The sequence below is a fragment of the Benincasa hispida genome, chromosome 9 (assembly GCF_027475165.1).
Source record: "Benincasa hispida cultivar pf3 chromosome 9, pf3_genome.v1.1, whole genome shotgun sequence".
NCBI classification, from domain to species: Eukaryota; Viridiplantae; Streptophyta; class Magnoliopsida; order Cucurbitales; family Cucurbitaceae; genus Benincasa; species Benincasa hispida.
Window position 1 is genome coordinate 32,165,273 of NC_143486.1, and position 72,089 is coordinate 32,237,361.

The window sequence follows — 72,089 nt, forward strand, 5'->3', positions numbered from 1 at the left end:
TCTAAGCATCATCGCATACATCATTTAGAACGTAGTATCGCATATATCGTTATCGCAAAGCGCATAATTCAGCAATCTCATAAGTTGTTGACAATACACGATCATGACAAACGAACAATCAAAATTAAGCTTACAGTATCCCACCTTAATCCTTATTCTACAGACCTATTTAGGTTATCACTTAAGGCATGATCCACTTGTATATCACATATACATGCTTAAGTTGACATAAGATAACCAAGGAGCTTGGTTTATTGGATATGAGTAAATGCCAAAATTAAATAACACTTATTTTATTCATTAAACAATGTGTATCCTTACAAAACAACGAGACTCTAAGAGAATTAGGACACCAATCCTAACATTTGTCACTTTCATTAACCTTGAAACCTTTAGATTGGATTAGGTTATCAAACTTTTCATGCCATTGTTTAGGAGCTTGTTTCAGACCATGGAGAGATTTGTCTAGTTTACAAACATTATTTTCTTGATCATGGACTATAAAACCCTCAGGTTGTTCCATGTAAATCTCTTGTTCAAGTTCCTCGTTTAGGAAGGCGGTCTTTACATGCATTTGATGTACTACGAGGTTATATAGGGCAGTGAAAGAGAACAAAACATAGATTGAGATAATTCTAGTGACAGGGGAGAAGATGTTAAAGAAGTCTATGGTTTCTCTTTGTCTAGAGCCCTTTGCCACAAACCTGACTTTAAACTAGTCAACTGTTCCATTAGGTCTATGTTTTTTCCTTAAGATCCATTTGCACCCTATTGCGTTGCAACTTGGGGGTAGATCTACTAAGTGCCAAGTCCTATTTGACTCAGGAGAGTCCTCTCATAATTTATGGCTTCTTGCCATAAGTTGGCATCTACAGAGGACAAGGCAGCTTTTAGATCTTTGGGATCTTCTCTTATATTATAGGTCTGGAAGTTAACCCAGAGGGTCTTCAACGTGAGGGTCTTCCCGGAGGTAAACTTTAGCTCCACCTTGTCAGTTCCAGCAACTTTCGTATAGTAGTGATCTCCCAATAGAATATTCTTATCCTTAGTTTCAGTATAAGTTTTAAAGAGACTAAGGTCGTGACAGACATGGCGCGTAGCGCTAGTGTCTATCCACCACCCTTTAGAATAATCGATCACATTTACTTCTGTGATTTTGGCAACTAACGATTCTTCTGTTAGGTTCGCTTGACTAGCAGGATGTTGCCTATTCCTACAATTCCTAGCCATGTGTCCAGGTTTATTATAATTAAAGCAAAGGAACTGTACCGTTTCTCTTAAAGGGGGGGGGGTTCTATTTTTTCTATTTGTTTAGGTTGCTGGAACCATGATTCTGACATTTCCTCTTTGTCCTCTTTGACTTTTGGTCAGGTTTTACCATGGTAGAGGCAGATCTCCTAGGTATAACGTTCACCTTCTCCATCTTGTCCTACTTTCAGGCTTCCTCCCTAATCCTTAATTGGGTGATGTAACTCTCCGAGGAAAATTCCTTGGTCTTATGCCTCAATGTGTTCTTAAAATCATTCCACAAAGGGGGCATTTTATCAATAATAACAGCAACTTGGAATTGTTCGTCTAGAGGCATACCTTCAATTATTATTCCATAGGCTATCTTTTGCATGTTCATTGAAGGAAATCGAACATGAGGATTTCCATGAGCAGCGGAAGGATCTTTCTAAATTTCAATCATATATGAACATTAATAATTACAATACACAAACGGAAACAACAGGCTATGCGCAAAACAGAAATTACAGCATGCTTTTCTAAAGATCAAAGGAAAGAATTGACATACCTTTGAAGAAAAATGTTCAACAGAAAAATGTTCAACACCTTTGATTACGAATGCTCATACACCACGAACTCTACACTACATGATCCCGCGAACTCGAACACCGTGATTTTCAAGTCACGAAAACCCTGAACACCATGAACAACCTCCGCAGAACCTCGGCTGTGTCGAGTCAAGTATGACACCACCAAAAAGGTTACCTTAGTATTCTCGGTATGACAATTCAGAAGTGTGGGCTTTGTGTGGACTTGGCTTGAGGTAGAGACCGGAGGAGAACAATCGTGTAAAAAATTCAGCAAGTGGGAGATGTCAAAGCCTATTGTATAGGATGATGCCCAATCGTTTAACAAAAGCTATGCAATCGTTTAGCAAAAATTATGCGATCGTTTAGCTCATCGGCCAGTTGAGAGTCTATCGTATAGAAACTCTCAACGATCGTTTAGTCTCTCTAAGTTGTCGTTTAGTAAATATTATTTACTTGACAATCTTTCCGTGAGAACTTTCCGAGATTGGAATTCTCAAATCAACATTTTGCAAATCTTACTAAAATTAGGAAAACATTTTTCCATTTATCACACGGTTACCATGAAACCACCAATAACCTCCCACTCAATTGGTTATTAGAGAAAAAGAGATAATTATCCAATAATTAACATTGTTATAAATATAAAGGATAACCAACTTACCATACTATATTTATAACCTATAGTTTTAATATTTCATCTTATGAAACATATAAACAATAGCTCTTTTTCTATTCCATGGTCCTTAATGTAAATCTCATTTACATTAACACTTCATTAGATGTATCTCATACATTATACCGATCATATCATATATAATCAAATTACCTCTTGTCAATTTAAACTTGTAAAACTAACACCAAGAACTGATCCTCAACTCGAATCCATTGAGTTACCAAGGGGACCTTATGGACCTGTAGCTCGAAGCTCCAATGTTACGTGAATAACTAACTAAACTCTTTAGTCACGAGATTCACCATCCATTAACTGTCAGGCATTCCACTAAAGACCGACAACTGAACTCTCCTTATGACAGATATATTATGTATCCATCTTAACCAAACAACAGTGTGATAACTCTTCACAGATCGCTCATAAGTACAGTTCAGCCAATAACCGTTATGCCCCTGTAGTTACATCTAACTCCTTAAGTACCACTGATCCCTCTAATGAACATAAGTCATAGTCCTACTATGACTGAGTCTTATCTTCCAAAGAGAAGTTGTGGTCACTATGTTCAATCCCCGGAATCAGCCCTTAAGGAAGCAATCTATCTACTTACCCCTGCTTCAGGGAAGGAGTGAATTCCATTTTATGTAACTGAGTTCCTACCTCCCAAATCAGACAAGTTCCCAAAAAGGTAGGCATGTTGAGTTGGCAATCTGGCCACTCTCACCCATACTAATCAAAGAACCACCCTCAAAGGCATGAGTTCCCAAAACACTCAGGATTGAAGTCATGTTACCTATGGTCGTTTAGGTGAGATGTAAGTCTCCAGTATCAACGGTGTTATATACAGAGATGAAACATCTCGTGGTCTGGTCTTATACAAACTCTTTGTATAGGACACCCCTACTCGCATGTCTCCACATGAGTGGTCAGGATCTAACATCTGTAGTGGTTTACAACACTTGCAAACCTCTACAAAGCGGGCGTATCTGTAGTGTCCAAGGATCAGGTATCCCACCTTAATTCTTATACTACAGATCTATGTAGGTTATCACTTAAGGCATGATCCACTTGTATACCTCATATACACACTTAATTTTACATACGATAACCATGGAGTTTTGTTTATTGGATATGAGTAAATGCCAAAATGAAATAAGTTTTATTTTATTCATAACAATGTGTATATTACAAACTACGAGACTTTGGAAAATTAGGACACCAATCCCAACATTCTTGGGACTAGGCCTCACAGATTTGTCATCCGTCATTTGGAACTTGAGATAACAACTGACAGCATGTTTCTTCAACTCGGCTTCCTTGGTGTCGTACTTCTTTTTGCAGAGTGTCCTAGACCACCTTTGCTATCTTCATTGTGTTATAGTAGTCATATAGATTATAAGTTGAATCATTTAATATAAAGTTCTTACATAGAAAATCTTTCTCCTCCCAGTTAGCAGCTTCTTTTATCTATTGTTTAGTTGGTTCTTCTAATAGGACGATTGGCTTATCCCTGGTACATGTGTCGGTAACTTTCTTGATGGTAAGAAAGAATAACATCTTTTGCATCCACCGTTTGAAGTTCGCTCCTTCAAATTAGAATGGATGATTGAGGTCAGATGTCATAATGTCGTTGTTGCTAGTCAGGGCCATTAGCGAATTGGCTGATAAAAGTCTTAAATTTGTTGGAACGAAAACACCCTTAGAATATGAATAGGACAGTAGTGAACGGTCAGGATCCGACAGTTTGGCAAAGAACGAAACCTGCAAAACAAAAGCTCATTATAGGCTGATTCGCGGATCTCGCTCTCTTTAAGACATTTCGCCACTCTACCCAAGTGTGCAAGCAGGTCAGGAATACTGTCATGTCGTCCCTAGGATAAAATTGGGACTGGTGTCCTAATTCTCCCAGAGTCTCCTTGTTTGTAAAGATACACATTATTTGATGAATAAAATAATTATTATTTAATTCTGGCATTTAATCATATCTAATAAACAAAGCTACTTGGTTATCTTATGTGAACTTAAGCATGTATATGTGATATACAAATGAATCATGCCTTAAGTGATAACCTAAATAGGTCTGTAGTATAAGGATTAAGGTGGGATACCTGATCCTGGTGACACTACGGATACGACCCGCTTGTTAGAAGTTTGCAAGTGTTGTAAACTACTACAGATGGTAGTTCCTGACCATTCATGTGGAGACATGCGAGCAGGGATGTCCTATACAAAGAGTTTGTATAAGATTGGACCACGAGATGACTAGACTCTGTATATAACGCCGTTGATACTAGAGACTTATATCTCAGTTAAATGACCATAAGTGACACGACCTCAATCCTCAGTGTTTTGGGAACTCTTGTCTTTGAGGGCGGTCCTTTGATTAGTATGGGTGAGAGTGGCAAGACTGCCAACTCAACATGCCTACCTTTTTGTGAACTTGTTTAATCTGGGAGCTTGGAACTCAATCCATAAGATGGAATTCACTCATTTTCCGAAGCAGGGACAAGTAGAGAGATTGTTCCCTTAAGGGTTGATTTCGAGACTTGAACATAGTGGCCATAGTTTCTTTTTGGAAGAGAGGACTCAGTCATAGTAGGACTATGACTTATGTTCATTAGAGGGATCGGGGGTACTTAAGGTGTTAGATGTAACTACAGGGGCATAACGGTTATTGGCCCAACTATACCTACGAGCGATCTGTGAAGGATTGTCGCACTGCTGATTGGTTAAGATGGACACATAATATATCTATCGTAAGAAGAGTTCAGCTGTCGGTCTTTAATGGAGTGCCTGGCAGTTAATGGATGGTGGATTCTATGACTAAAAACTTTAGGAAGTTATTCACGTACTGTTGGAGCTTCAAGCTACAGGTCCATAAGGTCTCCTTGGTAGCTCAATGGGTTTAGTAAGATCAATTCTTCATGTTGGTTTGAATTGTTCAAATTGACAAAAGGTAATTTGATTATATAGGATATGATCAGTATGATATATGAGATACATCTAATGGAGGATTAATGTAAATGAGATTTACATTAAGTACCATGGAATAGAAAAAGAACTATGGTTTATATGTTTCATGAGATGAAATATTAAAACTATAGGAAAAAGAACTATGGTTTATATGTTTCATGAGATGAAATATTAAAACTATAGGTTATAAATATAGTATAATAAGTTGGTTATCGTTTATATTTATAGTAATATTAATTATTGGATAATTAAATCTTTTTCTCTAATAACCAATTGAGTGGGAGATTATTGGTGGTTCATGGTAACCGTGAGATAGAAAGGAAAATTGTTTTCCTAATTTTAGTAAGTTTTGTAAAAAAAATTGATTTTGAGATTTCTCTCTCGGAAAAAGAATCTCACGGAAGTTATCAAGTAAACACGGATTTACTAAGCGACAACTTGACTAAGGTAAACTATCGTGTAGTGTTTTGTAAGCAACAGACACAAAACTAAGCGATGAGCTAAACGATTGGCCATCAACCTATATGATAGGTTTCAGCCATCTACCACTTGCTCAATCGTTTACACGATTGTTGTATCCTCCGTCTTTTGCCTCAAACCAAGTCCAAGTAGAGCCCACCCTATGGATTCTCACATCGAGAATACCAAGGTAGCCTTCTTGATGGTGTCATACTCAACTCGATACCGTCGAGGTTATATGGAGACTGTTCGTGCTGTTAGGGTGTTTATGACCAATGCGATCGTTGAGTTCGAGTGCACGGTGTTCATGTGGTGTAGCGATCATGTTGTTCGAGCATTCGAGGTTGTTGTGTTCAAGCATTCGTGATCAAGGAACATGGAGACGAATCTACAAATGTGTGTAGAAATTTCTTCTTGATCATTTATAGTTTCATGCTGTAATTTCTGTATTGATTGCATAACCGTATGTTTCGTTTGATGACTGTAATTTGTAATATTCATACATGATTGTAATTTGGAACGATCTTTCCACTGTTCATGGAAATCCTCGTGTTCGATTTCCTTCAATTAGTATCAGAGACAGGTTATTCTGATATTCCAAATTACAAGTCTGTATTGCCTTCATTTTATAGTCGAGGTGGGTTTCTGCATTTGTGGTTAATCATTAAGTGCATTTGTGGATGGAGTTTATGAATGTTTCGTGTTTAATTGCCTTTAGTTAAAGCTTTCTTCAATTACAAAGTGTTAATTTGTATGGGCCCCTGTGTTTTTGGGTATTATTAACTTGCAATCGAGTCTGTAATTCAAAGAGTTTGAGTTAGTCAAGTTGTTCGCGAAAAAGTTTTGAAGCATGGAGATACGGTTCTCAATGAAGAAGAAGACCAAGCATTGGTCGTATCATGTAGCCTAAGGTAAACGATTGTTGGGATTTAACTAAGTGATCGTTTAAATTTTTCTAAACGATTTTGTAGTATTTACTAAACGACCGTTTAGCTAATGCTAAGCGATAGGGTAAATCGTTTACTCTATCGCTAGCATTGGTTGCCCAATCGTGTAGGCGCTGGAGGTAGACGATCATAGTGGAAGCATGTGATGCTCATCGTTTAGTAAAAGGCGCACGCTAGACGATTGTGTAGTTAGCAAGCCTCATTGCTTAGTTACTACCAACACGATCGCGTGTATACGATACAGAGGAACTAGCTAAGCGATCGCTTAGGCGATGGTGCTTTGCGGCATCGTAGTCATTTAGACGATCGCAGAAGGCAGGCGTTGTGTGGAGCACGCTAAGCAATCCTGTACCTCAGGCTTCATCGCTTAGTACAAGGTACACGATCATGTAGTAATTTCTAAATGATCGTTTAGCTCTGGGAGCGTTGGTAAGCGATAGAGCAAAGCGTTTGTTTTATCGTGTAGATGATCGCGGGGAGTTTAGTACACGATGGTTGGAGATGTGTTGCTTTGCCCGAGCAGTTCAAGACACGGTTCGCCTGTTTGAACCGGAGACTCATTGTTTTTGTAATATTTAGCTTTAATTTTGTGATTTTAAGGCAATTTTACCCGGTTCATCAACATTTATTTTTATACATGTGATGTATGGTGCTTATATGCCAAAGTGTTTGACATATAGTTTAAAACCCACCTTAGGTTGTGGGATTACTCATGCCTCATGTATTATAAATGATATAATCGAGCATGAAGAAATTACTTGAAAGCATGTGCATGCATCATGAAATATAAGAGTTATATTTTGCATGCAGTGAGCATTATCATGCATCATCATTTTATTATAAATATTATTGTCTAAGGGTGAATGGAAGTATGTTTTGCTTGTTTTATTGCTATTTTGTATAAGTGTTATTTAAAAGAAGTAGCAATGAATGAACAATGCATTGAGCATGATCCTTAGGTTGTTCATAAGCATTATGAATGTCTTGCATGTGTTAGCTTACCATTGTGGTTATGAGTGTTATAAAGGAAATTAGACCTAAAATCAATAAGAAAAAGTTGCATGTGGACTTAGAGTGAACTCAATTTTTTTAAAAGGGTTTTAAAATTGGATTGAGATAGATCTAAGTACAAGTGGTTCTAAAGAGTTTAGTAACCTAGATTAATCTTTTAAGATCGGTATAATAGGATTAAATTGGTTGGCATAAAAGATTAAATTTGTTTTAAATCTATCTATAAGGGACCTTTTGTCTAAAGTGGGTTTTGGCTAGGCTAGAGTTCTTAAGTTGATGGAAACGTAACACCTCTACCTGGGAACCTACCTTGAAAGGTGAATTAGATAGATTTTCAACAAGCATGCGACAATTTGGTCAAAGATTCCATTAAAGAGTTTAATGGATGATGATCAAAAGTTGTTTAACTATCCAAGCTAAAAGTTACTCTTAGGCAAACCTAAAAGTCACTTAGTTAAAATCCTTAGCCATGTTTTTTCTAAGTAAGCTAAACCTTAGGTTATAAAATACTCAGTGGGAGGAAGAGATGTATATGATATGTCTATGATTCCACTCACGTTTCTCCCTGTATGTTCACATCGTGAGATTCATGCTTGCCCTCATGGTGCCCTGGGAGCATCCCCTTTCGGATGTTGTTTGCATGAGTCAATATCAAGGTGAATGGAGAGAGTGTTTATAGTAAATGGATGAAGGGTATGTGTCAACACGTCCTATTCTCTGTCATTGGTTCACACCGTAAGATCATTCTGTACTCCCTCGTGGCGTCTTGAGAGCGTCCCCCTTCGAATGGGTTTTGTGTAGTTGGTCAAGATCAAGGTGAACTCCAAAAATGGATAGGGTCATTTTAGGTTTTTCCCCAATCGGATTTTTTCCTTTCGGATTGGCTTTTTGGGGCGGACCTCTAGGGCCTAAAATGGCGGGTCACACTTAAGGGAGATTGTTAAGTAAGTTAATGATCTCTTGGCCAAATTAATGATGGCTAGTCATTATAGGAGCAAGAGTTGTTCTGGTATTAATGACTGGTTGAGAACTTCTCAATTCAGAGGAGAGATAACTGACCTCCCTTCGACGGCTTTTTTCCTAAACCTTTGAAGCATCGTTGCGGAATTAGATGTCACACGGGGTTCATATTAGTTTTGCTAAAACCTTATTGGATGTTATTTTGTTTTACAACGGGTATTTGCTTAAAACCTATCGTAGGTCAATATGTTTTTCTTTTTAGCAACACGTTAGTATTTCCGTTTAAAGCTTTTGATATGCCTTACTACTTACAGTGGAAAAAATTGTGTGAAACGTATTTCGTGGCAAATGACCTCGATCCTACTACTCTCCAAAAGAGGAGACAAAACAGTAAATCTGATTTATTGGTCTTGGAGATGTGTCTGGTAGAGAATGATGATTCTTCCTAGATCCTTGATTCAAGTGCTACCAATCATGTCAGTTCCTCTTACCAAGGATTCAGTTCCTGGGAAACGTTGCCACAGGGAGAGATGACACTTCGATTCAGCACTAGTCAGGTTATTTCAACTGTTGTTGTAGGTAGGCTGAAGTTATTTGTTGACAAGAAACGTTATCTGTTACTGGATAATGTTTTTGTAGTCCCTCATATTAAGAGGAACTTAATCTCGGTTTCTTGTTTCATTGAACAAGGCTATACAGTCTCTTTTTCTGAGAATAAAATGTTTATTTTCAAGAATGGAATGGAGATTGGTTATGGTTCAATGGAACTTATATATACTAAGGCCATTAGTCATAAAAGCCTTGTTTAACACTAAAATGTTCAGTACGGCAACAACAGCTAAAAGACCAAAGGGTTATACTAAAGAAAACGCCCATCTTTGGTATCTAAGGTTAGGTCACATCAACCTCAATAGGATTGAGAAGTTGGTGAAAAGTAGACTTCTAAAGCGTTTAGAAGAAAACTCTTTGCCGGTATGTGAATCATGCATCGAAGGCAAGATGACCAAACGACCTTTTACTGGAAAAGGTTACAAAGCCAAGGAAGCCTTGGAGCTTGTCCATTCAGACCTCTGTGGTCCAATGAATGTTAGAGCTTAGGGTGGGTATGAATATTTCATCTCTTTAATAGATGATTATTCAAGGTTTGGGTATCTCTACCTAATGCAACGTAAGTCTGAAGCCATTGACAAGTTCAAGAAGTATAAGGTCGAAGTTGAAAACTTGTTAGGTAAGAAGATAAAAACACTACGATCTGATCGTGGTGGAGAGTATATGGACCTCCAATTTCAGAACTATATGATAGAACATGAGATTGCGTTCCAACTCTCGACCCCTGGTACACCTCAGCAAAATGGTGTATCAGAAAGGAGAAACAGAACCTTATTGGACATGGTTCGGTTTATGATGAGTTATGCTCATCTTCCAGACTCGTTTTGGGGTTTTGCAATGGAAATTGCATGTTATATCCTGAACAACGTTCCTTCGAAAAGTGTTTCTGAAACACTTTTTGAGTTATGGAGAGGCCATAAAGGTAGTTTATGCCACTTCAGGATTTAGGGCTGTCCAGCACATGTGCTAGTGACTAACCTAAAGAAGTTGGAACCGCATTCGAAGGTTTGCCTCTTTGTAGGCCACCCCAAGGAAAGGAGAGGCGGATACTTCTATGATTCGAGTGAGAATAAAGTGTTTGTTTCTATAAATGCTATATTCTTGGAAGAAGACCACATGAGGGATCATAAGACACAGAGTAAGCTCGTTTTGCATGAGATCTCTAGTTAGACTAAGACTGCTGAGTGTTCAACAAGAGTTGTTGAACAGGCCGACAAATCAACAAGAATTGTTGAGGTCGGAACGTCTAGTCAACCAGCTCAAGAGTTGAGACTACCTCGGCGTAGTGGGAAGGTTATGAACCCACTGGATCGCTACATGGGTTTGACTGAAGCCCAAAACGTCATTACGAATGACGGGGTCGAAGATCCATTGTCTTTTAAGAAAGCAATAGAGGATGTTGACAAAGATGAATGGGTTAAAGCCATGAACTAGGAAATGGAGTCTATGTACTTCAATAACGTCCGGGGGCTTGTTGATCCACCTGATGGGGTAAGACCTATTGGGTGTAAGTGGATCTATAAGCGAAAGAGAGGTATAGATGGAAAGGTACAAACTTTTAAGGCTAGACTCGTGGCAAAGGGTTATACCCAGGTTGAGAGGGTTGACTATGAGGAAACTTTCTCACCTGTTGTCATGCTGAAGTCTATCAGAATTCTCCTATCCATAGCCACATTTTTTTATTATGAAATATGGCAAATGGACGTCAAGACTGCCTTTCTTAATGGTAATCTTGAGGAGACAATCTATATGACTCAATCAGAGGGGTTCACAGTTCCAGATCAAGAGCAAAGAGTTTGCAAGTTTAATAGGTCCATTTATGGGCTAAAAGAAGCATCTAGATCTTGGAACATCAGGTTTGACAATGTTGTCAATTCGTTTGGCTTTGATCAGAACGTTGATGAGCCTTGTGTTTACAAGAAGATCATCAACGACTCAGTAGCTTTCCTGGTACTTTATGTGGATGATATCCTACTCATTGGGAATGATGTAGGGTATCTGACTAACATTAAGAATTAGCTAGCTGCCCAGTTCCAAATGAAGGATTTGGGTGAGGTACAGTATGTTCTAGGGATCCAGATCATTCGGGATCGTAAGAACAAATGATTAGCCCTGTCTCAGGCATCATACATTGATCAAATGTTGATTAGGTACAGGATGCATGATTCCAATAGGGGTTTATTACCCTTCAAGCATGGAATCGTTTTGTCTAAGGATCAATGTCCTAAGACACCTCAAGAGGTTGAGAAGATGAGACAGATTCCCTATGCTTCTGCTGTAGGAAGCTTGATGTATGCAATGTTGTGTACGAGACCCAACATTTACTATGCAATAGGAATTGTCAATCGGTATCGGTCCAATCCAGGATTTGATCACTGGACAATGGTCAAAACGATCCTCAAGTATCTTCGGAGAACGAGGGACTACATGCTCGTATATGGAGATAAGGATCTGATTCTTATAGGATACACGGACTCTGACTTTCAGACCGATAGAGATTCTCACAAATCGACATCGGGGTCAGTTTTCACTCTGAATGGAGGGGTTGTTGTCTGGCGAAGCATCAAGCAAGGATGCATCATGGACTCCACTATGGAAGCCGAATACGTTGCAACTTGTGAAGCATCTAAGAAGGCTGTTTGGCTGAGGAAATTCCTTTTAGATTTGGAAATTTTTCCAAATATGGATTTGCCTATCACTCTTTATTGTGATAACAGCGGGGCTGTGGCAAATTCAAAGGAGCCTTAGAGTCATCGTTGGGGAAAGCACATCGAATAGGGAGATTGTGTATCACGGTGATGTGATAGTCACAAAGATCGCATCGGAGCACAACGTTGTTGATCCCTTTACAAAGGCCCTCACGACTAAAGTGTTCGAGGGTCACCTGGAGAATCTGGGTCTACGAAACATGCGACATCTTGTGTAGTGCATATGGGAGATGATACTGGGGTATACCCTAGTTTATTGTATATTGTACATTTTTATATTGTATTGTACACTAGTCTCCCGAGTCATTAGGATAAGTGGGAGATTGTTGGGATTGGTGTCCTAATTCTCCTGGAGTCTCGCTATTTGTAAAGATACACATTGTTTGATGAATAAAATAATTGTTATTTAATTTTGACATTTACTCATATCCAATAAACAAAGCTCCTTGGTTATCTTATGTCAACTTAAGCATGTATATGTGATATACAAGTGGATCATGCCTTAAGTGATAACCTAAATAGGTATGTAGTATAAGGATTAAGGTGGGATACCTGATTCTAGTGATACTACGGATACGGCCCGCTTTGTAAAGGTTTGCAAGTGTTGTAAACTACTACAGATGATAGATCTTGACCATTCATGTGGAGACATGCGAGCGGAGGTGTCCTATACAAAGAGTTTATATAAGACCGGACCATGAGATGACTAGATTCTGTATATAACGCCATTGATATTAGAGACTTACATCTCACCTAAACGACCATAGGTGACATGACCTCAATCTTGAGTGTTTTAGGAACTCCTACCTTTGAGGGGGGTCCTTTGATTAGTATGGGTGAGAGTGGCCAGATTGCCAACTCAACATGTCGACCTTTTTGAGGACTTGTCTGATCTGGGAATTGGAAACTCAATCCACAAGATGGAATTCACTCCTTTCCGGAAGCAGGGATAAGTAGAGAGATTGCTCCCTTAAAGGCTGATTCCGAGGCTTGAACATTGTGGCCACAACTTCTTTTTGGAAGAGAGGACTTAGTCATAGTAGAACTATGACTTATGTTCATTAGAGGGATCAGTGGTACTTAAGAAGTTAGACGTAACTATAGAGGCATAACGGTTATCGAGCCAACTATACTTACGATCGATTTGTGAAGGGTTGTCACACTGTTGATTGATTAAGATGGACACATAATATATATGTGATAAGAAGAGTTCAGCTATCAGTCTTTAGTAGAGTGTCTGGTAGTTAACAGATGGTGGATCTTGTGACTAAAGAGTTTAGTCAGTTATTCACATACCGTCGGAGCTTCGAGCTATAGGTCCATAAGGTCCCCTTGGTAGCTCAATGAATTCAGTTAGGATCAGTTCTTGGTGTTGGTTTGAAATATTCAAATTAACAAGAGGTAATTTCATTATATATGATATGATCGGTATGATGTATGAGATACATCTAGTGGAGGATTAATGTAAATGAGATTTATATTAAGTACCATGGAATAGAAAAAGAACTATGGTTTATATGTTTCATGAGATGAAATATTAAAACTATAGGTTATAAATATAGTATGATAAGTTAGTTATCATTTATATTTACAATAATATTAATTATTGGATAATTAAATCCTTTTCTTTAATAACCAATTGAGTGGGAGGTTATTGGTGGTTCATGGTAACAGTGAGATAAAAAGAAAAATTATTTTCCTAATTTTAGTAAGTTTTTGTAAAAAATTGATTTTGAGATTTCTCTCTCGGAAAAAATAGCTCACGGAAGTTGTCAAGTAAACACGGATTTACTAAGCGACAGCTTGACTAAGGTAAACGATCATGTAGTGTTTTATAAGCAACAGACACGGAACTAAGCGATGAGCTACACGATCACTTAGCTTTTGCTAGACGATCGCTTATCTTTTGCTAAACGATTAGGCATCGACCTATACGATAGGTTTCAGCCATCTCCCACTTGCTCAATTGTTTACACGATTGTTGTATCCTCCATTTTCTACCTCAAACCAAGTCCAAACGGAGCCCTCCCTCTGGATTCTCACACCGAGAATACCAAGGTAGTCTTATTGGTGGTGTCATAATCAACTCGACACCGTCGAGGTTCTGTGGAGACCGTTCGTGCTGTTAGGGTGTTTGTGACCAAGGCGATCGCTGAGTTGGAGTGCGCAGTGTTCGTGCTGTATAGCAGTCGTGTTGTTCGAGCGTTCGAGGTTGCTGTGTTCGAGCATTCGTGATTAAGGAGCGTGGAGACAAGTCTACAAATGTGTGTTAGAAATTTCTTTTTGATCATTTGTAGTTTCATGCCGTAATTTCTGTATTGATTGCATAATCGTATGTTTCGTTTGACGACTGTAATTTGTAATGTTTATACATGATTGTAATTTGGAATGATCTTTCTGCTGCTCATGGAAATCCTCGTGTTCGATTTCCTTAAAAAACAATAGAAAAAATAGGAAACTCGATAAAAAAATGCACTGTTACCGACTGGAACATACACCTTTCTAACTGAATGCTCGGAAAACCAAAAAAAATAGAGGGGAGAGATTGAGAGAATGAATGATCTGTGGAAAAACTACTGAGAATTACGTCGTTTATAGGCCTGTAGCGCTAAATTGCCATTGGAGGGAAACGCGTTCAGCCTCTGAATGTGCGCGTGGAAGTCATGGGCGAAAGACCAACTCCATTTTCCAATTGAAAATAAAAAATAATAATTAAAAAAGAAAATAATAATAATAATAAATCATTTTTTTTTTAAAAAAAAGATCATATACGCTCAGCTTGGCTCGACTCAGCTCGCCACGTTCGACTAGACAGACGGCGACACACGTGTGGGATTTCCACCATACCCATATTAATCTATCTTTTCACTCCCTCCAAAACATGGGTACCCCTTGAGGCTCAAACCCATATCCCAAGGTTGGAGTACAAAAAGGAGTCTCCCCTTTTAAAATTTATCAACGTGGGATTCTCAACCAAGGTTGGTTCCCTTTTGTTTTTTTTAATTAGTATTTAAAAACTAAATTTTCACCCAACATGTGGTCTTGATGACGCCAACGAAAAATCTCCGTTAGACAAATGTCACTTCAATCTCAAGATTCTGACCCACTAAGACCCCAAATTTTGGTTGTTCTTTGTGGTTTTTTTAAGGTTTTTCTTTGTGATTTTTCAAGGTTTTTCTGGACTCTCTGCTTTTGCTTCAAACCATTTATTGGCCCTTTTCTTCCTCTCTTCCCCTTTCCTTCATTTCCCACTTTTTTCAGAGAAACACTTTAAGTTGTGGGGTTAATGGTGTATTGACTTTAAAGCTTTTTTCCCACTTGATTTTACTTCTAAAAGGTATGTTAAAATGTACTTTTATTCATCTTGTCTTTGGGAAATTACTAGAACTGATGGGGTTTCCCTCATTTTATTCATCCCCTATGGCTACCCTTATATTCTTTTGTGCTTTTTATTTTATTGTATGGAGTCCCATCCACAACTTTTCCACTTAGTATTCTTGTGGTGGTGCATGTGAGTGTTTTTATCTTCTGGGTCCTCATGTTTTTTTTTTTTACTGTTTTCTCTCTTTTGTTCACTTTAACGTGTTATCATTTAAAATCATCACATTTTCATCATCTGGGGTTTTTGTTTTGGAAGATTTGGGAGATGGGTTGTGCTTAGATTTGAGTTTGATTGTACAAGTTCTGGATTTTTTTTTTTTTTTCTTTGTTTCTGGAGTAAAGGGAAAGGTCGTTTCAAGCAGAGAAAGCTATGGAGTGAGTCATGGTGGGAGTCGCAGCACCAAAAGTAGAGGAGCCACAAGCTCATCCACCGAAGGATCAGCTACCCAACGTTTCTTACTGCATTACTAGTCCACCTCCATGGCGTGAATGTCTCTTTTTGCATATCTTTTCTTCCCCATTCAAAATTGAATTCCATTTTCAGAAACGTTACTTCGATTCTTCTTAATCTTGTAAGTTTCAGTCTCGTTAGCTATTTTTAGTTCTTACAGTTTCTTGATTCATCACCACCGTGTATTGAATCACCACCACCATTTCAATCTCATGATGTTGGTTTAAAACTCTTTGCTTCAATAAGATATTTTAATCATTTTCTTTTTATTACAAAAATCTACTGAAAAGACTCTTAGTTGTGCAGGTTTATGGCTTCGTGCAAGAAAAAATAAGAAAACCAATGGTTTTTTTTTATAAGTTCAAACACAAAATTTTGCGCAAAATTGTGAGTTTCATGAACTAGATTATTATGTGGTTATATATGTATATATTTAAACAAAAATATATGACTTCATATGCAACATAATAGGAACAGTAGGAAAAGACTTATAAAGGCCTAGATGTTTTACTCAAGCATTGGGGATACCAGAACATGTTGGCCGAGTGCGTGGAGTTGGGGATTTCGTGTCACCCTCAACGTATTTCAATGTTGTGTGACTAAAGGTAAAGATAGAACAAAATGAACCTTCAAAAACCCCCCAAAAAATGAGAATACTGAAAAGCCATCGCCACCAGTTGAACAAAAAAATAGGTGTGTTGTTAAAGAAGAGAAGTTAGAAATTGTATCGGAGCAAAGAGTTGAAAAGGAATAACTGCTTATAGCTGGCCAAGATCATATCCACCTTTAAATGGTAAAGCGTGTCAATTAGCTATAGGTTCGCTTTCAAACGTTGTTGCAATTGGCACCATGTTCAAAATGAATGGACTGAAAAGGTTAATGGATTGCATTTGGGATCAAAAACTGTAAAGGTATTTGTCGAACTCTCATTCAGAGATGACATACCATCCCAATACCAGTCAAAGGTAAGATTAAGAAGATGTCTAAAGCTACATGCATGTTGGTTGCAAGGCCTCGTAGTCTTGTTCAATCCGCAAAAGATAATGTGTGTTTGTAAAAAGCAAAAATGTTTAAATATGATGTTATTAGATTAACGCATGTTCATAATTATAATTATCTTACAAGTTTATAGGACCCTAAACTAGTTCCAACAATAAACCTAATTTTCCTAGCAATTCGTCTATTCCTACATGTATTAAATTTTTGCATCAATATGTTGAAAAACTTTCCCCACATGATGCATTAATTGCCCCTCAGTGATCAAGTCTTCAAGGGAAAACTGTTTTTCTGATTCCAAAGGATATTATACCACTATGTGGAATGGAGGAAATTTCAAATTCATGTTTATTAGTCTATATGGGAAAAGTGATATATTTGATTATTTTATGTGTAACTATTAAAGGGATAAAAGTACTAAATCTGCTCAACATGTATATGTAGGTTTCTGTGAAAATATTTTGAAAGGTCAAGAGTATTGAATACCTTCAAAGTAGTCGACTCGAACGACATCACACCTTATTTTGGGACACCAACCAATCGAGTTAGAACTCTATCAATGGTCTTTTCAAATCAACCATGATAAATTGTGCTCATTCCATACAATCCTGGGCAAGAGTTTACATTATCGTATATTAATTTGATTTTCATGTAGCTTTTGATAATAACGTAATCATACTCATTTTCCTTCCTTTTGATAGGAGTCATTGGTTATTGTGCGTTGTTAATGTACATGCAAATATAACATATATTTTAGACTCATTACACTAGCAGGCTGGATGATGTAAAACATGTTGTAAATATGTAAGTTTGTTAAATATTGTATTAATATAGTTAAAATTTCAATTTCTTTAAGTTTGGTAAAAGTTTTTCATTTTCTTTTTGATGTTCTTGTCTTTTATTTATGACAATGAAAATGTATATGGCTTAAAATACTCACCAAATAAAAAAAAAAAAGTCCCAATTCGACATGGCTTCCCCCTAAAGGTAAATTAAATTGAGTTATAATTAATTAGCTATTACTACATAAAACAAATCTTAATTATTGTTATTTACTTTTACGTTTCAGTACTCTCGCCAAAAAGGTTGCGTGAAATGTGGGTATTATGTGATGAAGTTCATGAGAGAGATTTTACATCATCCAAATACTCCTATCAAGTCCCTTGTATGTCACTAAACTTTTTACATATTGGAAACTTAGTAATAATGAATTTGTTGTAATATTTGTTATTTATTTGTTTCGAAGTAGTTTAATATTAAGAACCCTTTTACACAAGAAGAACTCGATGAGATCCAAGTTGAATAGGTGAAGCATATGTCAAACTACAATTGATCGGATTGCATGGGCGCTACAATATATATTTGTTTGGCTTTTGCTTTGAACATTTGGTATCCTTTAGGCATTTTATGAAAATTTGTTTGTGGTAAAGTTGTTGGAGTTGTTTTTTGAAATTTTGGTAGATCTTATACATTTTGTATAAGTTTGAAAATGTGCTATGTAGCTCTATATTGAAATTCAATTGTGGATGTTCATCAATATTGAAATGAGATGATAAATTGTGTTTCCTAGAAGTTCGTCTTTGTTTTGTCGAATCTTTGTGTGGAGAAATTAATTGAAACAGAGGATGAGAATTATTAACATTATAAAAATTGTGTATGCAAGATTTGAGTTCCATATTTTGCTAATAATTTGTTGCAGGTTATAATCGATATGATGTCAGTGTTAAACTGACATGGTAGTATACAACAATAATAACTATTAAACGCCATCTAAACCAAACAACTTTGATTAGAATCATTGTTAGTTCCTAACATTCATCCATGACCGATATTATGCCAGTTACAAATTGACATTGTACCTAACTGCTATCGTATTATGTATGATGGCATGGGTATGATGTTAGTTCGTAACCACCATCATACAAAACCGTCATCCAATGTCTATGATATGATGACAATTCACAAGCGCCATCCTAAGCAACTGCCATCTTATATATACGATGGCGAAAAAGTTGATGGTGGTTCAAAACCGCCATCATATTCTACGATGACACCGAATACAATGGCGGTTTATAATCCGTCATCGTATGTAGACGACAGCAGTTCGAAACTGATACCTATGGCTGAAATTGTTATAATGATTATATCATATATAATTAATTTCTTAAATTAATTTGAACAATTCAAATTAATCTAAAATTAATTTGATTCTGATTAATCTCAGTCGAGCTACCGAGGGAACCTTATGGACCTATAAATTGAAGCTCTAATGGAACTTGATTAATTAATTAAATTAAACCAACTTCCATTAACTGTCGTCACTCCACTAAAGAACGATAGCTACACTCTTCACACTATAGATATATTTCTATATCCATTGGATATAATCAATATATGGTATTTTGACCCTTCACAAATTGCTCATAAGTATAACTAGATCAAAATTACCGTTTTGTCCCTGTAGTTGCATCTAACTTCTTAAGTACCATTGATCCCTTTAATGAATAATAAGTCATAGTTTAACTAGAGCCAAACCCTTCTCGGGCTAAGAGAGAGTGTGATGTCACATTGTTCAAGCCTCGAAATCAGGCCTTAAGGGAGCAATTTCTCTACTTACTCTAACTATAAAGAATGAGTAAATTTCTTCTTGTGAAGTTGCGTTCACAACTCTCAAATTAGACGAATCCCTAAAATGGTAGGTATATTGAGTCAACGAAACTTGCCACTATCACCCATGAAGATCAAAGAATTATCTTAATTGGCAGGAGTTCACAACTCTCTCGGGATTTAGATTAAGTCACCTATGGTCATCTTCGTGAAATGTAAGTCTCTTTATTAACGGTGTTATATAGAGAGACTATTCATTTCGCGGTTCGGTCTTATACAAACTCTTTGTATAAAACACCTCCACTCACATGTCTTCACATGAATGATTAGAATCAGATCATTTGTAGCACTTTCCAACAATTGTAACAACTATAAAGCGGGTAGTATTCATAGTGTCACCAGGATAAGGTACCCAATCTTATCCATCTACTATAGACCCTTTAGGTTATCTCTTAAACATGATCCACCTGTATGTCTTCATATACATGTTTAATTTACCGGAGATAGCCTAGGATCTTAATTTATTGGTTTTGTGGGATAATGCTACTAAATGTCAAATAAAATATTTCTTATTTTATTAAATAAATAAATTATTTGTACAGTACAATTACAAACTACAAGACCTACGAGATTTATAACATCAACCTCAACATGCTCAACTTGACAGCCACGAGCGAGTAGTGCACACAGGTGTACACTCAACCAAGGACACATTGGAAAGCTTCCAAGGAATGGAAAAGATCACATGAGAATGTGGGATGAAGTTTGCATGAAATGTGGAGATTCACACAGGAACCACCAACCAAGTAAGATCATGGATAGTGGTCTTACAAATTAGGAAGGTGGTGTACTAAAAATAGTAAGTGAGAAATGGAGCTAAAAAAATAGAAGTAGTGGGCATGTCCCTCCTAAAATGTAGGGGTTCATGGGACATGAAGAGTGACCCTATTTTCAAGGGTAGTAGGCAGTTAACCCCCACTAGGGCCACTTCCCCACGTCTTCCACCATTTTAGGCTCCTCTCAATAGTATATAAGTAATAGTTTGGGGTTTGTCCAAATGGAACTACATATCTATTCTCAAAGTAAATTCTCTCCTTGCTTTGTAATTCTTTAGAGTAAAACGGTCTTGTAAAGAGTTGCTCCATCGTATTGTGGTTTTAGCTTTAATAATAAAGTTTATATTTCCACAAGTCGAGTGTATTATCTTATTCTCCCTCTCAAACATGAGTCTAGCAAATAACCCCCTCTCGACTTGGTAAGCTTCGTAGGTGCCTTTAGGATACAATTGGGTCCAACATTCAGGCTAGTCAAGGAAACCTCCTTGGCGCCGCATAGAAAAATTTTAAAAAATATATATACGTATACCGTGTTTCCACCCCGTGACACAAGATGACATAGAAAAAAGATAGTTCCTTTTAATGTTTCCTTTCTTTCTCCCTCCTCTCCTTTCTCTTCCATCTCCATTTCTAAAGCTTTTAATTTTTTTTCACATTAGCATCTATATTTTTTTATATTAAGTTTAAAGGTCCTTTTTTAGAGAGACTTTCTAAACTTATGCAAACAGGCCAATTTGACTAAATGCACATATTTTTCAAAATTCAATAACTGAAAAGTATTTTTACTTCGTCCTAGAACATACTATACTTTTCCTTTCTCTACTCTAACAAGTTACTTTTTTTCCTCACGACAGTTATTCAGAAGTGATCATAATGTAAAAACTCAATTGCCATCGTATACTAACATTGTAGAACCAAAGCTGAGGCCAAAGTGGTATGTTGACATTAGAAGATTGACATTAGAGAAGACGTATGCAATCTACTACGTGTTTCAGTTAAGGTGTTGTATTACCAAGACTTTTGAAAACCCCGTTCAATTGTGGTTTTACATTGAATTTGGAGGAATGAAGCAAGAAATGCAGGAACACATTTTGGTTTTAAATCCTCATGATCTCCAAAGCTACATTTTTGGTAAACAAAATCTTGAAGTAAGGCCCATACTAGATGCCTAGTTACTTTATTATTTTCCCTTAATTTCATTGAGTTTAGAAGGCACCAATTATTTTTGTTACTTTGAATATGATTAGATCGAATTTTTTTTGTCGCATTTTAACATGTTGATCTTTTGAATTACTAACTATTTAAATTATAGTATGAGTTAGTTGAAACTAAAGTACACTTTTCTTATCTTGATATTATAAAATTATGGTTATTTATTACAAGAAATTATAGTTTAAACGGTAGATGATACGTAGAAATGATGAGATGGTGAGAGTTTGTAAATTTTGAAAAAATGTTTTGAGGTTTGTAATTTTCATTTTAATTTCAATTTAAATAATGAGTCACAACACTCTTGATTTGACACAGCCTATGAGACATAAATACAAATACGGCTACACGATATGGATACGATTGGATACGGCGATTCGTTAATTTCTAAAAAACTAAGATACGAATACGTCTAAAGATGCGTCATTTTTTAATATATATATATTTCTAAAAAACGAGGATACTAATACATTGAAAACATATTTTTTTTTTTCTTTAAAAAGATTTAGGATATAGATAAATTTAGCATACAAGTTAATAACAATAACACAAAATAGAATACAAACACTAAAATACAATACAAAAAAAGCAACATCTAAGATGTTGAAGTACAATAGTTAATAAAATGCAATAGAAAAGCGACTCATATTGTAAAGAAGAAGAAGAATATTAGAGAGAGAAGTATGAAGATAATCGAAAAACTTATTATTGAAGATATCCAAATGGTTTATATTTTAGTGGATTTTGTGGGGACTCAAATGTGAAGATGGAGATTAGATGATTCTAGTATAGGGTTTGGTTCGTTATTTATTTATTTTTTTCTTTTAGTTTCAGACTCAAGTAGTGAGTTTTTTAAATAGGTTGCCTAATTTTAGATTGGGAAAGATTAGATGAGCTTTATTCTTAAAAAAAATACGCATAGAAATAAATACGTCAAATCGCGTGTCAGATATGTATCTGAAAGTATAGATACGTCAAATCGCGTGTCAGATACGTATCTAGGAAGTATCTGAAACATCGGTATCTGATACGTATCGGATACTGATTCCTTGCCTCACATGAAGTATCCGTGTTTCATCGGACACAACTCAACTGGCCAAGTTGTGAGTAACTCTATTAAAAGACTTGCATATTAAACTAAAAGGCTTTAATATGAGTTTGAATTGTTGTGAAAAATACTAAATGATTTGCAAGATGATGAAGAAGGAGAGCAATAAGAGCAGTATTTATAGTGGTTCAACTCCAAAATCGGAGTCTACATGAACTTTAGTAACTATATTGATTTAGCAGCTTCCATAGGGATAAACATATAGTGTAGAGAGAAGATTATAGAAGCTAAAATTCAACCTCGAAATGATGAGATAATGGCAGCTTTTTCTTCTCTTCAAACTCTCAATATCCCTCACAGCAATGATATAGAGCTTTTCAAATAAACTCTGAAAAATACTCCAAGGAATATCTCAAATAAAATTACCCATATCTCAAATAGAAATACCCATTTTACAAGAGAAACCGATTCCCCTTTTCGCACAGACTTTCTTCACTTCCTGTAGCTCTCTTTTTCATCTTACCTTTTTTGATGGATATACACCTCTTTTTAAACCTAAAAGGATTGGAATCTATTCAAAACAAATTTGATACTTCAGCACATGGGTTCTAACAGCTGAGAAACCAAATTTGTTGAGAAGCAACTTACTGTCACATGATCAAGAAATGATTTATAAAGATCCATTTAAATAGCCAGCTTGGATTCCACCTCATAATCCATCTCAGCAAAAAAAAAAAACAATCTTAATGTAGAGTTCAAGTAAAGTCAACAATTTATATTGCGAATCAATAATCATCAATCTCCACCTTTTGATTGTAAATGAATAACAAGCTACATAAATAACTTCAATACAGTGACATCAAGCACTAAGGCTTATATAGAGTAGACCTTGAGAGTTTTTAAACAACTCTCAAGTTCATTCAAAGACAATAGCTTAGTGAAAGCATCTGCAACATAAGAGTAAACTTTCCTTTAAGTAAAATCTCTCTAAGAAAATGATACATGATGTCAATGTGCTTTGATCTGTCATGAAATGTCTTAGTTTTTGGATAGAAAGACAGCATTTTGACTATCACAAAAAATCTCTCACAATGCTTTTATCATCCACTAGTTAATTTGTAAGTTCTTTCAATCAAATGGCTTCTTTAATAGCTTCAGTTTCAGTAGTTGATAGCCAACAACAAACTAAAGGGATGTTCTCCAACTGAAAAGGTTCCCAAAATAAGTAAATGCATAACCTGTTAGTGATCTTTTATCGATGTCGGCAGCATAATCAGCCTCAACATACCCCAATAAACAGTCTTGATTCATGTTATCTTGAGTGTATAATAAACCATGTGATAAAGAAAAACATAAAGCATAACCCATTTTACAAATTGCCAATTTTCTTTCCCTTTATTTCCCATAAATCTACATATGACACTCAGCATGCGCTGGACGAGTACAAACCATCAAATACATTAAGCTTCCAACAAAATTTGCATAAGGTATTTGATTCATAGCTTGTTTATCTTCTTCAATTTGACGTGATTGCTTTGAAGGCAGTTTAAAATGTTTAGCTAAAGATATTGACACGACTTTACAATTTTCCATGCCGAATTTAGCTAACATCTTAGACGCATACAACTCCTGAGATAAACATAAAGAATCCCTTTGTTCTGTCTCTCTTAATGTATATTCCAAGTATCCTTTTAACTTGACCTAATTATTTCATGAAGAACTTTCATTGCAGGAGATACTTCAAATTTTTAATTTCTTGAATATGCTATTAGCATATCATTGACATACAACAACAGAAAAACAGGGATTTATTTTTTTTCATGTTTGTAATAAACACAATGATCCATATTACTTCTTATGAAACCACAAGAAGAGATATACGAGTCAAATTTCAAGTACCATTGCCTAGGAGTTTGTTTGAGACCATATAGAGATTTGTTTAGAAGGCATACCTTATATAGAGCTTTGGTATCAACAAATCCAACCGATTGTTGCATATATATGGTTTCATTTAAATCTCCATGCAAGAATGCAGTTTTTACATCTAGCTGTTATAACTCCATATCAAAAGCAACAGTTAGAGACAATAGAACTCTTATTGAAGTATGACAAACGAGGGGAGCAAAAATTTTCTCATAATCTATTTCTTGAGTTTGAGTAAATCCTTTGGCCACAAGTCTTTCCTTATATTTAAATGATTCTTTGGGATCCACATTATTATTTAGCTTTTAAATCCATTTACACCCTACAAGTTTCTAATTTTATGGTTTATTAACTAAAGTCCAAGTATCATTTTTATACAATGATGCCATTTCTTCCTTCATTGCAGGAATCCATTTGTGTTTATCAGGTGAGTTAATGGCTTCATTATATGATAAAGGTTCATTTTGAGCTTGATTTATTTCAGCATTTAAGGCATAAAATACTAAATCAGCAAAGGCATACCTTGAGGGTTGTTTGATCTCTCTTCTCTGCCTATCTCTAGCTAATTAATAGGATTGAAGATTTGGGGCTACACCAATTGAGATGTAGCAGCAGGATGTGTATCAGTCAATGGTTGTTCATATGTTGAATTTTCAAAATTACCTTGTGAAACTTCTTCATCATTGGACAAATTTCCTGAGCTGGTAGCTCCATCTTGACTGAAAGAGCCCTCTTGGATTAGATCTCTCTCTTGTGATTCAAATCATTTTGTCCTGTTTTTTCGTATTGGTTTGTGGCCCCTCTTTCACTGCAATAGTGGATTCATCAAACAACACGTCACAGCTAATAAAGCATTTTTCTTCATCTTTTTCTAAGCTCCATCGACGGTATCCTTTAACACCTTCAGGATATCCTAAGAACATGCATTGCCAATTATGTGTGTGTATATATATTAAAATGCTATATTTAAATTACCGTGGAGATTTTTTAAATAGTGTTGCATTGGTGAGACGAGGGGCACGCTTTTTTTTAATGTTGGCATGGCATAAGATCTAGAGTTTAAAGCGTAGCATACACACTTTTCACTTTATTTTTTAACTATTTCATATTTATAAATTTTCTATATACATAAATATTCATATATCTACATATAAATGAATTATACACTAGATAAGTTTACATTTTATTTTATTAAATGTATGATATTTTAATAAAATTTAGTACACTTATTTTTTTTAAAAAAAATTAGTTTCATTTTAATGGTTCCACATATACATATAGAAATATACAAATATTTTTTAATATGTATAAAATTAATTTACGAAAATTGATTGAATAATATTTGCTTATATATTTAGGTGAATATTTATAAAATGAGAAATTTATAACTAAAATTATTTGATTACATGGGATCAATTTGATGAATTTATATAATTATGATGTATTAATTAATAAAACAACTAATGAGTTCTAATTAATCAATGATAAACTAAATGTAATTATTTAAAAAAAAATAAATTCATATTATATTCATCATAATGATCATTAACTAACTACAAATATAATTAATTAATTGTTGATGGTTTTATTACATCTATTCTTTACCGTGTATGGAAGAATAAGTATGGGTACATATGTATATATATAAATTAATTTATTAAACTAAAATAAAAATTAAGTATATATTAAATTGTTTATATATATATATTAAATAGGAGTAGTTAAATTCATAAACTATAATTTAAAATGTAATATAATTTCATAAATATAATTTTAATTTTCTTATAATAAATAATTTAAATTAATTAATTTGAATAATATATCAAATAAAATAATAAAGAAATGTATTATAAGAGGAGAGAGTGGAAATGAAGAAATCCATTTTTTGATGGGAATCATGAGTATAATGGATGCATGGAAATAGCTTATTTCCATGCCAAAGCTACAAAACTTGTACAAAACAAGGGATGTTTATCTCTTACTCATTCTCAATCTTATTCTCATCCTAATTCTCTTAATCCAAACGCCTTCTAATTGAATTGAATTTTTTTGCAATTGTATATTGAACACTTTCCTTTGATCGTAACTACATCATCCATAATAAAATGTATATCAAATCTGCTATTGCAAACTTTTAGAAATCTAAAATTTTGAAATGAAAAAATTAAATATAATTAAATGATAAAAAAAACTAATATTTTAAATGACGGTTTGCAAAATTAAATTGATTGAAAATAAAAGTTCACAAACAATAAAGTTTAAGAAATATAGTTTAAAATTATGAACAATAATGTATTTTATATTTTCTAAATGAATACTAATCTATTTTGTTAGAAAATTGTGAATTTAAGATATTATATTAATTTTAATAGGTTGGGAACATATTAATAAACAATGAAAGTAAAAAGAAAAATCACACTTTTTTTTTTAAATTCCAAAGTTGAATTATTCGATTAAAAAGTTTATATTTTCTAAAGTTATTAATAATTCTAGATATTATCTAGCCCTATTGCACCCAATTTGCCATGTGGCAATTTATTTATCTCTTTAAAAAATTAAAAAATTCTTTTTTTATGTCGATAGAGAAGGAAAAGCATTGACTTTACAAACTAGGCTACACCTATGTATTGCTCATCTGTATAAAAAAAACTTGAGTGCGTCGAGCTGCCCTCATCTATTGTGCAGCCGCTACTACACCTAATTAAAAGTTGCTATGTGAAAGTTTGTTTTTTAAAAAAATATTATTAAAAAAATTATTTTTTCAGGCATATGGGAAGGGAGCATGGAGGTTGCACCTAGGTATGGGTTTTTATAGGAAAAAAAAGTCCTATGGTGGTATGGAAGAAGAGTCCCACTAATAGTTTTAAAGAAAGACCGGACAAATGGTCAAAATAGAATGACATTTTAGAAAAATGACCAAACAAATTTTTCCTAAATTGGTCAAATGACTAATTTGGATACGGTTTAAAATATAACAATGGACAAAAGTACCCTTACGATCTAATCTTATAAGTATGGCGTATTTCAAACAATTCTAACCATCAAAGTAAGTTTTAAAAAATTAAACCACCCAAATCTCCTAAATTTGAATTTTTAATTACTAATTTTGAAGCAAATAAAAAATTAAAATAACCTAACTTCTTAAAAAAGAATATATAAAATAATCTCACTAACAAATCTATCACTACAAAATCTAAAAATATAGTTATAAATTAATTATTGGAGACTCGAAAAGTTATACTTTATTTACTTATTTTTACCCACAAAATTAGAGTTATCATAAAGTATATTTAATTATAAGTATTGAACAAGCACATATCTTATATTCAAAAGAGCTATAATGAAGTCGACCTCATACTAAGCTAAGCAAATATCTTATACTCATAAATAGCTAAAATATTCATCATATGTTGTCACACTAGAGATGTCCAAAAAACCCATGGGGTTGGGACGCTGCGGGGACCTGCCTCAAACGGGACAAGGAATTCGGGAATGGGAGAGGGAGTGGGAAATTTTTTTCCCCGTTTGCAATTCGGAGCCAGGGATGGAGAATATATCCTCGGCCCCGACCCCGACCCCAACCCCGCCTCGACTTTTGTATATATATTATAAATTTCTAATATATATATATTAAAATTGTAGACTTTGTTAAGATAATTATGGAGGTTTTAATTATTTAAGTTTAAACTTTATATTTTAATTCCTTAGATGTTGTAATATTTAAGATATGTCTAATTGTTGAATTTTAATTTCGAAAAATTATGAGAATTTAGCATTTTAATTATATCTTTTTAAATTGAACGTATATTATTATTTTTATTACCAACATTGATAATATTTTATTTAAATGAAAGTTGTATCGGATATGTTTAAGGAATTGTTAAAAATATATATTTAATTGAAATAAAAAAATTTGTTAGAAAAAAATTATGGCGAGGAATTTTCTGCAGGGAACCGGACCCTGTGAAATCCCCATGGAGAATCCCCGCCCCGTTCCCCACGGGAAAATTCACAGGGTCGAGGAATGGAATAGGGGGTTAGGACGGGGACGGGAGGGCTTCCCCATCCGCCCTGCCTCCTGGACATCTCTATGTCACACATTCTAAAAGCAATTCTAATCTTTATTAGTATGAGTAATCCAAATACTTTGGTTAGATTTTTTGTTATACTTTGTCACATGCATTATACTAAAAATAACTTAAATCCCACGCAGATACCTTCCAATAGCTAAAAAAAATCCATCAAGTCATGCAAATGAAAAGATTATGTACTAAAAAAATATTTTTTTTATGGAGCACACTCTTGACCAAGAGGTATTGACCGTGGATGAGAAGAAGTACATAACTATAGGTTGTGGACTCCGGTCACCTCCTCCTCTAGCAAGGTTGTCTATGCTTCCAAGAAATTGTTGTTATTGAGCCTGTGAACTTGGTGGTCGAAGTGAGGAAGACGAAGTTGATATTGTTGAGGGATAAAAAATTCTTCCAGTAGCTAGAGATGTAAACATTAAAAAAAACGTAATCTAGATATAGATGTTTACTAAAAAGATTCTAGAGGTGAAAGACATATATAATATTTTTGTTGGAGATATAGAAAATAAAGACATTTTTACATGTACAAGACATTTTTAGGGGTAAATATGGAAGAATATGATGAGTGGTCCTCAAATATCAATGGTTATATTTCAATAAATTCAAAAAATTGTCATATTTCAAAACCGCATTCATAATGTGGCCATCTATCACAATTTCTCTAATTTTAAACAACCATTGCTTTTTTTTTTTTTTTTTCAACTAACAACTTTCTCTCTCCATCTTTAATTTATATTATTTTTTCATATGTCTAATTTTAAGTTATTCCATTTTATTATTCTCATATTTGATTTTTAACTCTTCACATTTCCTTTTTCTTTTCTTTTTCTTTTTCCTTTTCTTTTTCTTTTCCCACTACTCACTCCCTTATTTTTCAACTTTTATTTTCAAAGTAATTTCACTTCTCAACTCTATTTCTAGTTTTATTTGTTTTTCTTTACTATTCTTTTAATTTATTTTGTGTACTTTTAAAATAAAACAAATAAAAATAATGATTTATTTCAATTTAACTATTATATTTATGTTATACTTATATGTACGTTTATCCATTATGATATATTTTATTTGTCACTTTATATTTGAATAATTAAATAACTTTTTTCACAAACTAATTCAACAATTCATTAAAAAGACTTTTATGTGCGAATAATAAATTCATATCAAGAGAAAACAATAAGCAAAATCGAAGTCATAGTTGAAATTCTACTCCCACATCATATCTCCATACATCATTGTAATTTGTAGCGTGTTGGTTGAGAATCCAATTTGGATAGAATATCTATATATCCAATATTCAAACATCAATAACAAATATAAACTAATTTGACAATATGGAATATTAAAATGATAATATAACGTAGCATTATTTGAAAATAAATAAAGATGCTATTAGACTATAGTTGGAGTGAATAGTGAAAAAAGAAAAAGGAAAGTATAAACAAAAATAAAAGAGAATATGGAGACTTAAATATAAGAGAGATAAAATGGAATAAATTAAAATTATGCATATAAAAAAATAATATAAATTAAAGATGGAAAGAGAAAGTTGTTAGTTAAAAAGATGAGGAGCAATGTTTGTTTAAAAGTATTAGTGGGGCTCGTAAAAATTTAATACAAAAAAAAAGATGGTGACACATGTCACACATGGAGAGGGGAGGTATGGACTCCTTCCATACTTCCGTACGACTATATTTTTGGTTGATTAGATAAATAGTAAAATTTAAGTTTTCATTTGGATAAATAGCAAAAACTTTTTAAAATTGTAAAAATAGAAAAACGGATTATAAAATTAGAAAATAATGATTAACAATTATCAGAGTACCCCCATGGAATTCTAGAGGTATGAGAGTTTCAAAAACGTTTGAAAACAACAAATACAATCTGCCTAGAAAATTATCACCACTAAATAATGCATTCTGACAAAGTGTCTAATCCGCATGTATACAAAATAGACTGCTTTCTTCAATACAGACTTGCTCCGAAAAAGTAAACCTACTCTAGTGGGAGTAAAGATTGAAAGGAATCGAAATCTTGGAAATCAACGATTTCAGTTGCCCTCAAGAGATTGGGAAGAATGATCAATGTCTGCTAATTCATTATTCAAATATAGTGTATTTCCAGTGTTCGATGACACATGGTCAGCCACTACACATAAATCAATTTGGGGAGACTCTGATAAAACTGATATCTAACCACAAAATATCTTTATATTCAACAATCCTAATAAGATTCGAATTGCCAGAACCAATCAACGAGATATAGTTAACTCACCGGAGGAAAAAAGTTTATCTTGAATATATTCCAAAAATTGTTGGAACCATGAATTTGATGGAATATGCGATTCAAAATTTCGAAAATCATGGTAGCGAAAATTCTCATCCCATCGACCATCAAAGAGGAGTCTAATCCATTGTAAAGCTATGGCAAAAACAGTAGCTTGTTAAAGAAACCATAACAAAACATAAATTGATGAACACTATGTGTGAGTAACAAAAGTTACGGCCATTTTTTTACGAGGTGGTATTTCTTTTTCCAAATCGTTAAAATAATAGCAAAAATAGTATATAAAACTAATTTATTAAGGATATTAAAATGTACGGCTAATTTATTAAGAATGTATGCATAAAATTATGAAAAAAAATTCAAAGATTTCAAGACAATTGAATACGTATAAAGTAATGAAAAACCATTCAAAGATTTGAATAAAATATATGGATAAAATAAAATTTAATAATATATAAATATTTAAAATATAAATTTGGTAAAAAAATCTAGAGATTTAATTAAGCTGAGATTAATTCGAAAAGTTATTAAATAGAATCTAAAATAATAATAAAATATAAAAATTATGTTAACTAGATGAGCAAAATTAGGAGGACAGTTATTGTAAGGAATATTAGCAATTCCCCTTATACATAACTCAACCTTGTTATTTATTCTACAATTACCTGATATTTGTAACTTCATCAATTTGGGGCTCTAATAAAACTAACACCAACCACAATCTTTATTTTCAACAATAATCGAATTGGAACAACCACATTGTCAAAAGAAATATAATTAACTCAGCGGAGGAAATTTTTTTATTAAGAATATGAGAATGTATAGCTAATTTATTGAGAATGTAGGTATAAAATTATGAAAAACAATTCAAAGATTTGAATAAAAGATTAATTCGAAAAGTGGTTAAACAAAATCTAAAGTAATAATAAAATATGAAGATTATATTGACTACATTATCAAAATTAGGTGGACAATTGTTGTAAGGAATATCAATAATTACCATGTATACATAACTCGACCCTGTTTTTTATTGTACAATTACCTGGTATTTGTAATTTCATCAATTTGACTGATAAAACTGGCATCAACCACAAAATATATCTTCAACAATATTTGAATTTGCAGTACCAATCTGGTACAATATCAAATGAAATATAATTAATTCAGCGGATGGAAGAAATTTACCTTGGATATGTTCCACAAATTGTTGGAAGGATAAATTTGATGGAATATGCGCCTCAACATTTCAAAAAAAATCATTGTAGTGAGAATTTTCATCCCATCGACCATCAAAGAAGAGTCTAATTCATTGTAAAATCATAGAAAAAACAGTAGTTTGTTAAAGAAATAAAAAAAAACCTAAATCGATGAACACTTTGTGTAAGTAACAAAAATTATGACCTTTTTTTACGTAGTGATATTTTTTTTCCAAATTATTAAAATAATAGCAAAAACAGTATATAAAACTAATTTATTAAGAATATGAGAATGTACAGCTAATTTATTAAAAAATTATATATAAAATTATGAAAAAAATTCAAAGATTTGAATAAAAAATTAGTTCAAGAAGTGGATAAACAAAATCTAAAATAACAATAAAATATGAAAATTATGTTAACGACATGAGAAAAATTAGGAGGCAGTTATTGTTAAGGAATACCAACAATTATGCTGTATACATAACTCGACCCTATTTTTTATTCTACCATTACCTTGTATTTGTAGTTTCATCAATTTGGGGACTATGATAAAATGATAAAACTGACATCAACCACAAAATATCTCTATTTTCAACAATATTCGAATTGGCAGAACCAATATGATACATTGTTAAACGAAATATATTTAACTCAGCGGAGGGAAAATTTTACCTTAGATATACCTTAGATATATTCCACTTATGGTTGGAACGATGAATTTGATGGAATGTGCGCCTCAAAATTTCGAAAATCATGGTAGTGAAAATTGTCATCCCATCGACCATCAAAGAGGATTCTAATTCGTTATAAAGCCATAGCAAAAGAAACCACAACAAAACCTAAATTGATGAACACTTTATGTGAGTAACAAACGTTATGGCCATTTTTTTACGATGTGATATTTCTTTTTTCCAAATCGATAAAGTAATAGAAAAAATAGTATATAAAACTGATTTATTAAGAATATGAGAATGTACAACTAATTTATTTAGAATGTATGTAACACAGTTGAGGATATAAGCTACAGTCTCTATTACAAAACCCCAAAACGAGTCCGGTAAGGAAGCGTAACTCATCATCGACTAAACCATATCCAACAGGGTTCTGTTTCTCCTCTCCGATACACCATTCTGCTGAGGTGTATCAGGTGCTGAGAGTTGGGAAACAATTTCATGTTCTATCATATAGTTCTGGAACTCAGAATCCAAAAACTCTCTACCCCGATCAGATCGAAGTGTTTTAATCCATTTATCTCATTCGTTTTCAACTTCAGCCTTGAACTCTTTAAACCTTTCAAAGGATTCTGACTTCTGTTGCATTAAATAAACATACCTATACCTCGAACAATCATCAGTAAAAGTGATGAAATACTCGTTGTCTCCCCTGGCTCGCACATTCATCAGGCCATAAAGGTCTGGATGCACTAATTCTCGAGGCTCTTTAGCTCGATAACCTTTTCCAGTAAAAGGTCTTTTAGTCATTTTGCCTTCAAAGCATGACTCACACATAGGTAAAGAATTTTCCTCTAACTTATTTAGAAGTCTATTCTTCACTAACCTCTCAATCCTATTGAGATTGATGTGTCCTAATCGAAGGTGCCAAAGTTAGGCATTCTTTAGGAGAAACTTTAAGTCCTTTATTTTGAATTACGACAGTTTTAAACATCTCTATGTTATGGAGGGAATTTTTTGCTAACAGTCTTAGCGCATAGAAATTATTTTCCAGATTAGCTAAACATATCTCAACACCATCTTTCAGAATAAATACTTTATTCAACGAAAAGTTGAGAGTATATTTACATTCAAGCAAGCACTTTACAGAAATCAAGTTCCTCTTTGACTCAGAAATAACATACACATCATTCAAAGTGATAAATCTATTGTGTAAATTCAACTGGAGGCCTCTCATTGCCACAGTTGAGACGACGTGCCCGAGGCCAACTTGCATTGTCATCTCACCAGCTTCAAGCTACCGCCAGGATCTAATTCCCTAAAAAGAAGAACAAACATGGTTAGTGGCCTCATAGTCTATAATTCAGGTAGAATCATCATTCTCCATTAAACGAGTTTCCAAAACCAATAAATCACATTTACCTTGTTTGACCTTGGCCTTAGCCTTCTTTTTCTTCTTTAACCAGCATGGGCAGTTCCACTTCCAGTGCCCATCATGGTTGCAATGGGAACATTTTCCTTTTTCAACCAGCATTGGTCACCTACCCCGCTGAGCAACAGGTTGTGGGTTAGTCGGTGCCCTCTCCTTTCCCTTACTACCCTTCTTCTTCTTCCACTTGATAGTGTTGGAAGTATAAGGTGCAAACTTAGTTCCTGAGGTCGAACCATGATGGAACTTCTTAGATGATGAAGCAACATTTACCTCACTAACTTTCTTCTCCTTGCTTTTCAGCAATGACTGGGATGTCTGAAACTCTTTGAGGAGAGTTGTAAGGGTGTAATCAACCTTGTTCAAAATAGCGTTGCTTACTAAGTGCAGGAAGCTTTCTAGCAACGTGTATAGAATAAAGCTAACCTAGCTACCCTCATTGATGCGAGCCCTATTCATCTCCGCCACATTAAAGTGGACCATCATGTTCAGAACATGTTCTCGAACAGATGTACCCTTCTCCATTTTGGAGTTGAAGATGCACTTTAAAGCTTCATACTTGAGTTGCCCAGAAAGTTGTCCGAACATTCCCCTCATGGAAACTATGATCTCGTGAGTAGAAACCATGGGCTCATGCTTCTTGGCCAAGACATCGTTCAGGCTGGCCAAGATGTAAGCTCGGGCCTTTTTGTTCACCCGTGTCCATTTCTCATATGTCTCTTGAACATTTCGAGCGGAGATTCGAGTTGGAATAGAAGGACACTTCTCCGTAGGGATGAACCAGAAGTCATCGATGATCAGAATTTTGTTAATCGTGTTTTTCCAACTAGCGTAGTTTTCGCAAGTCAATTTGTCGGCAGATAATAGAGCTAAAGTGGTGTTTGCCATTTGAAAAGTTGTTGAAAACAAGAACAAACTTAATAACTCTATATGCATTATCACTTTTAACGCCAATTTGAGGTTTTAGCAAAATAGTTCTAATGTACCCTAAGTGAAATGACATCTATTTTGCAATGATGCCCCAGCGAGGCAAGATAAAAGTCACCGCTGGGGTGATCAAGTGCCTCTTCACTGGGATAAGACATTCTCAACTATTAGACAAAAACAACTATTGTAACTCACTCTAACAGTCACAATTTTTCTATCCAGAATTTGTTAATAATCTTAACAATTTCGCATAAGTGTAACCCCTCATTTTAGGCCCTAGAGTCCCACCCTAATGTGTCGACCGTTGGGAAAAAGCAGATTAGGACAAGAGACTAAAGAAACTCTATCCTTTTCAGGAGATCAGATAAAGAGTTGTGCAAACCTGCCATCCTTTAGGGGACACTCCCAAGGTGCCTCGAGGCGATGCACAAAATGTTATTCAACCTAATGAAAGAGACCGTGGGATATGTTGTCACATGTCCCCTCCCACTTACTATGAAAATTCTCTCCATTCACCTTGGTATTGACCTACCCAAACACTATCCTTTAGAGGGACACTCCTAGGGTACCTTGAGGACGAGGATAGATCTCATGGTGTGAACTTTTAGGGAGAAACGTGTAGAGGTTTAAATGAAGTATCATATACCCCAAGTACCTCCCACTAAATGTTCTACCCAGGGATTCATTAACTTAGACAATCCGGCTACTGATTTTATCTAAGTGAGAGTTTAATTTGCTAAAAACCAACTCTTACTTTTGATAATTAAACAAGTTTAAATCAAGTCTTATTAAACACTTTAACAGACTATCATCAAATTTGCATGCATGCAGCAAATCTATCTAATTCACCTTTCCGGGTAGGTTCCCATGTAGGGGTGATCCGTTTCCATCACCTTAAAAACCCCAGCCTAGACAGAACCCGCCTTAGACAAAAGGTCCCTTATAGATAGATTTGGTATATATTTAATCTTTTATTAGTCAATTTAATTCTATTAAACTGACTAAAAGATTAAACTTACGTTTCTAATCTCGTTAGAATCGTAATCTTAGGTATACTTCAATCAAATTTTAAAATTCTTTTAAAACCTGATTATACCTAAGTTCGTATGCATGTCTTTCTTATTGATTTTAGTTCTAATTTCTAATATAACTCTTATAAAAGAAACAACTAAAAACTTTCACATTGCTAAGCTTAACTAGATATTTATAACTTTTATAAATTTAACCTATGTGTCCTGCTTCATGTAATGTTCATTCATTATTATATATAACTCTTATATAACAAGTAAAGAACCAAGCATACATGCTTTCATACACCCTTATACTATAACACTTATAATATAAAGATGATGCATGAATGTGCTTAATGCATGCATATATTGTAACTCTTATATTATATGATGCATGAGCATACTTCAATGTAATTTAATCATGCAAACTACTATATTATAACTCTTATAATATAAAGATGATGCATGAATAAATGCATAACCTATGGTGGGATTTAAAACTATATAGCATACTATATGACATATAATTTAAACATACACCACGTGTACATTCAACAAAAATTAATGGATCGGGATGATGTGCCTCAAGAACCGGAAATTAAACTAACTATTACATAAACCATCGAGTCAACTGGTTCAAACAGGCGAACCGGGTCTTGAACCGCCCAAGCGAAGCCTCGTTCCTCTGATTGTGTAGCTCTTCCTTATGATCGTCACGTAACGTTGGTCGAGTAACGATGATTGTGTAGCATGGATCGAGTGCCTTTGACTATGCGATGAAGTATGAAGGCCACTCGATCGTCAGTGCACCGAGTTTAACACATGTTGAAACGATTGAGTAGATGAACAACTATGCGATGAAGCATGATCGTCTAAACGATCGAGGAGCAAGCTTCGAGTATCACATACCTAGTAATTGAGTAGCCAGTGACTATGAGATGAGCATGTTGGCCTACTCGATCATTTAATGTGCATGCCTACCATGCAACGAGTATCCCATACTTAGTGATCGTTTACCCTTGTCGTTTACACGATCGAGTAGCCAACACAATATGATCGAATAAACTGTTTATTTGATCGCGTAGCATTAGCCATGCGATCGTTTAACAAATGCTACACGATTGCCTAGCCAAATCTAAATGATCGCTTAGCCTAGGCTACACGATCTGACCAACCCTTGGTCTTCTTCCTCAATATGAACTGCATCTCCATGCGATAAAGCTTCATCACAAGCAACTCTTACAAACTCAAACACTTTGAATACAGACTCGATAGCAAAGTCAATTATGTCCAAAAACACAAGGGCCCTTACAAATTAACTTTGAAATGTAAAAGAAAGCAATAAACAGAGGCAATAAACCAAGAAACATCCATTAATTCACATCCACAACTACATCTAACATTTAAACGCAATGTAGATATGCTTAAAACCCACCAAGAATGTAAATGCATTTCAGTACATCAATGAAATTTGGAATATCAGAATAACCTGGCTCTGATACCAATTGAAGAAACCCTTAAACAAGAGAACCATTGAGCGAAAGCAAGATCGTTCCAAAGCCATTGTTAAAGAACAAAACATTTACAAACAAACAACAACAGTTATGCATCATCGAGTAAATTACAGCATGCTTTTAAGTTAAATAGACAGGAAATCGAGTGACATACCTTTAAAGAACTCTTCTTCAAGTAATCCCTTGATCAACACTAGTCACGTGTCCAAGAAAACTCGATCAAGTTCACGAACGCAGCGAATAACCAGTGCAAATCACGAACTGTCAGATCCTCGAACACAATCGAGTAAGACTCGATCCTCGACCCTGATCAAAAGCACTTGACACTACCAAGAGGCTACCTTGGTATTCTCGGTGTGAGAATCCAAGAGGTGTGGGCTCTGTATGTATTTGGTAGAGGGAAGGAGGAATTGAACGATCGAGTAAGTGGGAGAATGGCTAAGTCTATTGTACAGACTGTGTACTCGATCGTTTAGTGTCGAGGAGCTATCGTCTAGCAAACTCGATCCTTGATGCACAATCATTCACTCTTACAAAAGTTATCGTACAACTTTTCTTTACCCGATTGAAATGAATTACGATCTCAAAAAATGAAAACCATTTTCATTTTTATCCTTCAGTTATTAAAACTGATAAAAAATTCCCACTTGCAATGGTGAAAGGAGAAAATAATAACTATCAAATAATTATCTCATAATTGCTTTACTATAAATAAATATAATAACTAATTTATCATATTATATTTATAACATATAGTTTTAATATCACATCATATGTAATATTTAAATCATAGTTCTTTTTCTCCTTTATTGCATTTAATATAAATCATATTTATATTAATTCCTCCAATTAATGTATATAATACATCAAATCAATTATATCACATATAATTGAATCAATTTAATTATATCATATATAACCAAATTCTCTCTTGTTATTTTAGACATTCAAACTCGAAAACTGATTCTCAACATGAATCCATTGAGCTACCAATGGGACCTTACGGACTTGTAACTTGAAGCTCCAACGGTACGTGAATAACTGACTAAACTCTTTAATCACGATATCCACCATCCGTTAACTGTCAGACATTCCACTAAAGATCGACAGCTGTACTTTTCGAGCTATAGATATATTTCTGTGTCCATTGGATATAACCAATCAACAGTACGATGACCCCTCACAAATCGCTCGTAAGTATAGTTGGGCCAATTTATCGTTTTGCCCCTGTAGTTACATCTAACTCCTTAAGTACCACTGATTCCTCTAATGAACAATACATCATAGTCCTACTATGAGTAAACACTTCTCGAGCCATGAGAAGGTGTGGCGCCACATTGTTCAAGCCTCGGAATCATCCCTTAAGGGAGCAATCTATCTACTTACCCCTGTTTCGGGGAATAAGTGAATTTTGTCTTGTGTAACTGAGTTCCCAGCTCCCTAATCAGATGAATCCCCAAAGTGGTTGGTTTGAGTCAGCGATCAGGCCACTCGCACCCATGCAAATCAAAGGACCGCCCTCATAAGTAAGAGTTCTCAACTCACTCAGGATTATAGTCATGTTACTTATGGTCATCCTAGTAAAATGAAAGTCTCTGTCATGAACGGCGTTATAAAACGAGACTAAACATCTCGTCGTCCGATCTTATACAAACTCCTTTGTATAGGATACCCCCGCTCGCTTGTCTCCGCATGAATGACCAGGATCAGATCATTTGTAGCACTTTACAACACTTGTAATATCTACAAAGCAGGCCGTATTCGTAGTATCACCAGGATAAGGTTTCCCTCCTTTATCCATATACTACCGACCATTTAGGTTATTACTTAAGGCATGAACCACTTGTATTTCTCCACATACTTGCTTAAGTTACAACGATAACCAGGGATCTTAGTTTATTGGTTTGTGGTTAATGAAACTAAAATATCTTATATTTCATAGACAGTAGTGAATAAAATATCTCATATTATTATATCACAAATGCTTGTTCATACAGGTGTTTACAAACTATAGATCCCTATGAGATTTAGGCCATTAACCCCAACATGACCATCAAAGAGGAGTCTAATCCATTGTAAAGCCATAGCAAAAACAGTAGCTTGTTAAAGAAACCAGAACAAAACTTAAATCGATGAACACTTTATGTGAGTAACAAAATTTATGGCCATTTCTTTATAAAGTGATATTTCTATTTTCCAAATCGTTAAAATAATAGCAAAAATAGTATATAAAACTAATTTATTAGAATATGATAAATATACAGCTAATTTATTAAGAATGTATATAAAAATTATGAAAACAATTCAAAATTTTAAATAAAATTGAATACGTATAAAGTAATGAAAAACCATTCAAATATTTGAATAAAATATATGGATAAAATAAAAGTTAATAATATATGGATATTTAAAATATAATTTGGTAGAAAAATCTGGATATTTGATTAAGGTGAGATTAATTCAAAAAATGGTTAAACAGAATCTAATATGGAGATTATGTTAACTACATGAGCAAAATTAGGAGGGTGGTTATTCTTGAAGAATATTAGGAATTATTTTGAATACATGACTCGACCCTGTTTTTTATTCTACAATTAACTAGTATTTGTAGTTTCATAACTAGACAAAGGCAAATTAGGAATTTAGGAATTTGTGGCCATGTGCATGTCACTTATTCTTGGGAGGTTTTTCCATTTTTCAGAACGAAACATTAAATTTTGCATATGTTCCAATTCCTTAGCTTTTTTCTGTTCTTGGTGTAATCTGCACCCAATTAAAACCTACCACATGGCAATGTAATTTTTTTAATAAATTATTAAAAATTATTTTTTCATATGTGTAGGAAAGCGGGATCAAGGACTTAGGTACAGTCTAGACTCTACCTAATTATTGGGTTCTATGAAAAAAAAAAAATAGGTCCAATTCAAAGTTGTCATGTAGCCATTTAAAAAAAAATTATTAAACAATTTTTTTATGGGTAGAGGAAGGGGAGCACAAACATATTCCTCTTTTATATGGATAAACTTGGGTGCAACCATCTATTGTGCAGCACTTGCTACACTTAATTAAAAAATGTCATGTGACAATTTGTTCCTTTTTTAATCTATTTAAAATAATTTTTTCATGTGTTAGTGGAAGTGGGAGCATAAACTTAGGCTACATCTAAGTATTTCTCTTTTATTTTAAAAAAACCTTGGGTGCAACCGGGCTGCACTCATTTATTGTGCACCCATGTGTTGCACCCCGCTGTAATGTGGCTGCACCCAATTCAAAGCTATTGAGTGGAAATTTATTTTTTTAAAATAATTATTAAAAATTACCTTTTCATATCTATAGAGGAAGGGCAGCACGGACTTAAATGTAGCCTACACTGCATCTAAGTATTGCAGTCAGTATGTAGCCACTATTACACCCAATTAAAATTTGTCATGTGACAATTTATTTTTATTTTAAAAAATTATTTTTTTTCATGTGTTTAGCGGAAAGGGGAGCTTAAGTGCTGCCTAGGCTGCACCTAAGTACTGCTCTTTTATAGAAAATTTGTTTTTAAAAAAATATTAAAAAGTTATTTTTCACATGTGAAAGGGAAGATGGAGCATGAACTTAGGTGTAGCCTAAGTTGCACCTAAGTATTACTCTAATTGAATCCTGCATTTTTTTCTTTTTTTTTTTATTTTTTTTATGTCGTTGATGTCCCTACCCTTCTAAGCTTTTTGATCCTTAAATTGCTCAATTGTAGGATGAACTCAAAAGCTTGAAAATCTCAATAAAAAACGAAAAGAGGTTCATCGTTCAACACATGGGATTTGAGTACAACATACATTGGACAATGAAGTTCATCGCATGGGCATTGTCCCTCCACATGCAACTGTGAGCATTGCATCCATCGCGCCTAAGACCTTTCACCTCATGGACATTGACTCGCCGCATGGGTATGTTGCCTGCTACATGGGTTTGCATTCAACCTTGTAAGGGACAATGCATGGTATGCATTGACGCGTTTATGCTCAAGCTCCTTTTCTTTGTAAGGTATGACCCCATCTCATGGAATGCATTCTGCGCAAGCCATCATCACATGTCATCTCGCTGCAGGCCAGCATCGTATACCATCTCACCGCAAGCCATCATCGCATACCATCTCGCATAAGCCATCATCGCATGCCATCTCACTGCAAGCCAGCATTGCATGCCATCTCGCTGCAAGCCATCATTGTATGCCATCATCCTAGGCACTGCGAGATAGAAGCAAATCCTTTGTTTTTCTTTGAAATTGTAGGCTCGAAAAGCTTCGATTATGACCCCGAATGACCCAAAAAATACATACTCAATTGCAAAAATAAAATGCCCAAACATTAGGCCCTTACATTGATCAAATCAACATCAAATTTGGAAACCTATGGTGCCAATAAATGAAATTATCTATTAAGTAAACCTCACATATTTTCAAGCAAAATGCTGAAAAACAACCCACCTCATGAACGGATTTTTGTTTCAAAAAACAAAAAATCGAAATGCAAGAAAAACTTGTCTTTGATACTAATTGAAGGAAACGAATTCCCGAGGAAGCATGTGAACGACTTGCATTTAGATAATTAATTTTTATGGAAACAAAAATAGTAAAATAAAGCATCCATTTGTAGGATAAACATTCAAACAAAATTATAAGCATGCTAGCAAAGAGGAAGAAGAGAAGAAATCAAAATTCGCCTTTGTTGATTCTTCTAGCTTTCCTGTTCCATCATTAACAACGATCTCGAACTTCTCCAATGAAGAAGGACACTACCAACAAAGTTACCTTGCTATTCTCTAGGATTCTAAAGAATTTGGAAGAGTAGTTTCCAAGAACTTGGAGGAGGAAAAGAGTAAGAATTTCTAGAGAGAAGGTGGAAGCTTGGAGACTAGGTTTTGTGTTAAAAACATTTTCCCAAAATGGGCTACAAGAATATATTTATATGGAGAAGGGTTAACCCCTCTCCAAGAATTTTCATTTATACCCTTAATGCTAATTAATTAAATAATCATTATTTAATTAATTGACACATATATTTATGCTATTTAATATACATTTAATTAATTATCTTAAATATCATATGTTTATGCTAACCTCCAATCTCCATTATTTCTTAATCAATTAATTAACCATTAATTAGTCAATTAAATAACTATATTCAATCATATTTAATATGAAGTTAATTAACATATAAATATCACATATTATATGTAAATATCTATTTATGAATCCAATTCATATGAATATAATATTTGAATCTTATTCAAATATATCTCTCTAACATAGTTGGATTATAGATCATATTTATAATTAACCATCATATATTAATCTCATCAATATAAAATTCCCTTGTCTAATTTAAACAATTTAAATCATTCCTCAATACTATCCTTTAGTAAGCTAACAAGGAGACCTAATGGACCTATAGATTAGAAGTGAAGGATCTCTACTGAGGAGAACCTTGAGCGAAAGCGGATCGATTAAATTCCATAAATTATCGAATTTAAAGTTTACAGTAAACATACAATAGATATGCATTTAAAAATTAAATTACAGCATGCTTTTACAAGAAAAGAGTTCAAGATACATTACCTTTGAAGAACCTTTTCTTCACGAATTTCCCTCGAACAGCCACGAACCACTTGAATACCTTCTTCAAGATAATCTCAAACCAAAAACCCAGACACTAACACAGTGAAACCTCGGTATTCTTAGGGTGAGAACCTAGGAGTGGTGGGCTCTGACTATTTTGGTCAGAGGGAAAGGTGGAGGAAGAAGAAGATTGAGAACTTTCTTAAAAAAAAAAAAAAAAACTCTAAAGACAGAACACTTACGTTTTTCTCTCAATTGTTCAATACACTATCAAAATGTAAGAGAAAGAAGAAAAACAATTTTTTTTTATTCCTCTTGCCATAAAAAATAACCACCACCCACTAATGTGGGTGGAGAGAAAAGATGGGGAAGAGAGTTGTAACTCCCTTCCTTATTATTCAAATAATAACAATATAATATAAATAAATATGATAACTAACTTATCATATTATACTTATATTAAATTATATGTTATATCAAATATAACATATAACATATAGTTTTATTATTATATAACATACAATATAAACTATAGTTTCTTTTTTCTATTATATGAAATTTAATATAAATCATATTTATATTAAATTTAACAACTATGAATCACATTCATAGAAAATATATTTGAATCTCATTCAAATATTTATTTCCTCCCATTAATGTATCAAATACATTATGACAATTATATCACATATAATTGAAACAATTTAATTATATCCCTCCATTAATTTGAATAATTCAAATTAATCCAAAAACTGATTCTCAACTAAATCCTTTTGAGCTACCAAGGGAATCTCATGGACCTGTAGCTTGAAGCTCCAACGGTATATGAGTAATTAATTAAACTCTTTAATTACATTATTCACCATCCATTAACTATCGGGCACACCACTAAAGACCACAATTGCACTCTTCGCACTATAGATATATTTCTTTGCCCATTGGATATAACCAATAAATAGTACGATGACGCTTCACAAATTGCTCGTAAGTACAGCTAGGTCAAATTACCGTTTTGCACCTGTAGTTACATCTGCCTCCCTAAGTACCACTAATCCCTCAAATGAACAATACATTAAAGTCCAACTATGACTAAACCCTTTCCGGGCCAGGAAAGGGTGTGGCGCCACATTGTTCAAGAACCAAAATCAGCCTTTAAGGGAATAATTTATCTACTAACCTCTGATTCGGGGAAGGTTGTGTAGCTGTGTTCTCAACTCCTCAATCAGAAAAATTCCAAAAATGGTAGGCTTGTTGAGTCGACGATCTGGCCACTCTCACCCATACAAATCAAAGGACTGCCCTCATAGGCAGGTGTTCACAACTCACTCAGGATTCAGGTCATGTTACCTATGGTCATCCTGGTGAAATGTAAGTCTCTATTATAAACGGTGTTATATAATGAGATTAAACATTTCGTGATTCGGTCTTATACAAACTCCTTTGTATAAAATATCCTCGTTTACATGTCTAATACGTGAATGATCAGGATCAGATCATTTGTAGCACTTTACAACAATTGTAACACCTAAAAAGCGGGTCATACTCGTAGTGTCACCAGGATAAGGTACCCAGCCTTATCCATCTACTACAGACCATTTCGGTTATCACTTAAACATGATCCACCCGTATGTCTCCACATACATGTTTAAGTTACAATGATAACCTTGGATGTTAGTTTATTGGTTTGTGGTTAATGCAACTAGAATATCACATGTTTTATAGACAATGAATAAAATATCATATATTTTATTAAATACATAAAGAGTTTTGTTCATACGATGTTTACAAACTATAGGACCCTATGAGATTTAGGGCATCAACCCCAACAAGAAACTCCAATGATATGAGATTAATTGATTAAACTTCTTTAATCTAATTAATCAATATTCATTAACTACCGATCACTGCACTAAAGATCGATAGTTGCACTATTCACACTATAGATATATTTTTTTTATCCATCGATATAACCAATCAACAGAGCAATGACCCTTCGCAAATACTCATAACTACCATTGGGTCAAAATACCGTTTTACTCCTGTAGTACATCTAACTTCTTAAGTACCACTGATTGCTTTAATAAAAAAAATAGTTTATAGTCCAACTATAAAATAACACTTCTCGAGCCAGTGAGAGGTTGAAGCCTCATTGTTCAAGACCCCAAACCAGCTATTAAGGGAGAAATATATCTACTTTCCCAAGGAATGGGAATGAGTGAATTCCATCTTGTGTAGTCGTGTTCCCAACTCTTAGACAAATTCCCAAAATGGTAGGCTTATTGAGTCGACTATTATGGCCACTCTCACCTATACAGATCAAAAGACTGCCGTCATAAACAGGAGTTCACAACTCACTTAGGATTAAGGTCTAGTCTTCTATGGTCATCCTAGTGAAATATTAGTCTCTTCTAGTAACGGCATTATATAGAGAGTCTATTCATTTCGTTGTCCAGTCTTATACAAACTCTATGGAATACTTCCGCTCGTATGTCTCCACATGAACGATTAGGATCAGATCATTTGTAGTACTTTATAATAATTGTAACATCTACAAAGCGAGTCATATTTGTAGTCTCACCAGGATAAGGTACCCAGCTTTATCCATCTATTATAGACCATTTAGGTTATTACTTAAACATGATCCACCTGTAAATCTCCATATACATGTTAAGTTTCATAAAATAACCTTGGATCTTAGTTTATTGGATTGAACTAATGTTATCTAAACGTCGATAAAATACCTCTGATTTTATTAGATAAATAATTTGGGTTAACAAAACTACAAACCACGAGATACACTAGATTTAGGACATCAATCCCAATAAGGAAATGAAATAGGAGGGTGGGGATGGGGATGGGGAAGGTTTCCCGTCCCCACCCCACCCCATAGACATCTCTAGGCGAGCAAAGCATGCAGCACACATACAGGCATGCGACATTGAACAAACGCCCCATTACAAACTCTATAAGGCATGTGCAAGGGCAACCAATAGAGGCACACGCACGCGGATAGCGCACGGCCAGACATGCGTCATGCAATATAAAGGGATGAGTGTTGGATGCGCACACGCTAAGCAGATGTACGAGCGTCCGAGGCGCGGGCCAAGCAACCGAGCGGCAGACACGTACTTATAAGGCAGAGCCCGGGAGATGCGGCAAATTCTCTGAAGGATGCACGAACATCCAATGTGGAAGCAGATCATAGCTCAATTTTTATATCTATGGAAACATAAAATTACAGAGGACGAAAACAGTTCATATGCATTTTAATACAACATGCTTTAATCAACGAAAATGATAAGAAACGTAGGGTTGGAGAACACTTAAAACATTGAAAACCAATAATTCTCACGATTCGTCTCCAAATGATCTCCATGTTCTCCTTGAAAGAGGACATGCCAAAAATTATAGCAATGCCAAAATAGACACCACCACAATGAAACCAAGGTATTCTCAAGGTTGAGAATCAGAGAGAGTTTTGTGGGCTTCTCGTAGTAATTTTGGCAGAAGGAGGGAGAATTTGTAAAGAAGATTTTTGCAAAAGGATTGTCGTGGAGACCACACACTTTGTTTTGCATTGAATGAAAGGGAAAGATGAATTTCTATAAATCGACTTCCCCACTTCCACGTAAAAAGGGGGAGGGAGTTAATTTTAAAAATAATTTTTAAAAACTATTTAAAACTAATTTTCAAAAATTAAAACAATTTAATATATAAATGTATATAATAACTACCTTACTATATATACCATCTATTAAACCATATGTTATATCTAATATAACCTATAGTTTATATTGTAGCACATATAATATAACCTACAGTTTAGCAATCTCTCAATTAATCTATAGTAATCAATATAAATCAAATTCATATAATTATAATATACAGTTTTCATATATGAATAACACTCATATAATTAATATTTGAATCAAATTTAAATATTTATTTTCTCTCAAATAAAACTTAATATTATAATCTATCAAATACATTATATTAATTATATCATATATAATTAATTCTCTCAATTAATTTAAACAATTCAAATTAATTCAAAATTAATTCGATTCTAATTAATCCCAGTATATAATGGACCTATAAATTGATGCTCCAATGGTACTTTATCAATTAATTAAATTCTTTAATTAAACTAACCAACTTTCATTAACTGCCGATCACTCCATTAAAGATAGATAACTGCACTCTTCGCACTACAGATATATCTTTATGTCTATTAGATATAACCAATCAACAGTGCATTGACTCTTCATAAATTGCTTGTAAGTATAGCTGGTCCAAAATTACCTTTTTGCCTCTATAGTTACATCTAACTCCTTAAGTATCACTGATCCCTCGCAGGCCAATTATGACTAAACCCTCTCAGGCCAGGAGTGTTGGGGTTGATGCCCTAAAGTCTCATGTCCTGTAGTTTGTAAACAGTATATACGAACACCTGTGATTGTTAATATATGATATTTACTTCACATCTTATTGTTTTGCTCGATTATTTGTTTTATTTGCTTTACCACAAACCAATAAACATAAAATCCCTAGTTATCTGTATGTGACTCAAGCATGTATGTGGTGACATACAAGTGGATCATATCTTGAGTGATAACCAAAATGGTCTGTAATATATTGATAAAGGAGGGAAACCTTATCCTGGTAACGCTATGGACGTGGCTCGCTTTGTGGAATGGTCACAAGTGTTGTGACTTGTCATAGATGGTCTGATCCTGATCATTTGTGTTGGGGACATGCGAGCGGGGCGTCCTATACAAGCGTCCTATAAAAAGAGTTTGTATAAGACCTAACCACGAAGTGTTAATGTCTCGTTATATAACACCGTTCATGACAGAGACTTCACTTCACTAGGATGACCATCAGTAACATGAGCTCAATCCTTAGTGAATTGGAAACTCCTGCCATTGAGAGCGATCCTTTGATTTGTATGGGTGCGAGTGGCCAAGTCGCCAATTCAAACCTACCATTTTGGGGATTCGTCTGATTTGGGAGCTGGGAACTCAGCTACACAAGATGGAATTCACTTCTTCCTCGAGGCAGGGTTAAGTAAATAGATGGCTCCCTTAAGGGTTGATTCTGAGGCTTGAACAATGTGGTGCCACACATTTTCTCTTGGCCCGGGAGGTATTCACACATAGTTGGACTATGTTGTATTGTTCACTAGAGGAATCAGTGGTCCCTAAGGAGTGAGATGTAACTACAGGGACAAAATGGTAAATTGATCCAGCTATATTTACAAGCATCTGTGAAGGGTCATCGTATTCATAATTGGTTATATCCGATGGACACAGAAATATATCTATGGCAAGAAGAGTTCAATTGTTGGTCTTTAGTGGAATCACTGACAGTTAACCGATGGTGGATCTGACAGTCACAGATCCATTAGGTCACTTGGGTAGCTTGGATAAAGTCGAGGACCAGTGTTTGGGTTAATTTGAAATGATCAAATTGACAAGAAGAAGTTCAATTATATATGATATAATTGGACTGGTTAATTATATATGATATAATTGGCTAAATGTATGAGATACATTATTTTGGAGGAAATTAGATATAAATATGATTTATATCAAGTAGGGAGAAAATACTATAGTAGGTATATGATATCAAACTATAGGATATAAATATAATATGATTATATTTATTAATTAAATTAATTGATTAATTATTTTATAATTAACCGATTGATCCACGTTCGAACGTGGGAAGTGAGGCTGCGAAAGTTATAGTAACCGGTGGATTAAAACAATGAAAATCGTTTTCATTTTAATTCAATCGTGCTTTCGTATAATCGCTGCCCAAAAAGAATCCGTGAAAGCGATCGCGAAAGCCTATACGATAGAAGCTTGTTCGTCTAAACGATCGCCTACCTCACGCTTTCTCTAAATGATCGTATACGTTTTTCCTAAACGATCGTTCAGTTTTTCCTACACGATCGTGTAGCTCTACTATATGATAAACATTTTCCCTATACGATAGCAGAGTTTCATCTTCCACTTGCTTATCATCTACACGATGCCTTCTCCTCTGTCCTCAACCAAACTCACTAGAGCCCACTCTTTGGGTTTTGACGCTGAGGATACCCAAGTTTTTCTTATGGTGGTGTTGTCCCCGCTGCATTGTTTGTGTACGTTCGGATCATGTTGTTGCAGCCGACATACTTGCCGGGTGCTGGTACATCGGTTCAGACATACGAAGAGAGTCTTCATCTAGTATGAACCTTTTTCTTTGTTAATTATTGTATTCTGAGCATGTCGATAATGAGTTTTATATGCATAACTGTATGTATGGAATGTATGACATTTGTGTTTCGGTCACTGTGAAATCAGAGCGATCTAAACCCGCTCATGGAACTCTCGGTATGAGATCCTTCAATTGGTATCAGAGCCAGGTTTCTAATACTCCGATTTCATCTGTTGCAACGAAATAACATGTACATTCATGGTGGGTGAATTTCTACGTTGTTTTAAATGTTAATTCTGCTGTGGATGTGCCTGATTAATGGATGTTTTCGGGATGAATTGCCTTGGTTTGTTTAATTCCTTTTACATTTGCGGTTTTTTGTAAAGGCCCCTGTGTTTTTTAGCACAAATAATCGTAATCGAGTCTGTATTCAAAATGTTTGAAGTCTTGAGTCGTTCATCAAAGTTCTGGGCAAAGGTTGCTACTCTTCAAGGAAAGAGATGATCTAGGGTTGATCGCATCGTACAGAAGACACTCTATGCGATTGCTATCCATCACATCGTAAAGATGAAGAACTATGCAATCGCGGTTGAAACATCAGATGAACGATGGGGTATGCGATCAAGAGTTAGTCGTATCGAGATGTCGATCAGGCACGCGATCGCTGAGTATCGTTTTATGCGCGTGCGAGCTAGACGATCATTTAGGTCAGCAAGCTTTATCGCTTAGTAGCTGACTAAACGATCGTTTATCATCACAAGGTAAATCGTTTACCAAGTTGCATGCATCGTGTAGACGATGAGACATTCACATATCGTTTAAAGCGTGCTAGACGATCGTTTAGGTCAGCAAGCTTCATCGCTTAGTAACTGACTAAACGATTGCTTAGTAACTCAAGGTAAATTGTTTACCTGTTGTCGCGCTACACGATCGTTTGGACGATCAGGCTTCACAGCCTCGTCGTCGTCTTCTATGTGATTGTTTGCTAATGTTCTTATCGTCCAGTGCGTGCTGAACGATCGTCTACTTGCCAGAGTTTGCTACACGATGAAGATCTCCTAGCGGTTCAAGACCGGTTCGCCTGTGGTTTGCTCGATGAAAAATGTAATAGATAGGGTTTTTCATTCCGATTTTTTCGTTTAAAGGCTCATCCCGGTCCATTTATCTCTTTGTTTTAATACATGCGATGTATTTTTTATATGTCATATGGTATGCACATATAGTAAATCCCACCTTAGGTTATGCATTGATCATGCATAATCTCTTTATTGTAATTGTTGTAATTTAGAGAAGCATGATTTTAATTATGTAAGAGCATGCTCATGCATCATATAATATAAGAGTTATATTTATGCATGCATAAAAAGCATTGACATGCATCATCTTTATATTATAATTGTTATAGTATAAGGGTGAATGTTAGCATGTTTTCTTGGTTATTACGCGTTATATAAAAGTTATATAGTAATGACCGGACATTGCATGAAGCATGACACATAGGTTACTTTATAATTGTTATAAATGCCTTGTTATGCGCAATGTTTTTTAGTTGTTTCCTTTTAAGAGTTAAAGAGAAATTAGAACTAAAAGAAATAAGCAAGACATGCATGCTTACTTAGGTTTAATTCATGGTTTTAAAATGTTTAAAACTTGGATCACATAAACCTAAGATCATAATTCTAATATGATTAGCAACCTTAAGGCTTTAATATTTTAATCAGTTTAATAGGATTAAATTGGCTAATAAAAGGTTAAAGTGTAGAAAATCTATCTATAAGGGACCTTTTGTCTAAGGTGGGTTCTGACTAGGTTGGGGGATTTAAGTTGACGGAAACGTAACACCTTTACCTGGGAACTTACCTGGAAAGGTGAATTAGATAGATTTGATGCATGCATGCAAGTTAAGAACAGTCCATTAAAGTGTTTAAATGTGACTACTTGAACTTGTTTATATTTCATAAACAAATGTTGTTTATGAGTAGACTTTAAAAAGAAGACTTAGACTAAAATCAGTAGCCGGATTGTCTAGGTTAATGAATTCCTAGGTAAAACATTCAGTGAGAGGTCCTTGGGGCATAAGATGTTTCACTTAAACCTTTCACTTTTCTCCTAAAGTCCACACCGTGAGATCTATCCTCGGCCTCGCGACACTTGTGGCGTGTCCCCCCAACGGATGGTGTTTGGGTAGGCCAATATCAAGGTGGATGAAGAGAATGTTCATAGTAAATGGGAGCGGAAAGTGTGACAGCATATCCTTCGGTCTCCCTCGTTAGGTTGAATAAAGTTACTACGCATCGCCTCGAGGCACCCTGGGAGTGTCCCCCTAAAGAATGGCAGTTTTGTGCGTTTCTTTATTTAATCTCCTGTAAGAGGATAAGGTAACTTAGTGTCTTGTCCTAATCTGTCTTTTCCCTATGGTAAGCGCATTAGGGTGGGACTCTGGCACCGAAAACGAAGGGTTATACTTACACGAAATAGTTAAGGGTTAACGATTCTAGACCGAAAAATGGTAGCTATTAGGTTCAGTTCCAAGAGTTGGTTCTGCCTAATGGTTGAGGATGTCTCATTTCAGTAAAGGGGCAATTGATCACCCCACCGGTGGCGTTTGTTCTGACTCACTGGGGCATCATTGCAAAATAAAAGTCTATAACTTAGGATACTTGAAACTATTTTGCAAAACAAATTGGTTTAAAAGTGGTTTAGCAAAATCTAATCAAGATTTATTCGTATTTTCAGTGACTTTTTCAAATGGCTACAGCCACATTATCGCTATTATGCGCCAAAAAATTAACTGGTGACAATTTTTCAATAAGGAAACACATGATCACGATGATCCTAATCATCGAGGATCTCATGTTCGCTCTCACGGAGGCTTGTCCTCCTATTCCAGCTCTAAATGTCGCTTAAAATTTTCAGGAGGCATACGAGCGATGGACAAGGGTGAATGAGAAGGCTCGAGCCTATATCTTGGCAAGTCTTTCTAACGTCTTGGCCAAGAAGCATGAGCCTATGGTCTCAGCCTGTGAGATCATGGAGTCCCTGGGGGGATGTTTGGACAACCGTCTGAACAGCTTATGCATGAGGCTCTTAAATATATATTCAACTCCAAAATGCAAGAAGGAACCTCTGTTCGTGAACATGTGCTAAACATGATGGTCCACTTCAATGTGGCGGAGTTGAATGGGTCTACCATCGATGAGGGTAGCCAGGTTAGCATAATCCTGCATTCTTTGCCGAAGAGCTTCCTACACTTTGTTAGCAATGTGATTCTTAACAAAGTGAAATATAACCTTATAACTCTCCTCAATGAGTTGCAGACATACCAATATTTACTGAAAAGTAAGGAGAGGCAGAAGGGCGACGCAAATGTTGCTTCATCCTCAAGGATGTTCCATAGAGGTTCGACCTCAGGAACGAAGTCTGCACCTTCTACTTCTAACTCTGCAAAGGGGAAGAAGAAGAAGAAGGGTGGTAAGGAAAAGGGAAGGCACCTGCTAACCCACGGCCTGTCGCCCCAAGGAGGTGTCCACTGGTTGCTAAGGGAAAGTGTTTCCATTGCAACCAAGATGGACTTTGGAAGAGGAATTGTCCTCGGTATCTGAAGGATAAAAAAGCAGCCAAGGCTAAGGCCAAGGCGGATAAAGGGAAATGTGTTTTACTTGTGCTCGAAATTTGTTTAGTAGAGAATGATGATTCTGCCTGGATAATTGATTCAGGCGCCACTGACCATGTTTGTTCTTCTTTTCACGGGATTAGATCTTGGCGAGAGCTAGAGGCTGGTGAGATAACGATGCGAGTAGGCATCGGGCACGTCGTCTCAGTTGTGGCAGTGGGAGGACTCCAGTTAACTTTACATAATAGGTTTCTAATTTTAAATGATGTATATATTGTTCCTGAACTAAAAAGGAACCTTATTTCTTTAAAGTGTTTATTGCAATGTAAATACACTATTTCTTTCAATTTGAGTAAAGCGTTTCTTCATAAAGATGGTGTCTTTATTTGCACAGCAAATCTGGAATTCAATTTGTATGTGCTAAGGACGTTAGCCATTAATTCCCTCCATTATAATGAAATGTTCAGAACTTCCATAACTCAATCAAAACATCAACAAATTTCTCCAAGAGAAAATGCCCAGCTTTGGCATCTACGTTTAGGGCACATCAATCTCAATTGGATTTAGAGATTGGTGAAGAATGGACTTCTAAGTGAGTTAGAAGAAAATTCTTTACCTGTATGCGAATCTTGCCTTGAGGGTAAGATGACTAAACAACCTTTTACTGGAAAAGGTTCTAGAGTCAAGAAGCCTCTTGAGTTAGTACATTCTAACCTTTGTGGTCCTATGAATGTGCAAGCTCGAGGTGGCTATGAGTATTTTATCAGTTTTACTGATGATTACTCCAGGTATGGGTATGTTTATCTTTTGCAACGGAATTTTGAATCCTTTGAAAAGTTCAAAGAGTTCAAGGCTGAAGTTAAAAACGCATTAGATAGACGGATTAAAACACTTCGATTAGATCGAGGTGGAGAGTTTTTGGACTCCGCATTCCAGGACTATTTGATATAACATGGAATCATTTCCCAACTCTTAGCACCGGGTACACCTCAGCAGAATGGTGTAGCGGAGAGGAGAAATAGAACCTTGTTAGACATGGTTCATTCGATGATGAGTTACGCTTCCTTACTGGACTCGTTTTGGGGTTTCGCAGTGGAGACTACGGTATATATACTCAACTGTGTTCCCTCCAAGAGTGTTGCAAGAACACCTCTGGAGGTGTGGAACGAGCGTAAAGCTAGTTTACGTAATTTTCGCATTTGGGGTTGCCCTGTACATGTGCTTGAGGCTAATCCCAAGAAGTTGGATCCACGGTCGAGGTTATGCCTCTTTGTAGGCTACCCCAAAGGTACATGAGGGGGTTATTTTTATGATCCAACATAAAATAAGGTGTTTGTTTCAACAAACACTACTTTCCTGGAGGAGGATCATATAAGGGAGCACAGTCCACGAAGCAAAGTCGTGTTGCGTTAGCTTTCCAATGAAACTACTAAAACTTCAACAAGAGTTGTTGAAGAGCCTGCTACATCAACAAGAGTTGTTGATGGGAGTTCATCTAGTAGGTCGGTTCCACCTCAAGAGTTGAGGGAACCTCGACGTAGTAGGAAGGTTGCGAACCCACCCGTTCGCTATCTGGGTTTCACGGAAATTCTTGCTATGGTAGCAGATGACGACGTTGAGGATCCATTGTCTTATAAGAAGGCAATGGAGGATGTTGATCGGGATGAATGGGTCAAGGCCATGGATCTCGAGATGGAGTCGATGTACTTCAACTCAGTATGGGATCTTATAGATCCGCCTGATGGGGTTCGCCCTATAGGTTGTAAATGGATCTACAAGCGTAAACGGGTGCTGATGGGAAGGTACAGACCTTGGGAAGGTACAGACCTTCAAGGCTCGACTTGTGGCAAAGGGTTATACCTAGGTAGAAGGAGTCGACTATGTGGAGACTTTCTTGCCTGTTGCCATGTTAGTCGATCCGCATCCTCCTGTCCATTACAGTTTATTATAATTATGAGATCTAGAAAATGGACGTCAAAACGGCCTTTCTGAATGGAAATCTTGAGGAGACCATTTATATGGTGCAGCCCGAGGGATTCATAGCCCAAGGTCAAGAGCAAAAGGTTTACAATCTAAATCGGTCCATTTATGGACTGAAACAAGTGTCTCGATCTTGAAACATACGATTTGATGTTGCGATCAAGTCATATAGCTTTGACCAAAACGTTGATGAACCTTGTGTCTATAAGAAGATCATCAACGCTTCAGTAGTCTTCTTAGTATTGTATGTAGACGATTTTCTACTTATTAGGAATGATGTAGGTCTACTGACTATAGTTAAGAACAGGCTAGCGACCCAATCCCAAATGAAAGATTTGGGAGAGGCTCAGTTTGTTCTAGGTATATAGATCTTTCGAGATCGTAAGAACAAAATGCTAACACTATCTCAGGAATCGTACATTGACAAGATGTTGCTCAACTACTCGATGCAGAACTTCAAGAGGGGCCTACTACCGTTCAGGCATGGAGCCACTTTGTCTAAGGAAATGTGTCTTAAGATGCCTCAAGAAGTTGAGGAGATGAGACTGGTCCCATATACATCTGCCATTGGCAGTTTGATGTATGCGATGCTCTGTACACGTCCAGACATCTGCTACGCTGTGGCCATAGTCAGTAGGTATCAGTCTAACCCTGGCAAGGGTCACTGGACCGCAGTGAAGAACATCCTCAAGTATCTTTGAAGAACGAGGGACTACATGCTCATGTATGGTTCAAGGGATTTGATCCTTACAGGATACACAGATTCTGACTTTCAGACTGATAAGAACTCTCACAAGTCCACATTAGGGTCAGTCTTTACTCTTAACTAAGGAGCTGTAGTGTGGCGAAGCACTAAGCAGAGGTGCATCACCGACTCCACTATAGAGGCGGATTACGTAGCGGCTTGCGAAGCTGCTCAGAAGGTCGTCTGGCTCAGAAAGTTCTTGACAGTCCTAAAAGTTATTCCAGATAGGTCTAGGCCCATTACCATCTATTGTGATAATAGAGGGGCAGTGATAAACTCTAAGGAGCCAAGAAGTCACCGGCGCGGTAAACACATGGAGCGGAAGTATCATCTGATCCACGAGATAGTGCATCGAGGGGACGTGATCATCATACAGATCACTTCGGAGCACAATGTTGCTAACTCGTTTACGAAGGCTCTCATGGCTACAGTGTTCGAGGGTCACTATGGAGCATGGGTCTACAGGATCGCCCGCGGCTGAACTAGGACAAGTGGGAGATTTTATTGTACTGGACTTTTATGCTTTAGTTTATTGTTTTGTACTAAGTTCTTTGTACACCCCACTTCGCTTTAGGACAAGTGGGAGATTGTTGGGGTTGATGGCCTAAAGTCTCGTGTCCTGTAGTTTGTAAACAGTATATACGAACATCTGTGATTGTTGATATATGATATTTACTTTACATCTTGTTGTTTTTCTCGGTTATTTGTTTTATTTGCTTTACCACAAACCAATAAACATAAAATCCCTAGTTATCTATATGTGACTCAAGCATTTATGTGGTGACATACAAGTGAATCATGTCTTGAGTGATAACCAAAATGGTCTGTAGTATATGGATAAAGGAGGGAAATCTTATCCTGGTAACACTACGGACGTGGCCCGCTTTGTGGAATGGTCACAAGTGTTGTGACTTGTCACAGATGGTCTGATCCTGATCATTCGTTTTGGGGACATGCGAGCGGGGGCGTCCTATACAAAGAGTTTGTATAAGACCTGACCACGAAGTGTTAATGTCTCGTTATATAACACCGTTCATGACAGAGACTTCACTTCACTAGGATGACCATAGGTAACATGACCTCAATCCTGAGTGAATTGGAAACTTCTGCTATTGATGGTGGTTCTTTGATTTGTATGAGTGAGAGTGGCCAATTTGCCGATTCAAACCTATCATTTTGGGGATTCGTCTGATTTGGGAGTTGAGAACTCAGCTACACAAGATGGAATTCACTCCTTCCCCGAGGCAGGGGTAAGTAGATAGATGACTCCTTTAAGGGTTGATTCTGGGGCTTGAATGATGTGGCACCACACACCTTCTCTTGGCCCGAGAGGTATTCACACATAGTTGGACTATGTTGTATTGTTCACCAGAGAAATCAGTGGTACCTAAGGAGTGAAATGTAACTACAGGGGAAAAATAGTAAATTGGCCCAGCTGTACTTACGAGCATCTGTGAAGGGTCATCGTACTCATTATTGGTTATATCCGATGGACACAGACATATATCTGTGGCAAGAAGAGTTTAGTTGTTGGTCTTTAGTGGAATCACTGACAGTTAACCGATGGTGAATCTCGTGGCTAAAGAGTTTAGTCAGCTATTCACGTACCGTTGGAGCTTCAAGCCACAGGTCCATTAGGTCACCTGGGTAGCTTGGATAAAGTCGAGAACCAGTGTTTGGGTTAATTTGAAATGTTCAAATTGACAAGAGGAAGTTTAATTATATATGATATAATTGGACTGGTTAATTATATATGATATAATTGGCTAATTGTATGAGATACGTTATTTTGGAGGAAATTAGATATAAATATGATTTATATCAAGTAGAGGAGAAAATACTATATTAGATATATGATATCAAACTATAGGATTTAAATATAATATGATTATATTTATTAATTAAATTAATTGATTAATTATTTGATAATTAACCGATTGATCTACGTTTGGACGTGGGAAGTGGGGCTACGAAGTGGTAACCGGCGGATTAAAACAATGAAAATCGTTTTCATTTTAATTCAATTGTGCATTCGTATAATCGTGCACCCAAAAAGAATCCGTGAAAGCGATTGCGAGAGCCTATACGATAGAAGCTCGTTCGTCTAAACGATCGTCTACCTCACGATTTCTTTAAACGATCGTATACGTTTTTCCTCAACGATCGTTCAGTTTTTCCTACACGATCGTGTAGCTCTACTATACGATAAGCATTTCCACTATACGATAGCAGAGTTTTATTTCCCACTTGCTTATCGTCTACACGACGCCTTCTCCTCCGTCCTCTACCAAACTCACCAAAGCCCACTCTTTGGGTTTTTGACGCCGAGGATACCTGGGTTTCTCTTGTGGTGGTGTTGTCCCCGCTGCATTGTTCGTGCACATTCGAATCGTGTTGTTGCAGTCGACATACTTTCCGGGTGCTGGTACATCGGTGGGAGGTTTTCCGCTGCTTAAGGATCAGACATACGAAGAGAGTCTTCATCTGGTATGAACCTTTTTCTTTGTTAATTATTGTATTCTGAGCATGCCGATAATGAGTTTTATATGCATAACTTTATGTATGGAATGTATGATGTTTGTGTTTCGATCACTGCGAAATCGGAGCGATCTAAACCCGCTCATAGAACTCTCGGTATAAGATCCTTCAAGGAGAGGATGTGGCGCCACGTTGTTTAAGCCCCGGAATCAGCCCTTAAGGGAGCAATTTCTCTATCTGCTCTTGTTAAGGTTGATGCCATAAATCTTGTGGGTCTTGTACTTTGTAATTGTATTGCACAACCCATTTACTTATCTAACAAAATAAGAGGTATTTTATTTGACATTTAGTTGCATTAACCCACAAAACCAATAAACTAAGATCCAAGGTTATCTTTTGTAACATAAACATGTATGTGGAAACATACTGGTGGATCATGTTTCAGCAATAACCTAAACAGTCTGTAGTAGATGGATAAGGCTGGGTAGTGACACTACGAATATGGCCCTCTTTGTAGTTGATACAGTTGTTATAAAGTGCTTCAAATGATCTGATCCTTATCATTCATGTGGAGACATGTGAGCGAGGGTATTCTATACAAAGAGTTTATATAAGACCGAAGCATGAAATGAATAGTTTCTCTATATAACATTGTTGATAAAAGAGACTTACATTTCACTAGGATGACTATAGATGACTTCACCTGAATTCTGAATGAGTTGTGAAGTTCTGCCTATGAAGGTGGTCCTTTGATCCTCACGGGTGAGAGTAGCCTGTATCGCCGACTCAATATGCCTACCATTTTGAGGATTCGTCTGATTGGGGAGTTGGGAATGCAACTACAGAAAAAGGAATTCACTCATTCTCTATAGTTTGAGTAAGTAGAGAAATTGCTCCCTTAAAGGCTGATTCTAGGACTTGAACAATGCGGTGTCACACCCTCTCCTAGCCCTAGAGGGGTTCAATCATAGTTGGACTATGACTTATTGTTCATTAGAGGGATCAGTGGGTACTTAAGGAGTTATATGTAACTATAAGGACAAAACGGTAATTTTTGCCCAACTGTACTTACGAGTAATTTGTGAAGGGTCAACAAACCGTTGATTGATTATATCCAATGGACATAGAAAAATATTTGTAGTGCGAAGAGTGCAGCTACCAGTCTTTAATAGAGTGACCGGCAGTTAATGAAAGTTGGTTAATTTAATTAAAAAGTTTAATTGATTAATCAAATACCATTGGAGCTTCAATCTATAGGTCCATATGATTCCCTCGATAGCTATTGGGATAAATGAGAATCAAATTAGTTTTGGATTAACTTAAATAGTTCAAATTAATTGAGGGAATTAATTATATATGATATAATTAATATGATGCATTATAATATAAAGTTTTATTTTAGAGGAAATAAATATTTGAATTTGATTCAAATATTATCTATATGAATGTCATATAAAAACTATAGGTTATATGAATTTGATTCATATTAAATACTATAGGTTAAATGAGAGAATAATAAACTATAGGTTATATTATATGATATAATATAAACTATAGGTTATGTGTTATATTTGATATAACATAAGGTTATATATATATATATATGATATTAAATTCATTTTTTTATTTAAATTTAAACTAGGGAAGGGAGTTATCATAACTCCATCAACCCACTCTCTCATTTAAATATGAAAGTTGGTTTCACATGAGAGGAAGTTGGTCTCTCTGAATTACAGTGCTCACAAGAACTCTCTATAATCTCCTCTCTAGAAAACTCTTCTCCCTTCCAAAATTATTATTGAAGCCTAGAAATCTCATTGATTCTCCTCCTCGAAGAATACTGAGGTAACACGGTGGTGGTGTCCAGTTGCACAGTTCAGGTTCTTGAGGAAAGAGTTCGTGTTGTTGGAAAAACTTGCAGTAGATTGAAGAGGAAACGAGAAAATTTGAGTCTCCAAGGGTAAGCTATAATTCTTCCTTCATTTCTCCCTTCTATACTGTGAAAAGCATGTTTTATGTGTGAATGTTTATCGCTTTGTTTCCATCATCTCTTTATTTTATACTACTCTGTAAAACTAAATTAAGAGACATGATACCTTTCACGCTTTCGCTTCAGTTTTCAAAACCATCGATTGGTATCAAATTATCGATTGAGTCTCTTAATTTATTTTTTCAAACATTAAAATCAGAGTTTTAAGGTGGCTGCATAAGATCTGCATAATGGATGTATGTTATGTTGGTTTGCAATGTGGATGTTTCAAAATTGGCATTGTAGATTGTTTTACTTCTTTCAATACCTTTGTTTGTAAGGACCTATTGTATTATTTGGGCATATAATATTGCAATCGAGTCTGTATTTGTGTCTGTGACGATCGGGTTGTGATTCCGGCTTCAAATTGGAGAAGGTGGGAGCAATTCGGATGAATTCGGAAGAAAATAATAGTCCAGAGCACAATTGCGCCCTTGTCCAGCGCCGCGGTGCTCAAGGAAAAATGCATGGAGCGCAGCAGCGCTGCATGTCTTTCCACCAAGCACACCTGCGCTCTGGCCATAACGCTTCGGCTAATTGGAGTAGAGTAGAACGACGTTTTCCCTAAGCGCCGCTGCATTTCAACGACATGCACGTGCGGTTGAGCAGTTCCAACGATGTTTGTTCGAGACACTTGGAAAGCAATTGTTGCAGTTTTTTTGTATTTTTATTTATTAATTATTATTTTTAATATGCAATGACTTGATACAAGCACATCCATGCAATTAAACAGTCAAGTCTTAATCACAATTCCAAAATAAAAAAACATATGTCCAACGAAAATACGATGACCAAAATAATATATGTCCCAAAATAGAATAAGTTTCACAAGTCCCTGACTCCTTTCCAAAAATAGTACATCAAAACAAGTTTTACCTAAGCTTCTTCCTAAGGTTATCAAACTTTGGGTGGTAAGATACAGGGATCTCAACTGCGAGGGAACTGACCGCTACCTGAAAAAGGGACAACATTTGAAAACGGTGAGCTGGTTGCCCAGTGAGTGACACATAGAAATACATTTCTTCTCAAACAATTCATATGCTTTAATGTAAAATAAATAACATGCTGGAAAATAACCTCAAGCAACTTGCATGGTATCATACATTAATCATAGCATTATAATCAATCATGTTAGCAAACCTTAGTTGAGAACGAGCATTCATAGCTCAAGTTCCTAACGTCCATTCAAGGCCGTGAGACCCATACTCTGGTCCCTTAATGAAGAATAAGGCCAGGAGACCCATACTTCGATCTCTCATAAAGGACTACCTACGTGCATATGAAGTATACTAAGTACCGTCAACACCTTAGGTACTTCCTCAGACACCTTCTATACATTTGGTACCCAATACATTAGAAACATAACGTCCATGGGAAATTCTAGCATCATTATCAGTCACATGCATGCTTCACGATTAATAACATGCAACTGCACTTCTTTTCATACATTCTTAACATACGCTAGGATTGAAAAAACTCATTTAAATTACAAATATCACTTTAGTTGTTTGGAAAACCATGAACATTACCATGAAATTCATTTAAACCGTATGTCACAAATCTTTGGGCTTGGTTCTTCCTAAGCTTTGTAGGCCTCTCCAATGAACGTAGTTTCTACACATAAAATAATAAGAGTTTAGTTGCTACTTGGCCTCCCTTTTGAGACTAATCTTTTAACTAAGCTCATACTTGGCAATGGATTGCCCAATCGTCCAACATTTTCGAGATTCAAATTCTAACGTAAATAACTTAAAAAATAGAACCCATTTCATGAAAGTTCCTTCTCCAAACATGTTTGGAATTTTGTTACCAATGTTACCTCAAAGTTTCAGCATGAAACTCCTTATGGTTTAACCAAGGCTCTCGAATCTTTCCCGATAGCCCTAACTGCAACTTCCTGCTTGAGTAACCATTCTAGGGTTAAATTTCCAAAATATATAACTCAAACAATAGACCTTTCCTTCCCAAGGTTCCTTCTACAAACTTACATGGGAAAGTGTCTCTGAGAATATCGTAAAGTTTCAGCTCGAAAATTCAAGCGGTTTGGTCTAGATCTATGCTTGATCTTCGAGTGCCCAGAAATGCTTGAAAATGTACCTCCGACTCTTCCTTCCTTCTCCAGCCTTCTTTCCGGTGAGATCTCCCTTCCAAAGGCTTGATTACAGCAACTAGACTCGAAGAGTTTTCCAATGGTACCAAGTTTTCCTGATTTGCCCGAGTAAAACATCCAAAACGAGGCCTTGAAGTTCTCTTTCTTTTTATACTACTATCCAGCCCTTGACCTGAAATCTCCATGAGCCACCTCACCCATTAATGGGGATCAAGGGTTGAGATTAAACCATTTGTCCAAATAACTAAAGGAGAAGTCTAAAACTGAGCATTTAAATCTGAATGTTTCGAGCAACTCGTTTCTCACTGGGGAAACTCGATGGGGAGACGTCCTTACTCGATAGACAATTCCAAGACTCTCTGTCAAATACTCGATGGGAGGACTCGCTACTCGATGGGGAACTCGATGCTAGGAGCTCACTCGACACGCGCCTTTACTCGACGCTCGAACTCGACATGCGAGCTTTCCTCTCCCACCCTCGACACTCGCCTCCTTCCTCGCTTACATATACTCGACACTTGGCAGCATCTACTCGTAGCTCGACCCTTCTCGATCATTTATACTTGACGCTTGCCTCCTTCCTCGCTCACTTATACTCTATGCTCAACAACATCTACTCGATGCTCTCCTGACACTTACTCGATGTACCAGCATCCTTCATTACGATCAACACTTAGCCAAAATTCCCTTGTCAAGCCAAGATGATGTGAACGAGAGCTAAGCTTCCTTATTTAACCATTTTCTCTAGTTTCAAACTCATCTTTTACTTCGGGATGTACAAATCCAATCTACCTTAGATACTTAACCCAACATTTTGCTTAACTTAATAGTAAACATAGTTCAAAGGGGAAAAGTAAGGTGCGAGTCTTACAACCTACCACCCTTAAAAGAAATTTCATCCCCAAAATTTACCTGTATAAGTTAGTGGAAGAGTTGAGGATACTTCTTCTTTACTTGCTCCTCGGACTCCCACATCGCCTCTTCAACTCCATGGTTGTTCCACAATACCTTCACTAAAGGTATAGTTTTGTTCCTGAGCACCTATTCTTTCCTGTCTAAGATCTGAATTGGATCTTCGTCATACAACATATTTTCCCTAAGCTGAATGGGTTGATCCACCAGTATATGCATAGGGTCATGTATATACTTCCTCAACATCGAAACATGGAACACGTTATCAATACGTGTTAGCTCTGAAGGTAACTGTAACTTATATGCTGTCGAGCCCACTAGTTCTATAATCTCGTAAGGTTCGATGTAGCAGGGACTCAGTTTCACTTTCCTTCCAAACCTGAATACTCCTTTCCATGGGGACAAACAGAGGAATACTTGGTCTCCAACCTCAAATTCTAGATCTCTCCTTCGCTTATTAGCATAACTCTTCTACCTGTCTCGTGTTGTCTTCAAATTTTCCCTGATAAGCTTCACAATATCGGTCGTTTGTTGCACTAATTCTGGACCCAACAGTTTCTGTTCTCTAACTTCATTCCAACATACTTGGGTTCTGCATGGTCTGCCATACAATGCTTCGTATGGGGCCATGCCTATGCTCGAGTGGTAACTGTTATTCTACACAAACTCAACCAATGGCAGTTGTGCATCCCAACTTTCTTTAAACTGTAAGACACATGTTCTCAGTATGTCCTCCGGTGTCTATATTGTCCGCTCAGATTGACTATCCATCTGCAGATGAAAAGCAATAATAAAATGTAGCTTGGTACCCAAGGCCTTCTACAAAATAGGCCAGAACTTCGAGGTAAACCTCGGATCTCGATCTGATACTATTGATATTGGAGCTCCGAATTGGCTAACTATCTTGTCACATACATCTTAGCCAACCGGTTCAAGGTAAAGGTAACTCTCACTGGCAGAAATTTGGCCGTCTTGGTTAGCCTGTCAACTATCACCCAAATTCCATCATACCCCGAGGGCGTACTAGGCAATCCAAACAAGAAATCCACCATGACATGGTCCCACTTCCATTCTGGCACCGGGAGCGGGTTGAGTAATCCTGCGAGTCTCTGCCTCTCGGGTTTAACCTGTTGACAAATTAGGCATCAGTCTATAAATTCAGCTATTTCTTTCTTCATTCCATGCCACCAATACAATCTTCTCAAGGTTCTGTACAGTTTGGTGCTTCCTGGATACATGGCATAAGCCGAACCATGTGCCTCCTCTAAAATGGCCTGCTTAAGCTGCCACATGTTCAGTATGCATAATCTACCTTCCTTCGATAAGGCAACATTTGCCCTGACTTGGAAATCCATTCTCAGTCCCTTACTTGCCTCTTCTGCCATCTTTTGGAGGTTAATATCCTTCAACGGTTCACGTACGATTTCATCCACTAGGGTGGGTCGTAACTGGAATGAGGTCCAACAATCTACCTATCTGCTCTGCTGCTAAAATTGCTCTAGAATTCCTAAATTCTTGGATCAACATCTCCCTTATTGAACAAACATTAGCTTTAGACCCATTCGACTTCTTGCTTAAAGCATCAGCCACTACATTGGCCTTACGAGGGTGATACTCAATCGAACAGTCATAGTCTTTGATCAACTCGATCCATCTCCTTTGCCTCAAATTTAGTTCTTTCTGCTCAAATATGTACTTTAAGCTCTTGTGATCCATGAAAATACGACAACACTCCCTAAACAGATAATGTCTCCAAGGCTTTAGGGCCAACACAATTGCTGTTAACTCCAAGTCATGAGTGGGATAGTTACCCTCATGCTTCTTTAGTTGTCGAGAAGCATAAGCTATCACCTTTCCCTTATGCATCAACACACAACCTAGTCCCTGCTGGGACGCATCACAGTAAATCACAAACTCCTTGCCAGGAGTGGGTAACGTAAGTATGGGCACTGTAACTATCCTTTGCTTCAACTTCTGAAAACTCCATTAACAATTCGGAGTCCAATCAAACTTTATGTCCTTCTAGGTCAGACTTGTCAGTGGGAGGGCTATCTTCGAGAAACCTTCCACGAAGCGTCTATAGTAACCTATCAGACCCAAGAATCTACGTACCTCAAACATAGTGGTTGGTCTTTCCTAATTTGCTACGAGTTTCGTCTTCTGGGGGTCTACACTAACCTCAAACGCAGAAACTACATGCCCCAAAAACACTACCTGATCCAGCCAAAAGTCACATTTGCTGAACTTGGCGTACAACTGCTTCTCTCGTAGTGTCTGCAATACTATTCTTAGATGGTTAGCATTTTCTTCTTGGTTATCTGAGTATACCAAGATATTATCAATGAAGACTATGGCGAACTGATCAAGATAAGGGTGAAAAATCCTATTCATCAAATCCATAAACACAGTCGGAGCATTCGTTAAGCCAAAAGGAATCTCTAGGACTTCAAAGTGGTCATACCGGGTCCTGAATGTAGTCTTAGGGACATCCGTCTCCTTCACCTTCAACTGATGGTACCCTGATCTCAGATCTACCTTCGAAAATACTGCAGCTCCCTTCAACTGATAAAAAAGATCATCAATACGTAGTAACGAATACTTATTCCTGATCGTTACCTTATTTAACTACCTATAGTCAATGCACAGTCTGAAGAACCCATCCTTCTTCTTTACAAATAGAACTGGGGCTCCCCAGGGTGACACGTTGGGTCTAACATAACCCTTATCAACCAATTCCTGTAACTGCACCTTCAGTTCCTTCAATTTCGCTGGCGCCATTCTATACGGAGCTTGTCGTGCCTGGAATTAAGTTAATGGTGATTCTACTTCCCTATCGGTGGCAAGCCTGACAGCTCTTTGGGAAAAACATCAATAAACTCCCGAACTACTGGTACGTCTTCAGGCTTCAACTTTTCATCCGAGGTGACCACTACATGAGCCAGATACGCTTCACATCCTTTTCCCATCAATTTTCTAGCCTTTACTGTTGAGATAAGGCTACCTAAAGTTAGCCCCTTACATCCCACAAGAATTACTTCCTGCTTCTCGAGTCTTCTGAAGGTCACTTCCCTTCAATAGCAATCAACAATAGTATGGTACTTACCCAAGAAGTCCATTCCCAAAATTGCGTTAAACTCTAGCAAGTCTAAGGGAATTAGACTAAGACTGAAATCCTGAACTTCGATCACTTACTACCACCACATCTCCCATAGAAGTAGAGATAAACAAGTCCCCTGACATACCCTCAAGCAACCTATCTAAATGCGATGCAAACAAGCTACATACAAAGGAATGTGTGTCACTAAGATCAATTAAAACATAAGCAAACTGATTACATAAGGTCACATAACCAGTCACTACATCTGGGGCTTCCGTGGCTTCTTGGTGCGTTACTGTGTACACACGCCATTGCTGCTGGGGTCATTCTGCCACACCCTTCAGCTTTGCACCACTTGTTCCCTCTCCCTTGTTTCCAGCACCCCTCGACTGGTTCACTGTCTGGGAGGTCATCTGTTGTACTAACTGGACCCTTCGGGCTAACTGGGGGCACTCTCTCTTAAAATGAACTGTTTGCTCGCACTGAAAGCAAACTCCACTTCCACTGTAGCATGCCCCGAAATGTTTCTTGCTACAGCTCTGGCATAAAGGTCTCTGGTCTATACTAGTGACTGGCTCGCCTGAACTTGCTCCACTAGGTCGACTAGTCACGCTAGCCGAGGATTGAGGTCTCCGCCTCTTAGATCTCTACCAATCCACGTTCCTAAACCTACTCATACCTAGCTGGCTTGAAGCTGGGGGTTGAAAGCCCCTGTCCCTAGGCCCCACAGACAACGCTTGGTCCTTCTATGCTTCCTCATCCTCCGCCAAACTCCGCTCCACCCGGATGGCGGTCTCCACTAGCTGGTTAAAATCCAACCAATTGGCGATAGAAGTCACTGGAGTCCTAATCTCTTTTCTCAAACCATTCTCAAACCTCTTGCATCGATCCTTCTCTTCTGCTATAATGGAAGAGCATACTGAGATAGTTTGGTAAATTTCTACTCATAATCGGCCACAGTCAGTGTTTCTTGCACCAACCTGAGGAACTCATCTCTTTTTGCATCTCGAAAAGAGCTAGGGTAATACTTGTCCTAAAAAACCTTCGTAAATTCAGGTCACAACAAAGCGCTTGAACTATTCCGCCTAGTGGATACTACCTTCCACCACTTTTCTACCCCTTTTTGCAATAGAAATATAGCCAACCCGAGCTTGGGGTCTTTCAGACAGTTCATCAAATTGAAGCACTTCTCTATTTGGTCTATCCATACCTCCGCTTCTACAGGGTCAGTAGTTCTCTCGAAGGCCGTAGCCTCAAGGGCTCAGAGCCTTTCAATGTCGTACTTCTTTTCTGGGTCAGTCTGTACCACAGTTACACTGGCCGCCAACCTTTGGACGATTTTGTCGAACACCCTGTCTTCTGGCTGAGGATCTACTCTTAATGGGGGAGTGCTCAACTCTCCCTCCAACATTGCCTCCTGATTTACAGGTTCTCGGGTCTTTCTCTTGCTCATTCCTGAGTTCCTCCCGACCTCAGGTTCACGGTCAATAGGGTTAGTGTTCCCACTCCGCCTGCCACCTCTTCTCGGTATCTTTACCTAATTGATAGTACACATATGAGGGACTTTAACCACTAGGACTTGGACGTATGCATGAACTCTCTCTCATTTCCAAAACCTTATGCTCTGATATGAACTTGTCATACCCCCTCCCAGTTTACCCTCTAAAACTGGAAGAGGATATAACAGTAGCAGTTACCGACTTAAGTGTCGGCACTTACTGCCTAACTTAAGTGAACTTGCTTAAACCTGAATATGCAACGACTTGATACAAGAACATCCATGCAATTAAATAGTGCAAGTCTTAATCACAATTCCAAAACAAATAAACATATGTCCAACGAAAATAAGATGACCAAAATAATGTGTGTCCCAAAATAGAATAAGTTTCACAAGTCCCCGACTCCTTTCCAAAAATGTGTATATCAAAACAAGTTTAACCTAAGCTTTTTCCCAAGTTCATCGAACTTTGGGTGGCAAGCTGTAGTAGATTTCAACAGCGAGCGAACTGACCGCTACCTGGAAAAGGGAAAACATTTGAAAACGGTGAGCTGGTTGCCCAGTGAGTGACACATAGAAATACATTTCTTCTCAAACCATTCATATGCTTTAATGTAAAATAAATAACATGCTGGAAAATAACCTCAAGCAACTTGCATAGTATCATACATTAATCATAGCGTTATAATCAATCATGCTAGCAAACCTTAGTGTAGAATGAGCATTCATAGCTCAATTTCCCAACGTCCATTCAAGGCCGTGAGACCCATACTTCGATCCCTTAATGAAGAATGTGGCCAGAAGACCCATACTTCGATCTCTCATAAAGGATTACCTATGTGCACATGAAGTATACTAAGTACCGTCAACACCTTAGGTACTTCCTCAGACACCTTCTATACATTTGGTACGCGGTACATAAGAAACATAACGTCCATGGGAAATTCTAGCAGCATTATTAATCACATGCATGCTGCACCATTAATAACATGTAGTTGCATTTCTTTTCATACATTCTTAACATATGCTAGGATTAACAAAACTCATTTAAATTACAAATATCACTTTAGTTGCTTAGAAAATCGTGAACATTACCATGAAATTCATTTGAACTGTATGTCCCTTTTGTGGACATATTTGAAAACATTTAGTCACTCACAAATCCTTGGGCTTGGTTTTTCCTAAGCTTTGTAAGCCTCTCCAATGGAAGTAGTTCCTACACATAAAAGAATAAGAGTTTAGTTGCTACTTGGCCTCCCTTTTGAGACTACTCTTTTAACTAAGCTCATACTTGGAATTGGATTGCCCATTCGTCCAACATTTTCAAGATTTAAATTCTAACGTAAATAACTTGAAAACTAGAACCCATTTCATGAAAGTTCCTTCTCCAAACATGTTCATAATTTCGTTGCCAATGTTACCTCAAAGTTTCAGTATGAAACTTTTTGTGGTTTAACCTAGGCCATCGAGTCTTTCTCGATAGCCCTAACCACAACTTCCTGCTTGAGTAAAGATTCTAGGGTTAACTTCCCAAAATATATAACTCAAACCATAGACCTTTCCTTGACAAGGTTCTTTCTACAAACTTACTTGGAAAAGTGTCTACGAGAATACTTTAAAGTTTCAGCTTGAAAATTCAAGTGGTTCGGTCTAGATTTATGCTTTTTCTTTAAGTGCACAGAAATGCCCAAAAATGAACCTTCGACTCTTCCTTCCTTCTCCAGCCTTCTTTTCAGTGAGATCTCCCTTCCAAAGCTCGATTCCAGTAACTAGACTTGAAGATCTTTCCAATGGTATCAAGTTTTCCTGGTTTGCCCGAGTAAAACGTCCAAAACAAGCCCTTGAAGTTCTCTTCCTTTTTATACTACCATCCAGCCCTTCACCTGAAATCTCCTTAAGCCACCTCACCCATTAATGGAGATCAAGGGTCGAGATTAAGCCATCTATCTAGATAACTAAAACAGAAGTCTAAAACTGAGTGTTTAAATCTGAGTGTTTCGAGCAACTTATTTCTCGCTGGGGAAACTCGATGGGGAGACATTCTTACTCGACAGAAAATTCCAAGACTCTCTGTCAAATACTCGATGGGAGGACTCGCTACTCGATAGTGTACTCAATGCTGGGAGCTCACTCGACATGCCCCCTTATTCGACGCTCGAACTCGGCACACGAGCCTTCCTCTCTCAACCTCAACACTCTCCTCCTTCCTCGCCCACATATACTCGACACTCGACAGTATCTATGTGATGCTCGATGCTTCTCGATCACTTATACTCGACGCTTGTTTCCTTCCTCATTCACTTATACTCAATGCTCGGCAGCATCTACTTGATGCTCACCTAGTGCTTACTCGATGTTCCAGCATCCTTCAGTATGATCAACACTTAGTCAAAATTCCCTTATCAAGCCAGGATGATGTGAACGAGAGCTAAGCTTCCTTAACCATTTTCTCCTGTTTCAAACTCATATTTTACTTCGGGATGTACAAATCCAATCTAACTTAGATACTTAACCCAAAATTTTGCTTAACTTAACAATAAACATAGATAAAAAAGGGAAAAGTAAGGTGCGAGTCTTACAACCTACCTCCCTTAAAAGAAATTTTGTCCCCAAAATTTACCTATATAAGTCAGTGGAAGAGTTGAGGATACTTCTTCTTTACTTGCTCCACGAACTCCCACGTTGCCTCTTCAACTCCATGGTTGTTCCACAATACCTTCACTAAAGGTATAGTTTTGTTCCTAAGCACCTGTTCTTTCCTGTCTAAGATCTGAACTAGATCTTCGTCATACGACATATTTTCCTTGAGATGAATCGGTTGATCCACCAGTATATGCGTAAGGTCAGGTATATACTTCCACAACATCGAGACATGGAACACATTACGAATACGTGTTAGCTCCGAAGGTAACTATAACTTATATGCTGTCGGGCACACTCGTTCTATAATCTCATAAGGTTCAATGTAGCGTGGACTCAACTTCCTCTTTTTTCCAAACCTGAGTATTCCTTTCCATGGCGATAAATGAACGAATATTTGGTCTCCCACCTCAAATTCTAGATCTCTCCTTCGCTTATCAGTGTAACTTTTCTGCCTGTCTTGCGCTGTTTTCAAATTTTCCCTGATAAGCTTCACAGTATCAGCCGTTTGTTGCACTAATTTTGGACCCAACAATTTTTAGTCTCCAACTTCATTCCAACATACTAGGGTTCTGCATGGTCTACAATACAATGCTTCATACGGGGCCATGCCTATGCTCGAGTGATAACTGTTATTATACGCAAACTCAACCAATGGCAGTTGTGCGTCCCAACTTTCTTTAAACTACAAGACACATGTTCTCAGCATGTCCTCCAGTGTCTGTATTGTCTGCTCGGATTGACTATTTGTCTGCGGATGAAAAACAATACTAAAATGTAGCTTGGTACCCAAGGCATTCTACAAACTAGGACAGAAAATCAAGGTAAACCTAAGATCCCGATCTGGTACTATCGAATTGGAGCTCCGAATTGGCTAACTATCTTGTCCACGTATATCTTAGCCAACCAGTCTAGGGTAAAGGTAACTCTCACTAGCAGAAATTTGGCCTTCTTGGTTAGCCTGTCAACTATCAACCAAATTCGATCATACCCCGAGGGCGTACTAGGAAATCCAAACAAGAAATCCATCGTGACATGGTCCCACTTCCATTCTGGCATCGGGAGTAGGTTGAGTAATCCTGTAGGTCTCTGCCTCTTGGGTTTAACATGTTGACAAATTAGGCATCAGTCTACAAATTCAGCTATTTCTTTCTTCATTCCATGCCACCAACATGATCTCCTCATGGTTCTGTACATTTTGGTGCATCCTGGATGCATGGCGTAAGTCGAACTGTATGCCTCCTCTAAAATTGCCTGCTTAACTTGCCACACGTTCGGTACGCATAATCTACCTTCCTTCGATAAGGCACCATCTACCCCTACTTGGAAATCCATTCTCAGTCCCTTACTTGCCTCCTTTCCCATCTTTTGGAGGTTAAGATCCTTCAACGGTTCACGTACGATTTCATCCACTAGGATGGGTCATAAATGGAATGAGGTCCAACAATCCAC

The 72,089-nt window shown here is 36.4% G+C and overlaps 2 long non-coding RNA genes across 3 annotated transcripts; one reads left to right on the forward strand and one right to left on the reverse strand.

Moving 5' to 3' along the window:
- The first annotated feature begins 15,333 nt into the window (after positions 1–15,333).
- Positions 15,334–16,264, forward strand: LOC120086840 (uncharacterized). Its single transcript, XR_005484344.2, has 2 exons — positions 15,334–15,491; positions 15,878–16,264. It is a non-coding gene; the product is annotated as an uncharacterized LOC120086840 (long non-coding RNA).
- Positions 16,265–22,909: 6,645 nt separating this feature from the next.
- On the reverse strand, positions 22,910–25,523 carry LOC120087039 (uncharacterized). Of its 2 annotated transcripts, XR_016532350.1 has the most exons (4): positions 25,128–25,523; positions 24,635–24,730; positions 23,331–23,402; positions 22,910–23,253 (listed from the first exon to the last, which is right to left on the reverse strand). It is a non-coding gene; the product is annotated as an uncharacterized LOC120087039 (long non-coding RNA). The 2 variants fall into 2 exon arrangements; XR_016532349.1 differs by having other exon boundaries at positions 22,910–23,402.
- Between the last annotated feature and the right edge of the window lie 46,566 nt (positions 25,524–72,089).